Source organism: Strongylocentrotus purpuratus, unplaced genomic scaffold (assembly GCF_000002235.5).
Source record: "Strongylocentrotus purpuratus isolate Spur 01 unplaced genomic scaffold, Spur_5.0 spur5_scaffold_1, whole genome shotgun sequence".
NCBI lineage: Eukaryota > Metazoa > Echinodermata > Echinoidea > Camarodonta > Strongylocentrotidae > Strongylocentrotus > Strongylocentrotus purpuratus.
In genome coordinates, this window is record NW_022145594.1 from 44,060,502 (window position 1) to 44,132,590 (window position 72,089).

The window sequence follows — 72,089 nt, forward strand, 5'->3', positions numbered from 1 at the left end:
GAGTTGAAGAGTCCCTGAATTGGGTTTTAAAAAAATACACTGTAAGAAAAAGAGAATGGCAAAAGTTTGAATACATGATTGTAGAGATGTATGGATAACTATCCTGTTTGTTGTATACAAAACATAATCTTAATTAGTGCCTTCTTCCTTGTGGAAATTAACAGTTTATTTACAGGTCCTCTAAAGATATAAAGAACCTTCTGAGTCATACATGTACATGTTTTTTTTTTTCTTTTTCATTTACATTTTAGTCATTCTATGTGTTGGAACAATTGAAAAGTTGTCCGCCACTACATCCTATAGACGTTACTGATTCAACCAATTTGAAGAGCCCATACCTACATGTTTAATGATTACATATTTACAACTTCAAAATGTGTACATGTAACTTTGTCACTTTTAGTCTGATTTAAATTTGAATCAATTGTCCCCATTGTGCTTCTTATATCTTTTTTAAGGCCTTCCACTGGTAGTTTGCTATACTAGAGAATAAGGTGGATTTCCCTTTAACATTAGGTATATTAAATCTTCTGTGAGAAGAGAGATTATGGTGTCTGTTTTTCACTATTGCAGCAGTGCAGTGGCAGATCCAGATTGGGGGGGGGGGCAGCCGCGGGACCCCCTCACTTGGCCCCAAAACATGTAAATTTAACCCTTTTTTAGATTTAAAAAAGAACGCCCCCCCCCCCGCCCCTGGAGAAAGGGGGGAGCTAGGGGGGTGGTGGGTGTTAACTCGGTGCTCAACATTTTTTCACGAATTGGGCCCCCCTTTCAGCCGGCCCCCTCCCTTTCTGCAGACTGGATCCGTCCCTGCAGCAGTGAATTCCACTACAGTCACATATAAGGTCCCAATAGTGTCAACAATTATTTGGATAAACTTGCATAAATTTGCATAAACTTCCATAATGTGAGTGCAACCAAGATGATCAATTACAGAACAGGGACAACCAACAGCTTGTTCGCTAGACTGGTTAGATTAGCCTTAGGGCTAGGTGATAACATGAATATGATATGGATGTCACTTAGCCTTAATTGGCACCCATATCGAGAGTGACACACCAAATTGCTATCCCTCCAGTATCAAATATTTACATTTTTTGTTAAATGTTTGTATTATTTTAAAGTGATTTGTATGAGAAGAAAGAAGAGTTTATATAACTAGTCCTACAGTATATAGTAATACTAACCATACAAGTATTAACAGCTACCACCAGTGGGTAAGATTATTTAAGTGTTGGTACTTCTAGTGGTTATTATGAACAAATTTGAATTTTTTTTTATATCAATTATCAGTCTTGATAGGAGTACGGGTATCAATTAAGTGGCTCGGTAACATTGCCTCAGATTCTGAAGAAAAAATCCTGGATTTAGCTCATGCTGCAATCATGATTACAAACATTTAGGTCAGTCAGGAATCCCATGACTTTACAAGCCGATTGCCTAGCTGTCTGATTATCAAGATATTTATGATTGAAAATCAAAATTTCATTTTTTGTTTTACCTAACAGTTTTTTTATTACATACATGTACACTACAGTCTTTTGGGGAAAATGAGTATGGTAAAATGGTCACTCAAACTAACAGATTTTTACTTCTTTGAGGCATTTCTATCGTGATCATTTTGAAGCGCAATTTTGTTTAGGGCTTAAATATTACACCATATCACAGGCACTGATAACACGTAGGGCCATACAGCTCAGATTGAATATTATTAAATGATGGCTATAGGCCAAGTGATATCAACAGGCGCGTACGCAGGGGGGGGGGGGGGGGGGGGTTTAAACCCCCCCCCCCCTTTGGAAATTTTTTGTGTGTAAACCCCCCTAAAAAAAACCTAAAACCCCCCCCCCCCCCCCCCCCTTTTTTTTTTTTTTTTTTTTTTTTTTTTTTTTTAATTATTATTAAAAAAAAAAAAAAAAATATTATTCCCATGGCCGACCTAAAAAAGGTGACCTTACCCCCCCCCCCCAACGGAGCAAAATGTCAAATTTCCAAATTTCGAGACCAAAAAAAAAAAAAAAAGTGTCCTCTTACCCCCCCCCCCCCCCCCCCCCCCCCCCCCCCGCTTATTCAGCGGTCGGCTTTTTTTTGGGACCAAAAAAAAAAAAAATGTGTCCTCTTACCCCCTCCCCCCCCCCCCCCCCCCCCGTTTATTCAGCGACTGGCTGAGTCGTTGAAATTTTCGGACCGATTTATAAATGTTAAAACCCCCCCCCCCTTGAAAAAATCCTGCGTACGCGCCTGGATATCAATGTTATTAGATCTACAACCTGCGTCTAGCGGCTACCATGAGCTGAGGATGCATGATGACACCGACAGTAGCCTATACGTGTGAAAAGTTGATGCACATGGGTCATATGGCGAGATTATTAAGAAATCTGATTTGAACGTCATATGCTACCTTACGTAAAGTCCACGCCTAAAATGCAATCATTAGAGTCACAGTTTTTGATATTTTATATCGTATTCCACCCAGGCCTGCAGGGCAAAACCACTCCAGCAAGGCTAGAGTCAATGCTTAGGCGTATTGTCCTCTAGCGCTGTTACATGTACATGCTGAGAGGCAGCAATAGCACACGATGAACACATTGCACACAATTGCACACAATGTATACAAAGTGGTTGATCAGCAAGTTTGACAGTAGACTCACGATTTGAATTTTCAATTTTTTCTTTCTAGTCTAGATCTATATGACTATAGACTAGATTCTAGATCTCTAAGTATAACTATAACATAGACCTAAGTTGAAAAAATTGTATGCTATTTAGGTGTCTTCAACTCCCGCCCCCCCCCCCCCCCCCCCCCCACTCCGAGAACGGATGGAGCCCATGTGTGTTACCAAAATGTCCTTTTCGTAACAAAAGAAAAAGGTCGACCCGTATTGACTTTACACACCGGACTTTTGCTGAAAGGGGGGGGGGGGGGGGGGGTGCTGAAAAAGGCTCATATAACAAAAGAAAAGGTCGACCCGTATTGACTTTACCCCCCCCCCCCCCCCCACGCAGGGGTCGGAATGACCGCATGCGTGTTACCAAAATGTCCGGTAAAGGGGTACTTTTCGTGCGACAAAGTCCAGCCCGAGAATTGTAGAAAAAGGGGTGTATTTGACTTTTCACCCGGCGATTTCTTAAAAAAGGGAGTGTTTTTTCTTTTTTTTTCTCTCATCTCTTTTGACTCCTGAGAAATTATTCTGAATTTAGGGGGGTACATTGAGCATTTTTCCTGATTTAGGGGGGTCTCCAAGGCAGGAAAAGCCTGTGAAAAGCCCGCGAAAGGGTGGTTCGAAAATGTTGGCAGTCCTCAGATAGGGGGTGCTTTCAAAATTACACTGAGTGGGGGGGGGGCGGGCATCAACTATCACTAAAGTACCGATTTTGAGTGAAATCAGTTGAGTTTTGTACAGTGTAGTTTGAAATGCTGAAAATCAATATGAACAGTTTTTAATACACAGCTGCACAGCCAGGATAGTAATGCAGCTATGTGTGGACAAAACCAGGGACATGGTTCGTGATGTCCACCAGCCTAGGTATCCTATTTCCATTTGAATGTGCAAGTTAGATTTATTTTAAAAAAAGAATAAAATACGGTGTTACTGCAGAACCTACCTTAATCAGACGGCTGGGCACATAATAGAGACCTTGATCTTGATGTCAGGATACTAATGTGGTCTAGTTGTTTCAGTCGGGCAACCGTGTTCGTGAACGAGAAGAAAGACAGCTGCACGATGCGATGGAGAGTTAGCTCGAGAGCGGGCTGCCGTCGCGTCCAGGGCATGCATCGCAGGCGGTCAGATTCGAGCTTCCAGCGTGGCCGTGGATGCGCCAGATTCAGAGCGAGTGCTAGTTTCTCGAAACTGCCATAAGTCTAAGTTCGTGGAGATTTGGTAGAAACACGTGTTAGATCTCTATCACACGTTTCAATACGATGTCTAAAAGTTCGGTGTCGGGGATCTGGGCAGCGTTTCATGAAACCGTCATAAGTACAAGTCCAACGACATCCCATTGAAATGTGTGTATTAAGTTTAACACACGTTTCAATGGGATGTCGGTGAACTTGTAGTTATGACGGTTTCATGAAACGCTGCCCAGATCCAGTGGATGCCTGGTACTGGGAGGCGCACCCCCCCCCCCCTTTTTTTTTCTCCCGAAAAAAATGTGTTCACATACATATTCTGTTTAACCATTTGGATAGGCCTCAGAATCTGCCTAAAGGCTAAGATTATCCGGGGACCGCATCCAGTTGAAGGCTTCATTCTCGCAATTTCGTTTATTTCAAGCTTCCTCCCCCCCCCCCCCCCCCTGTAAAGTCTTTGATCTGCCCCTGGATGTATGGCCGGGTAACCTGGCGCTACAGTAGTTTGTAGAAAACAATGTTGCTGGGCGCTGTCGCCTGGTTAATGAGTCTAACCACAAAAAGTAGGTCTTAAAATAGCGTTAATGACTACTGGACGCAGCTCCAACACATGTTGGATGTGATACAAAAACGGGTCGATACATATTGCATCTTTTTTCCAAAATTGGTCAATGACTTTAATGTCGCAGCTCGTATCGGGTGTTTTATGGCACTGTCACTTCCTTTTAAGGCACTGCCAGTGTCTTAAAAGGAAGTCACACGTAGCAGTCCATTATGTCGACGTTCAAAAGTTCTAAAAGTCCCTATTACTGCTAGACCAACTCACAACTCATTTTATGAGAGAGGTTTGACGCCTAAAATAAGATCCCTGAAATCATAAACGTACAACAAACGTTTATGCTGAAATGGACAGTGCGGCCCGTCTCGAACGCTCGGCGGTAAGCTATTTAAGGATTTTCCCTCATAGTTCCAATTTACTATGTGATCTGACCGTCACACCAGCCATGCAAGCGGCTCCTATGATTTTACTTCAGTGAACCATCACTTAAGCACAATACCATTTAAATACAGTGTAGGTGTATCAACACCATAACAAGGAGCCGCTTCTTCTTCTTCTCCTCCTCCTTCTTCTTTTCCCCTTGTTTTACCTCTCCTCCTTAAGTATAAGTTCACCAGTTCTTCTTTCTCTACTATTTCTTCTTCTTCTTCTCCTCCCTTCGTCTTTCTTCTTCTTCTTCTTTCTATTTTTTTTTCTTTTTCTCATCCTGTCTCACTACTTTTACTTCTTCTTCTTAAACTCCGTCTTTATCCCCTGCTTCATCTTCTCTTCTTCGTCTTCTCCTTTTTCCTTAGATTTTTTTCCCTTTTGCGACCATGCAGTGTCAAAATCAAACAAGACCTGAAGTTAGGTATATTAAAGTTTTCATAAAGCTTTAAACAACGAGCAATGTTATGGTTACCACGCAATCTACAAGCAATGCCACGTGGAGACAATTTTAAAATTCGCGGTTCCGCCTTTAGCTACATCGACCGCCTACTTTGAGCATTTATTTTGGTGCCGTGCAAACTCAGGTCCGGGTGGTTGTTGTAAAACCCCGTCTTAATTGGAAAAAAAAGTCGCGGTGACATCCGGACGTCGTCCGGACGACTATTTACCCACTGCCAATTAGACGTGTCAATCGGGATAACGTCTGGACGATATCGATGTAAATCTCACCCTAGACGAGCTAGGGTGATAGGAGGGTGACGTCCGGACGTCGTCCAGACGACTTTCTGATAAACGGCCTATTAAGACGCTCGCGGAATGTTACCCGGGTAAATTACGTCATCGCCGTGAAAAATATATACACACTATGAACATGACAGACAAAGAAAGCGGACAAAATATACAGTTCCTCAGGTAGACAAAGGAACATCCCTTCACTGCTATTATGTAAAATGGTGAATGTGCATGTGACACCTGTTCTACACATTTTTACATAATAGCAGTGAAGGGATGTTCCTTTGTCTACCTGAGGAACTGTATGTTTTGTCCGCTTTCTTTGTCTGTCATATTCATAGTGACAATACCCGTAATTTACATGTCATCTACACAGCGCGCGCCAGCTGATCGCGATGAACAGGTGGCGGTTGTTATGGTAACCTACCCGGGTGAGGTGCTCACCACGTGTTTTACGATCAGACCCCCCACTGTTTCTCATCCACATATCGCTCGGGTGAGATCGAAAAAGTTCTATTAAGACGGGGCTTTGGTTGGTCGTTGTTTGAGGACGTTATGCAGTAATGTTTATCCGCACGTTAGCTGCTTACTGTCCCTTGGTTATGTATTCACGATGCACGAACATTACTGCTTTGAAGTTCATAACTACGAAAGTCCCTAGCGAACAAAATTAGTACTCACGAATCTGGTCCATAATGCCGTTGATGCCGGAGACATCTAGATCCTTCAGTCCCCGGTTATCAACTACGGTGAGATGGTCGGTGAGGCAAAACGGCTTTGGGATGGTGGTTAGGCCCCCTATGGACTCAGATGTGGCCACTTCGACGTCGATGAATTCACCTTAAAGTGTACAAATCACACACATACACTAAAAGTAAATCGTTTCTTATATTGATAGGTCGTAACACTATCATTCAAAATATGAGTGACAAATGTTACTACTGTAGAAAGATTTTCCAATTTAAAGTGTACTAATCACCAAATATTAAGTTGTTTCGTTTATTAGTAGTTCCATGTCGTATTACTATTATTCAAAATATGAGCGTCAAATGTTTCTCCTGTATGGAGATTTTGCAAGTTGAAATAAACTCCCGATATGAGAGTCACATAGATTGATCAATACAGTTCTGAGGAGAAGAAAAAGAAGAAAAAAAAACCATTAAGAGTAATAAAATTGTTACAAATTATTTCATACAAGGAGGTGGAGAAAAATTGTTACAACTTTTTGGGCAACCGTGAGTGTAGGTCAAGTTCTTACCTGTGAGAGAAAAATTGAGGGATCGTACGAGAGAGGACTTCCCAGCATTCGTCACGCCGAACACACCCAATCGGGTTACCTCCGGCCAAATGCGGCCTTTCTTTTTTTCCAGCCTAGAAAAGGACCCCGGTTTGTAGTTTTTGATTTTCTCGGCTAAAACTTCGAATTTAGCTAGTGGGGCAAAAAGAAAGGAAGAACACTTTAAAACTTTTTTGATAAAATTTGAATGCATTTATGTGTCCGCTCAACTAAATTCTTGTCCAGATATGATGAACAACCGTGATATTTTGTGTTTTAAAATAAAGCTATGTGTTATAAGATATAGAATTGTAAAGTGTATTGCACTAATACGTCACCATAGCAAAATAAAACAGCTGCTATTTACCATCCCACGTCTAAACGGTGCTTTATTGGTAATTCCATGCCCAACTTAAGCATATTGTTCCGGTTGTCTCATTTTCGCTCGCTGGAACATTGCCAGCACAAACCACTGACCTCTACCTCCTGGACGGATCATCGCCCATTCCCATTCACTATACGTTACGTACTAAAAGGCTGTATTGTCTGACCGTTCATGAATATTCATGTTTTTGCTTACCTCTGCAAAATGTTTGCTTTGACCAAATGGACAAATGACGGTGGGGGGGGGGGGGTTGGATGAAATAGACATAATGAACCAAGCAGAAGTGATCTATGATAATTCATGCTTCTTATCCTTCGTGTGCTTGACCTATAATCTTAAAATCGCTTGGCAAACTGAGTCCAAAGTTCGACTTGTTTCACATGTATTATAGGCAATGACGAGCTTGCAACCTATTTTGATCAAATTACGGTGGGTGAACTTTCAAAAGTCAATAGGACATGAGGGTTCCAATGAAAGAGCTAGTGATAACGTACGTCGGGTGGATGTGCTTTTCGTTTAACTCTTTATGCGCCACTTAAAAAACCCCCCTGTGCCACATTCTTTTAGGGTCACACATTTCGAGGGAATCTTTATTGACTCTGCTGAATCAAGAGGCTATAACTCTTCACTGGATGATCATGATGAAAAATATTGTGCAGCAAAGTTGTAGACCGGAAAACGTGCTTTTCGATGAACCGTCATTTGTTATATTTTGAATTATCATTTTTATAATAATCATAATTATATAATGTTTAATTTTTCTTATTTACGGCAGTTTTTTATCCCTCTAGAATTTCTTATTTAGCAATGATAAGACATCTTCAAATCGAATCTATTAGAAAGGTGGACTTCTTACCTTTCTTTACATACCTTGCTCAAGTATTCTAACAATTCAGAAGGTTAGTATTTAGGTTGTTGAAGAAAAGAAGTTCAATAGGGAGAGACTTGAAAGTACCCCGCTCAGCCACCCTTGACAATGGGCTAATCTGCCCATTGAAATCCCTATTACCCCAGGTTATTGTCAATGTCCGGTTTAGCGGGGCATGAAAAGGGACGTCGTGGGGATGTTTTTCTTTGTTGTGCCATGATAAGTCAATAAGAAATAAGAGAATGTTATTGATTTTGCCCACTGGTATGAGCATGTAAAAATGGTATAGGCATAATATATTATATGTGATATACATGACATAATCAGCATCTTATTGAAATGTCTCATTATGAATGTTCACCGCATCTGTTCTCTCACCTTCTTTACCCCTCAATAAAATTGATTTCAAGTACATTTATCACAGCCATAGATATACAAAGAAAGAATGAATCAATCTTAAAATATAAACTATATTGCATTGTTTTCCATTTACTTTATTGTGAGAGAGCTTATTATCAGAAATGATTGACGAGTGGAGTATGCAATGAATAAAATATGGAGAACGGACGTGAGAGACATTATGAGAGAGAAATAGTGATATGAAATGAAAGGACTTTACTGTGAATAAAGATTATAAGAGAAAGAGATAAAGATGACGGCAAGACAGGATACATATTGATACGAAAATAACAATAATAATGAGATAGAGATGACGGAAAGAAAGAGAGTAAACACTGATAGCATAAGAATGAATAAAGATAATAAGAGAAAGATATAGAGATGACGGCAAGACATAGGGTACATATAGATAGGAAAATGATAATAATAATAAGATAGAGATGACGGAAAGAAAGAGAGTAAACACTGATAGCATAAGAATGAATAAAGATAATAAGAGAAAGATATAGAGATGACGGCAAGACATAGGGTACATATAGATAGGAAAATGATAATAATAAAAAGATAGAGATGACGGAAAGAAAGAGAGTAAACACTGATAGCACAAGAATGAATAAAGATAATAAGAGAAATATATAGAGATGACGGCAAGACATAGGATACATATTGATAGGAAAATAATAATAATAATAAGATAGAGATGACGGCAAGAAAGAGAGTAAACACTGATAGCATAAGAATGAATAAAGATAATAAGAGAAAGATATACAGATGACGGCAAGACATAGGGTACATATAGATAGGAAAATGATAATAATAATAAGATAGAGATGACGGCAAGAAAGAGAGTAAACACTGATAGCATAAGAATGAATAAAGATAATAAGAGAAAGATATAGAGATGACGGCAAGACATAGGGTACATAATTATAGATAGGAAAATGATAATAATAATAAGATAGAGATGACGGAAAGAAAGAGAGTAAACACTGATAGCATAAGAATGAATAAAGATAATAAGAGAAAGATATAGAGATGACGGCAAGACATAGGGTACATATAGATAGGAAAATGATAATAATAATGAGATAGAGATGACGGCAAGAAAGAGAGTATTACACTCATAGCATAATAATGAATAAAGATAATAAGAACTAGAAATTCAATTCGTCACGAAGACGAATAAGGTGGTCTGTCTAAGTCTTATGATAGATTTGAGAATGGGAGAAGTTATATAGACATGTAAACAATGATGATCATGATGAACATGATGATGATCATGATAGTAAAGGTGATGATGATCATGATAATGAAAATGTTATATGATGATAAAAACGATAATGTTAATGATGATGATGATAATGATCATGATCATGGTGATGTTGATGATCATCATCTTCAGACCATGATGATGATGATGATGATAATGATCATGATCATGGTGATGTTGATGATCATCATCTTCAGACCATGATGATGATGATGATGGTGACATTGATGATGATGATGATAATGATGATATTGATGATGATGATGATGACGATGATGAGTATGAGCATGATTCTGACATCTGATTGAAAAAATGAGGGAATATTTAGAAAGCATATAGTCTCAGCTACAACATACTAAGATTTGGTTGAAAACTGTTTGAATAACCACCGAGACACAGGTCAAAACACATTGTCAGGCAGATTCATGTTTTGAAAAAAGTGACCTCCCATAGACATAACAAGCAAATATGACAAATTATGCATTGTCGCCTTTAATGGAATATTTAACTATGATGACGTCATCGAAATGAAAAATGAATGGCATATTTTTGATAGAGAATTATCTCAGCTACAACATATCGAAATCTGGGAGAAAATCGATCACTGATAAGCGAGATAATCTCAATTAAACAAAGACAAAAATGACGTCATCAACAAAATACATTTTCTTTAGTTTAGATGCAAATATGAAGATTTTGTTTCACTTTGTACGAGTCAGGGTGGTATGAAATCATATCTCCAACTCATGCTCTTTCCAACCATGATATAAAAATTGGGGGTCGACGGACTATCTGAAGAGCTATTTCGATTCATAAAGTAGCATGTTTTTGATCAAATTTACATTATATTGCCCATAGCAGCACGCGCGGATTTTGAACTTTGACGCACGCTCACGGCCTTATGAAATATGAAGAGTGACTGAAATTAATGTAAATTGTCAATTACGTTAAGAGGAATCTAAATCATGTACATATTTTGAATTTGACCTTTTCCGCGCGCTGTGAGCGCGCGCACCGCGCGCGGGGACAAGTACGGACGGAAATTTTTGAAATGCTTAAAATGACCTGATTCGTACTCTCGTTTAATAGTTAAGTGATTTTGAGCATTTTTAAATTTTGACGCGCGCGTACGTGCGCGTCATGACCTTTATGTGACCTTTGATGACATGACTTGTTGACCCTTGACCTGAAGTATATGTGATATGAATATGAATGACCTTTGCTTAGGCATCATGAACATATGATGGATAACGTGATATAACAAAATGGCGCCTGGATGACGTCACGATGACCTGATGACCTTGAAAAGGTTACTGTCACGTCTCATGACAATGACCTATGACTGTGTCAAAATTGAAAGAAATTAACACAACCGATCTTGAGTTAAACGATGAACAAAAAACGGGGAGAAATAAAAATAAATAATAATAAATAAATAAATAAAGAAAGAAAATTCTGACGAAAACAATAGGTGATCTGTCGTTGACAGACCACCTAAAAAGATATACAGATGACGGCAAGACATAGGGTACATATAGATAGGAAAATGATAATAATAATAAGATAGAGATGACGGAAAGAAAGAGAGTAAACACTGATAGCATAAGAATGAATAAAGATAATAAAAGAAAGATATAAAGATGACGGCAAGACAGGATACATCTTTCTTTCATTAGTTTTATTCATTCTTATTCTATCACTGTCTACTCTCTTTCTTGCTGTCATCTCTAGCTCTTTCATTAATTTTTATTCATTCTTATTCTATCAGTCTACTCTCTTTCTTGCTGTCATCTCTATCTCTTTCTTTCATTATTTTTATTCATTCTTATTCTATCACTGTCTACTCTCTTTCTTGCTGTCATCTCTATCTCCTTCTTTCATTTTTTTTATTCATTCTTATTCTATCAGTCTACTCTCTTTCTTGCTGTCATCTCTAGCTCTTTCATTAATTTTTATTCATTCTTATTCTATCAGTCTACTCTCAGGGAACACTTTTATCACTAGAGTCTTCGTCACTGCTCGATTCGTCGGAATCAGAGTCCATGCTCCATGCTTCCATAGTAACAAGATCTCGAGCCTCCTCTACACTAAACACACGTTGACGTTTTCCAGCAGGTGCCATCGTAACATCAGTAAAAAAAATCCAAAGAAAACCGCTAAATACACGGTAATTTCGAATGTAACACTATGAAGAAAAACAGTTTACCGGAAAGTGTGCGATGTATACAATGTAAACAATAGTAAACGCAACGCGTGGCTACACACTGCGAGCGGTATTATGAATGTCTAATTGACTCGTATACATCTGTGCAAAAATGCGAAGTTGGCACGCCTACGTCCGTGCAAATCGGCGAACAAAGCAAACAAAGAGTTAAACAAAAAATGAATTTTCAATGATTTTTTTTTTATGGTAAAATTCTATAGGCTAACATCTTAGGCTGCTGACTCTGACGATAGGGGGCGTTGTGAAATGAGACTAAACGGAGCTATATGTTATATTTTGCCTCATAACAATCACATTTAACTATGATACATACAGGTGGAATACCCCCAAAGTTTGTAGGGGACAAACATGATCAGCTCCTATTAAAATCCTACGATGAAAATTATTATTTGCTTCAAGTTCGTAACTGGTTATAATAATTAGAGAATCACATTCAGACATGATCTCATTATAGGCTTTTAAATTATATCTTATAACGGAACGCTCTTTGTCCTTAATTGCAATGACGATCTTCGTCATTGCCTTGTTTTCGTTCACATTCTGCACCATTAATATTCTTCTTGTTTTCCTCGTCAGGAAATCGCATTTGTTTTGCACGTAGTGTTTTTTATTCCTAGTTAGGTGCTTTTCTCATGTCCATTTCCGTTCAAATTTCATAGACATAGTCTCTAGCATCTCATCAAGGTCACCTATTTTTTCGATTTTCGAAATCACTCATGCATAACCATCCAGGCGCTATTTTGTCCGTTTCTGGTCCATTTTTAGGCCTTTCTTTCTTCCTTCCTATCTTAACTATCCTAGATCCTACAAACTTCTAACAAATTCCTTTAGATAGTCTGAGAGATGTTTTTTCATCTGCGATGTATAATTTGACCTTTTGAAATGCTCAAAATCGTCTCAAAATCATTTTGCATACGTTTTAGGCCATTCTAAGCACTTTATAACAAATTGCGCACACGCGCATGCGCGCGCGTTTTCGCGCGTAAAACTATTACACAGCATAGAATCGCCATTTTTTTTTGCTTTCATGATATTTCAGATATTTTTACAAACAAATGGATACCATGTTTGTCTCTTTATGACTATTAATAACGGAATGACCGACCGTTTAACAAAAAATTCCGTGCGCGCGAGCTCTTGTAATACATAGCATATATGGGCAAAAACATGCCTATACAAAACCATTGTAGCTCTTTAGGATGCAAGGTGACCCCAATTTATTTTCATATTTCAATAGAGTATGATTCAGAGATGTTGTTTCATGTCTCATTTGACCCTCAATAAACTCAAGACGTCACCATAACGGCCTCCAAACTCATAATTTCAATTTGCATATTATGACGTCAGCATATTTTTTGAAAAATTGATGGTATCTCTGTAAATATTAATCAATTTTTTTCCAAATTTTAAATAGTTCTAGCGGAGACAATTTTCTACAAAAAAGTTTTCACGATTGTTCATTTTGACAAAAGCATCATGGCGAATTTTTGCGATTAAAGGAGGCATGTCAATTTTTCAAATTTTGCGTGTATTCTCTATGGGACATGAGTTTTTCTCAAAACTCGATTCTACATTCCCGTCTTTCGCGAGCAATATCTACGTCGTTTTAGCTTCGTGTTCGCTGAGCTTCGAGTATGTTGAAGCTGAGACAATAAGCTATCACAAATGTGCCTTTTAATTTTTAATTGAAACAGCCCACCTATACTTGTTCAAAACAAGTATTACAAATCTAGTTCTTCTTCTTTGTAGAAAATAGCATTCGTTTTGCACATAGTGTTTGTTATTCCTAGTTAGGTGCTTTCCTCATGTCCATTTCCATTCAAATTTCATAGGCATAGTCTCTAGCATATCATCAAGGTCACATACTTTTTTGATTTTCGAATTCACTCATGTTTAACCATCCAGGCGCCATTTTGTCCGTTTTTGGTCCATTTTTAGGCCTTTCTTTCTTCCTTCCTATCTTCACTATCCTAGATCCTACAAACTTCTAACAAATTCCTTTACATAGTCTGAGAGATGTTCTTTCATCTGCGATGTATAATTTGACCTTCAAAATGCAATCTTTGTACTTAAAATTCGAATCCAAAACCGACTCCGTCAAAAATCTTTAAAATTCTTGAAAAGTGATCTAAAACTGCCATAACTTTTTCATATAAATTCCGTTTTGTATTCAAGTCTTACAGTATCTTTATCTTATATTTGCACATAGCCATGCCAAATTTCACGCTCCAATACCTATGCACAAAATAAATAGCGCCCTCCAAAGTTCTGGGAATTGGCTTTCTTTCTGTGGCCGTATCTTCATTATGACTTCGCAGACCCGTACCCTTTTTTGGATTTAGATAACCGAAGATATCCCCTTTCAAGCCATATACGAAATTATATACCCTATCTTTGACCAAAATTGAGAAAATTGCTCTCCAAATTCGCCATTTTCAAGAAAATTGCGAATTAACTTCAACTTGCTCTAAAATTGCGATCATTAAACCTACAACAATGAAACTTGTCAGACACATGTATCAATATACGTGACAACTGTCTGCCAAGTTTGGTAAATTTCAATGACGTCAGCGCAAAGTTATCGCTAAAAATGATGAATTTACTATGCATTACGTTATATCGTGTTAAATGCGTGCAGTACATTGCGCGCAGATGACAATAGTGTCAAACTTACCGCAATGAAGTGCCCTCTCGGATGATACCAAGTATGATATATGTTCACACACAAAATTGTGAGTTAATCGCTTTTTAGACACCATATTATACTGTTTATAATTATGTTAGTATAGACGACCGTGCCAAATCGCCCGTCATTGCACGCATATCGTTGTGCCACGATTGCAGGTCTAGTATTCTTCTTCTTCTTACCAGGAAATCACATTCGTTTTGCACGTAGTGTTTGTTATTCCTAGTTAGGTGCTTTTCTCATGTCCATTTCCGTTTAAATTTCATAGGCATAGTCTCTAGCATCTCATCAAGATCACCTATTTTTTCGATTTTCACAATCACTCATGCATAACCATCCAGGCGCTATTTTGTCCGTTTCTGGTCCATTTTTAGGCCTTTCTTTCTTCCTTCCTATCTCCACTATCCTAGATCCTACAATCTTCTAATAAAGTCCTCTAGATAGTTTAAGAGATGTTCTTTCATCTGCGACAAATAACCTGCCCTTCAAAATGCCATCTTCGTACTCAAAATTCAAATCCGAAACCGACTCCATCAAATATCTCTCAAATTCTTGAAAAAATGACCCGTATAACTCTAAAACTGCCATAACTTTATCATATAAATTCCGTTTTGTTTTTAAATCTCACCGTATCCTTATCTTACGATTGCGCATAGTCATGCTTAATTTCACGCTCCAATGAATATGCAAAACATAAATAGCACCCTCTAAAGTTCTGGGACTTGGCTTTCTTTCTGTGGCCGTATCTCTATTGTGTCTTAGCAATCCCGTACCCTTTTTTTGCATTTAGATACTTGAACATATGCCCTTTCCAGCCATATACAAAATTATATACCCTTTTATTGACCAAGTTTGAGAAAATTGCCCTCCAAATTCGCCATTTTCAAGAAAATTGCGAAATAACTTCAACTCGCTCTAAAATTGCGATCATTATACCTACAACAATGAAACTTGTCAGACACATGTATCAATATACATGACAACTGTCCGCTAAGTTTGGTAAATTTCAATGACGTCAGCGCAAAGTTATCGCTAAAAATTATGAATTTACTATGCATTACGTAATAGCGTGTTAAATGCGTGCAGTACATTGCGCGCAGATGACAATAGTGTCAAACTGACCGCAATGAAGTGCCCTCTCGGATGATACCAAGTATGATATATGTTCACACACAAAATTGTGAGTTAATTCCATTTTAGACACCATATTATACTGTTGATAATTATGTTAGTATAGACGACCGTTAGTGCCAGATCGCCCGTCATTGCACGCATATCGTTGTGCCACGATTGCAGGTCTAGTTTCTTTTTTTATTGTCATATTCTTACATTGTAATGGTGACAGAGGCTCCATTTCAGGATCCTTCATTTCCGCCTCCCGCTTCGCCTCCTTCTTCTCCTGCTCCTTCTTTCCTGTATGACGTCATAAATGAAAGATCATGTTGTAAATCATAACTGTGTATTTTAGCTTTGAACGCATTTGTCGTACCTTATTTAAGTACATGTACATATCTTCTGTTTAAAATGTTATGAACTAAAATATCAAGTATGTAATGCTTCTTTTTTTCTCATCCTCCTCTTCCTTCTCTCCTCCTTCTTCCCCCCTTTCTTCTTCCTCTTCCTCTCCTTCTATTTTTTCTCCTTTTTTCTCCTCCTTTTGATCAAATTCATTTGTAGGTCGAAGTACTAAGCAAGGGTGTCGATTTGTATCCGTGGTTAGGGGGATGATAGGTGCCAAAATATTTTCGGCAATGGATCAAAGCAATCAAGAGGTAGAAGCGTGTGGCAAGTTGCACCCCTCCCAAGCGCGTAGCCAGGATTTCATTTTAGGGGGCGGTAGTGAGCACGCAAAGCGCGGTCCCTAGGGGGTTGCGTGCAGGGAGGGTGAGTTCCCCCCCCCCCACAAAGCGCGGAAGCTTTGACGTTTCACTAAATTATTAGAGAAAGAAGACGATTCGTTGGACCGTTCTCGACTCTTAATCCTTGTTTGAATCAAGTTCCCCTTCCTTCGCGCGTAGCGCGGAAGCTCTGACGTTTCATTAGATTATTAAAGACAGAAGACGATTCGATGTACCATTCTCGACTCTTAATCCTTAATGTTTGAATCAAGTTCCCCTTCCCCTTTTGACGTTTCATTAGATTATTAAAGAAAGAAGACGATTCGATGTACCATTCTCGACTCTTAATCCTTGTCTGAATTCATTTTCGCCCATTCCTGCGCAAAGCGCGGAAGCTTTCACATTAGAGAAAGAAGACGATTTGTTGTATAGTGTCCTTCATGAACTCAGTTTCCCCCCTACCGCGCGAAGCGCGGAAGCTTTAACGTTTCAATAAATTATTACTCTTAATCCTAGTCTTTATTCATTTTCGCCCATTCCGCGCTTAGCGCGGAAGCTTTCACGTTTCATTAAATTATTCGTAAAAGAAGACAGTTCGTTGTATCGTGTACTTTGACGTTTCATTTGATTATTACGCTTAATCCACGTCTGAATTCAGTTTCCCCACTGAAAATAATTTGTGTTGCAAATAAGTTGTGACATAATAATCTTTCTCCAAAAATGAAAAATCTTTTAGGAAATATCAGGAAATAAAATGAGTAAAAAAAACAAAAATAAAGATACAATGACGTGAATTTTAAAAAGGGTGAACTGAAACAACATAACTAGAGAACTATTTTATAAAGTCATACTAATGTCCGAAAATCTTTCTCCTTGTCTCCGATCTCATCACGAAATCGTCACAGAGGTCATCTATGTTTACACTGTCCAGGATTGTCTGATGTGCATTGCAGATTGCTATTTTTGCGCTTCGCGCTTAACATTTAGCTCGTTGCTTTTTTGACGCTGCGTCTTTGCATTTGGCGCACTGCATTTCTAAGATGCTGTTGATTGAACAAATTGAATAAATCATCAATTCCTGATGAAGCCGTATGAGCGAGAATTCAATTTATTCTTGTCTCATATACGGTTGTCTTATTTACTTCGTATATATGTATGTATTATGAAAATGAGATAGCAAACTGTGCATATTGATGGTCATCTTGCGAGTAATAACCATCAACTACTCTCATCGGGCTCTCATCCTTAATTTTTCTCTTCATTTTTTGTTTGTTTTGATGGTGAATTATTGGGGGGATGATTGTACAGGCCATCCCCCCACCTGAAATATTGGGGGGGGGGATATATCCCCCCAACCCCCCCCCCCCCCCCCCCCCCCGGGATCGACACCCATGGTACTAAGCATCACCTGGACAAAATATATAAATTGTATGGAAAAGATTTTGTTCGGAATTCAACGATGCATGCATGTTTAACTTGAGAGAATGAGTGAACCCCTTTCTAACCCTCCTAATTATGTCATAATAGCTTACATCTAGACTGCGTGTGACTCAAATGGAAGTCAAATTTCTATATTGCGTGGACAAATAATATTTAAGTCTGCATCATTAAATCTTTAATAATTCGTGTAATTCGTGGTAATAAAATCTGAACTTACTTCTCCAAAGAAAAAAGCCGATGCCGATGCCGATAACGGCTATGACGATGAGAACAAATATGGCAATCCCAGCTTTCCCTCCACTTGAAAGACCTTCCTCAGCAGGTAAAATAAGAATACATTGAGAAGATAACATTTATAAATCTGAATAATAGCACTAATGCTGAAAATAATAATAACAGTATATAATAGTATAGTATTAATGACTGCTTTGAGAGAAATAGTTGTTTTTATACGCTCTCGGGAAGGTTACAATTGGGCTATTCCCCTCGGCATACGCTCAAGGGAAGGTTAGAATTGTGCTATTCCTCGAGGCGTGCCGAGGGGAATAGCCCAATTGTAACCTTCCCGAGAGCGTATAAAAACAACTATTTCTCGAATATTAAAGCAGTCATTAATACTTTTATATGCCGAAAAAAAAAAAAAAACTTTTGTCGAAGTTGGGATTCGAACTCTTGCGTAGAAAAGGTGATGCAACTGCAGTCAGCGCCTCAAACCGCTCGGCCAGCGCGCACTGTCACCATGTACAGTAGTTTTCTTAAATATATACATTTAAATGAATTGAAAACGGCTTCGCGTGGTCGATGCTTCGCCGCTGCTCCATTAAACGGGCCCTTCTTTTACTTTTGCAATGCATATTGGCACGAACTTAGATCAAGATCTATCGGCAGATGTTGTTTTTTTTGTTTTTTTAAGTTTATTTTCGTCTTCATGTCAACAATGCAAGATAAAATTGTCGGTAAGATCGATCGAGATTCAATTGTATTGAAATTACCGACCAATTCTTCGCACACGTACGGTATCCTCGATCGCTCAGACCATTTTTTAACATGTAAACCTATGGGGTAACCATGGAGACTGACCTATTTTCCCAATAACCATGGTTATTGGGATTTTTAACTGTTTTTTAACCATGGTTACCGAGAATTTTCGGGAACAGTTAAAGTTTATGAATGCAATTTCGACCAATCAGATTGCTGGATTACTTAAGTGAGGTATATAATAATAAATAATACAAACGTAAATTACAATAATGATGATGATATTCATTATAATGATAATAATAATTATAGTAATGATGATGATAATAAAAATAATAATAAGAAGAAGAAGAAGAAGAAAAAGAAGAAGAAGAAGCGTAATAGGAAGTAAAGAAGAAAAACAAAACAGAAGAAGAGAAGAAGAAAACGGATATTAAATATAGAGGAGGAAGAAAAATTACGATATTACTAATAATTATTTCGTAATAGCACCTTACCAGTTATAACGTAACCGACCAAAAGGATTCTAGTATTATTGACCCAGTCGATGGATTATAATACGATTCTGCAGATTAACGATCACCCCCCCCCCCCCCCCCATTTCATTGGGAGTAAGCATTCCAGCCAATCGTTTTTTGTATGTTCGTTCAGACGGTAAATTGTTCCTCGATAACTATTTTATTGAAAGACCGAATACACTGAAAATGGATCAGCTTTTGAACTCCAATAATGTACAAACACGTTTAAACTTAGTACAATTCTGTCGAAAAATAACGTCTCGTTTTCATTAATTTAAGTATCTGCACATAACATGTTATGAGTTCAATATTATCTTTATGTTTCTCCTTTTTGTCTTATATCAAGTTATAAAAATTAATATTAGGAATATTTTCAGTAATTCATCAATTCAAATAAAAATTTACTAGTGCAAGTAACTGTTTTGTTAAATTGCTTCCATTAATTTTGTCATTAATTATCGTTGTAATTATCTTTCTCATTTTTTGATTTTATTTATTATTGTTATCATTATTATTATTATTATTATTATTATTGAGGAAAAGGGTAAGCTAAGCTATTTGCAAAGGAAAGGAGTCATTACTTTGATATTCAAAGGTGGTTGAGGTGGAATTAGGAAATTGGCGGCCCATTACATTACTGAAATTCTCTGTACGGCCATGCATTATGGTTCAAGGCATCGCCACACAGAGGAATTTGTCCTGTTGGGGACCGGGGTAAAAAGCAATGAATTATTGATAATTTATTGCATTTTCTTTTTTTTTGTATTTGTGGGGGGGGGCTGCCCCCTACCCTATTTCCCGCTGCGTACAGTAATGATTCAGTGGCAAAACAATGGCCTCATATCTGTGAGACCCCAGGATCAAAACCGTGTACATGTGCTATATAAGTGCCCTTTTGTGAGCCTGCATTAATCCTCATTACTGTCAGTTATGACTTAAGGACGTAGGTCCCCTAGTTCCTAAGCATAGTAGCACATGCATGCTTTAGCAGTTACGCAAAACAAAAACTCGCAAACTATTATTCAATAAAATCTGAGAATGTATACTATTATCTACATCTATTAAGAATAAATAATTTTCACAATCATTCCATAAATTGGTGTTAAAAAAAAATAATCCACCTTTATGACCAACAGTGTATATGTGAAATTTAGATCCACAGCTATTGTAACTAATGATATAACATTGGTTGAGGGTGAGATTTCAGTAAGACATATGACAGTTAAAATAATGTATCATTACAACTGTAGTTGATTAAAACAAAAATCGAAGAATCTAAGCTTAATACTTTAGGAATCGAATGTATACAACTATACATGCATGGTCAAATGTTTGGATGTTAAAGTTAAAAGGTATAAAAGACGGTTTACTGATCAATTTCAATTTAAAATTATTGTGCCATGTTTCAGTAATACTAAATAATTTGTTTAAATGGAAAGTAAATGCCACTGAGCAATGTTATTATTGTAATCAGCCAGGTGATTGTATGCAATGTTCTTTTCTTGTAACGAAGTCATGAAAAGAAGTTAATAAACATGTCATCTATTGTTTTGTATTGAATTTAATTCAAAAAAGGAAAATGATGTTGATATTATTTGAATTATGCACCTTTCACTATTCACCAAAGCTTTGTTGGAAAAGAATTTAAAAAGAAAAGAACAAAAACAGAGACTTCTTCATATTTCGTTTTACCTATTGAATTATCGTTTACAGATAATAACAAAATATTAAAAAATCATGTACATGTATATCCCTCCAGAAATGGAGGCAAATGCTAAAAATGCGAAGATGTATATATTATTATGAGGAAATAAAGAAGACCAGAAATGGTTATTTTACCCCTCCCCCCCCCCTTCCCCCAACAATTTTTTTTATTTTATTTATAGTAATAATTATTAATTTTATTTCTTATTATCATCATCATAAATTTTCTTATTATCGTCGATAGTGATATTTGTATTGATTACCATTAATTCGATTTGAATTGTATACTGTATACAGTGTTAAATTGACAAATTCGAACTGAGTGAAAACTTCTCCAATATCCCCATGAGGGTGACATGAGAATAAATTGTCATCGTCATTGTCATTGTTATAAGATACATAACTATGAAGCATATTCGCTTGACGTCATCATTAACACGCAACAACAAGAAAAACGCCGCGGTTTACCGCTTCATTATTATGTGAAAGACGCTTCAGATTAATTGACATACCTGATGGATATTTAACAGTCACCACCAATGCTGACGTCCCCTTGACACTCTCACCAGTGGCTTTGCAAACAAAGGAATCTCCATTCTCAATCTCTGTTCTGGATACCTACATGATGGTAACACCATTAAAACAAATGTAAAACAAAAGTGTGATCAATTGACATTTCGTCATAACACGAGCACTTTGAATACGGTAATTTTTTAAAGATTACCTTAAGTGCACTACATAAGTAGAAGTATTAGTAGTAGTAGTAGTAGTAGTAGTAGTAGTATCATAATTATAGTAGTAGGAGCAGTACTAGAAGAAGTGGTAGTAGTAGTATATTAGTAGTATAGTAGTAGTAGCAGCAGTAGTAGTAGTAGTAGTAGTAGTAGTAGTAGTAGTAGTAGTAGTAGTAGTAGTAGAAGTAGTAGTAGTAGTAGTAGTTGTAGTAGTTGTAGTAGTGGTACTAGTTGTAGTAGTGGTGGTGGTAGTGGTAGTAGTAGTAGTAGAAGTAGTAGTAGTAGTAGTAGTAGCATCAGCAGTAGTATATTATTGTCATCATCTTCAAAATGATTACAAACCATTATAATATTTCACTCACCCTGAGTTCGCTGGTAGCGTTAAAAAGTCCATCCTCATCAGGACCTGTGACTAGTCTATTTATTGTCCTCTCATCATTATATTGATTAGTCCAGGAGAGAGAAACGACCGGTTTGACCTGCTCCACCCTGCACATCAAAACGAAGTTTTCAGTGTCGGCCCTCACTTCATAAACGCACTTCCCAGGCTTGGCACGCTCGGTCACCATGCAGCCGCGCACGACTGGGTACAGTTTTTTCGCGAGGGCTGGTCATAGATATACAATTTCAAGAAGAACAAATTATCATCCAGGGCCATTGTTTCATAAAAACTATTTGTGGATAGCAATTCTCAAAATTCTACAACAAATCTGCTAATTTAGCCCACCAAATACATGGATTCCATTAGCTTATCTTCGCTTTATGCCAAAAAACATCGAGAGGGAAAGAGGGAGAAGGAGAGAGAGAGAAAAAAAAAAGAGAAAGAGAGAGAGGGAGAGATACATAAACAAAAGAGAGAGAGAGAGAGATAACAATGGACAGATGCAGAGTGAGAGAGAGGCACAAAGAAAAGAGATATAAAGACAAGGAGAGAGAGAAAGAGAGAGAGAGAGAGAGAGAGAGAAGGGGGGAAGAAGAGGGAGAGGGGGTAGAGAAAGAAAGATAAAGGGAGAGAAAGGGCCGAACGAGACTTCGGTAGTTTCAGGGAATGCGGTGTTGAATAGATTTTCCCTAATCCTCTAAGTTTAATAAAGTGATGTAAAGCCAAAATAAAAACAAACTTAAATTTTATTCCAAAAAAAAATAATTATGTTTTCAATGATGATTTTGACAAAGGTGGGAATTCCCAAAGTATAATATGTCCCCCCCCCCCCTCCAGGGCCGTAGCCAGAGTTAGATGGTTTTTTTTGGGGGGGGCACATATACATGTAATTGATCGACGTCCTGGGGAGGGGTCTAAAAAGTTCAACCGATCTTGACATTTTTTTTTTTTTTTTTTTTTTTTTTTTGGGGGGGGGGGCACTTGCCTCCCGTGCCCCCCCCCCCCCTTCACGTAGCTACGGGCCTGCCCCCCCCCCCCAACCCACCTGTCAGGATATTGTCGGACAAATTGCGCTGCTGTCGGGAAAATTGAGAAAATGGGGAGGGGATATGGGAAACAGATTTATCTGGCAGGACACCGAGATAAACTTAACCAATGTTTTCCTTCATGGCATTCGTAGGTCGAATAAAGGCACAAACAACAATAGATTTTCAAAAGATTCATTGCATTGTGTATCACTTTGAAGAACTTGAAGTAAAAAGAAGTTAACCTCATCATAACTTATTCGCCAATTGCTTGAATTTCAGGAAATTGCACCATTAGTGTCATTTTCAAAAAATTGCATTTTCGAATATGAAGGAATGTAGTTGAAAGTTGAAGAATAATATCCGGCAAATAAAAACTGAATTTTATTTATCCCCCGCCCCTTTCCTCCTGCTTCTCTCTCTCTCTCTCTCTCTCTCTCTCTCTCTCTCTATCTCTCTCTCCCTTTGTCTCTCGAACCCTCTTTATAGTGTTTTCTCTTTCTCTCTCTTTCTCTCTCCATCTCGATCTCTACCGCTCCCCTCCCCCAGGGCATGATAGGGACAGCAAAGCATTAAAAAATATCTTATTGATATTGCATATGTTTAACTTACCTATAACCGTCAGAGCTGTATAGTTCTTTCCTGTAGGAGCATTAGGCACAGAGACCTCACAAGAATACGTCGTCTCATCCTCAATCTGAACATCTGATATCACCAGGGAATGATCCGTGGTAATATCGTACCTCGGGTCAACAGGCTGGTACACGTCCTGATCCTTTACTTTACTCACCACGAGCGTCGCCTGGTCGTCGGGGGCACCTGTCCGGTTGTGTTTGTGCCAGTAGACGGCCTCTGGTACCCCACTGAACCGGCACGGAAGGGTAATATTGCCACCCCTGTAAGCTGTAGCATTGGGGTTCGTGATTACTTCGAGGTCTGAGAATAATATGTTAATAACAAAGATTGTTTTGTTAATGGAGTTCATTGTACAAGAGAAGTTTTAGTATTATTTATAAAAGCATGATTAGACCTACAAACGGTCAAAAAGACGTTCATCAAACAAACGCACCTTTGATTGGATTTTGATTTGTTTATTTTATTTCTATATGTTTCAACATAATAACAAAAATTATGTATAAACTAGGTACATACATGTATATATGATTAACGAAAGTGAAAATACATTCATGTATATAATCATATCATAATAAAAATCAAATTAATAATTGTACCTATACAAAAACATAGTTGACAAATCATTTCAAAATTGAAAAATGCAGACGACCGCCATTTTAAAGGTACTTTGTTCCATTGCAGATCAAAAAATCAAAAAGGTTAGATTCCAACGGCATTAAAGAGTTAATACTAATTTAAAACTAACCTCAAGACGAAAAGGCTTGAAAATGGCTTTAGTTTTTGAATCGACTTAAGGGGTTGCAATCACCTAAGTAATAGTCTGATTTACAGACCATTTTACCGAATGGTCGTACGTTTTGTGCTGCACAAAGATTCAATCAGTTTAATTTTGGCCATTACAAAAAGATGGTTATTGATGTAGACAAATGCTCATGTACCTTTACAGCTCATGTTATGTATGTTATTACCAAAGAAAAAAGTTGTCAGTCAGTCACTCAATAGTGTCTGACAGTAAAGTTTAGAAGGTAAACGGGTTTCCTTGGATAATTGCAATACTAGGACACTGCTACTGTTCAAATTTTACAGATAGGACACACATGACATAATAATTCCTGCAAAGTTCTACAGAATATGATGCTGGCTGCAAAAGGGACATATTATAGAGAGAGAGAGAGAGTTCCGATTGGACCGATTACATGTCCTCTAAGTAATTACGAAAGGAGGAGTTGCGATTGGTAAATAAAAAGACGGGGTCTAAGGTCCCCCCCCCCCCCGCCCTTTCTGCCTATCTGTCTGCTCCCCTCCTCTACTTCCTTTCTATTTCTACTTCCCCTCTCTCTCTCTCTCTCTCTCTCTCTCGCTCTCTCGCTCTTTCTCACCTCTCTTTCTCTGTCTGTCTGTCTCTGTCTCTCTCCCTCTCCTTTTCTGTCTGCCTGTCTGTTTGTATCCCTCTCTCCCCTCTCCTTCTCTGTCTGTCTGTCTCCCCCTCTCATGTGTCTGTCTGTCTATCTCCCCCCTCTCCTTTTTTATCTGTCTGTCTGTCTTTCTCTCTCTCTCTCTCTTTCTACCCTAGCTTCCCATTCTCTCTCTCCCTCTCTCTCTCACCTCTCTCTCTCTCTCTCCCTCTCTCTATCTCTCTCTCTCTATCCTCTCTCTCTCTCTCTCTCTCTCTAGCACGTCATTATCCCTAACAATGAAAATGACATGAATGTTTGAAATATGAGATCACGAAGTCTACGGGAATCTCAAATTGCTAGTTTAGTCAGTGCATTGTGATGTCGTCGGGGATAACTTTCCCGTGTGTCATGTACATAATATCATTAATTTCAGTTTTTCTCCTAAGTGCCTTCTTCGTTGGGGCACTTCTCAATATATACTATGGAAAGCATATTATTATCGGTCCTCTAAAGATAAAATATCCACTGAGTCATAGATTTGTGCATTTTTGAAGAAGTCAATTATGTTTTGGACCAAATGGGAAAGTTGTCCGCCATTACATCACAGCGACATTACCGATTAGCCTATTTGATGATCCCACACGTATAGTAATTACAACTGTCAAAAGTTTATAACTTTCTCATTTTTGACTGGTTTCATTCAGATTTTCTCTGAAGTTTCTGCCTTCCTGTATATAGAATAGTTCACTACCAAAGACCTATCGTGTAATATTTTACGCAACGCGTCGTACCCCGCATAACTTGTATTAATACAAAGAGTAGTTTCTATATGATTAGGGGTATCTATAGGTCTTTTTATCGTTACGTCTAAAACTTTAGTAAGACACGTGGTCTATCCAATCTGGGCTACAAACTTCAGTACATCACTGTACGGAAACTATGATCCTTCCGATCGAGTACCGTTAGTTCCTAAGTTCATTCTGCCTTCTCAATGGAAACGAAAAATGACTAAATAAACAATATCAGAAATACTGTGTATGTGTTCATGACACTTCACACTATGTTACACTCGGCAAGTCTCGTCCACGCTGCTTTTCAATAAAAATGTGCATGATCTATTTTGTATTCCAGCCTTTGAATAAATTGGGCCTCTGTCATTCTTTTATTCCTCCAGAAACTACATAAAGGATTCTTTAGACAAATAGACTTCAATAGTTTAATCAGTGATGACTCATACTCCATGATTGTACCCAGGCGCGTACACGGGGAGGGGGGGGGGGGGGTTAACCCCCCCCCCCTTTGGTAATTTTGTTTTTGTTTTAATTTTGTATTAAAAAGTGTCCTCTTACCCCTCCCCCCCCCCCCCCGCTTATTCAGTGGCTGGCTGAGTCGTTGCGAAATTTTCGGCCCGATTTAAAAATGTTAAAACCCCCCCCCCCCCTTGAAAAAATCCTGCGTACGCACCTGATTGTACCCAACAACTACGATTCAATGTACAAAGTAATTAAAAAGTATGAAAGTGTATGATAGTGAACATACGAACAAATAAAGATTACCATGAAAACGTTTTTGTTTAATCTGTACTTTAACGACATAATATTATCTCCATAGGCCGTAATGCAAATGTAGATAAAGAATTCTTTTAAATTTTACTTCAATTTTGTCAGATAATTTTCTTGTTAGTTTTTATATCTTTCCCAAAAATGAAATTTTACCTCCATAGGAATGAATTACAATCGACGAATTCTTATGAAAATCACTATATTTTAATATCTAATCACATTAGTTATAGTATTGAATGTAGGCCTATCCACGCAGGGTCATGTGAGGCTCAATTTGATAAATAACAAACCTGCCCTATATTAAACAAAAAATGAATAAAAATGTTCATAACTGAAATAGATCAAATTACCCGTCCTAGCCCTGGTTCATCTATCATGCTATATTTGTTTTGTTATTATTCATTCGTTCTATAAAGAGTGACCAGCAGCTCACGCTGAGACGGACACTGTATAATGCATTAACATATTTACAAAATCATTTTGAAATTACTATTTTTTTTAATGAGTTTTATTTGCAATTCACATTGTCACAAAAGATAATCTCAAAATAAATACATATTTATCTTTAATGATACAGTGACTTGATTGAATGAAATAAAACATCTCATAAAATAACATTCAGTAATATTTAAATTCCAAAGTCATTTTAAATTATATAAATAACAGACTGTCAATAATATTTGAGGACAAAATGATGAACATGATGAAAATTAACGGTTACTAACCTATTTTTTAAATTAAAATGTCCAGTACTTTGCGCTTTGATATCTTGGTCAAACAAGCATTTTATTGTCTTTTTTTGTTTATTTATCATTTTAAATGTACGTTCTTTTCCCTCATTTTTGAAAAGCGGGAAGGGCCGAAAAATATAATTGCAGTCTCTTCGTAAATAGGATGGCAGGAAAATCGTTTAGTGTGCAGTGGGCTTTACATGAAGAGATCTCTTGTAATAATGGAATTCCCCCAAATGACGCATCATGGAAACGCGGCAGCCATCTTGACAAAATAACTTTTTAAAAATAAGTTTTAAAGAAAATCTACTTACTGCTGAGCCTCCCCTTCTTAAGAGAATTCGAGAAACTCTTTGAATTTTAGGTGGCCTATTAATTAGTATTATAATAAGGCCAGCATTAATTCCGACAACGATACCTGCATGCAATACCAACTAGGCCTGTGTTAATTATGTAATGGACAATTATGTAATATGTTATCATTATTATGTTATATACGCATATCACGAGGCAGGCCTGGTAGGCCTATAAGTCATGTGGGATTTTCGGACTAAGAAAAAGATACATTAATCATATTAATTCCTACAACAATACATGCATGCAATACCAACTTCGTTATGTTATACGCATGATAAATGTGATCATTTCCTCAAAGAGCTATGCCACTACTTTCTATTGATACTTACTTGAATCTACTCCAGAGAATAAAACAGCCAATAATGCGACCAGAGCATGATTGTAGAACTTCATTGTGAAGCGAGTATTCCTACGGACTGATCCAATATCCACAATGTAACGCAATTATATCTCCCTTTTCTACCATAACATGGATGTGTGATTAATGTGCATGTGACTCTATACCACGCAACCCAATGCAGAGTTAAATGGGGAATCCCCATTGACATTCGACCTACCTGCCGCACACCCATGCCGCACGCGAATAATGTCTTACGTACTATTGCAGTACGAATCATTATTTTATAAGTAAGCATTGAATACTCCCGATAGCTGTATTGCTCGCCGCTGTACAACATTTTGTACCAAATAGAATAGCAACGAATTTGCTCTGATCTCTCTTACCCCTCTTTCCAGTTCGCGGTTGCTCCCTCGGTTACTCTATCCCTCCATATAGTGTGAGTCAAAACAAGTTTACACCTAGAGAATTGTTAATCATTTTTAAAATCATCTATGAACAGTAAATTATTATACATCTCATGAAAGAGTGTTTTATCCCGAATCAGTTAGTATCATTTTTTGTGAAATATGGCTTGTGTTTACGCTTGGATGAATTGGAGGCATTGTTTGCGAGAGTGCAAAAATCGACTTGCCCCAAATAGTGTGGTACGGTATGTCACTGAAACAGCTCCCGTAGGATTTTTGTGACAAAGTTGATTTTTTGTTGTTGCTGTTTTGGCTTCAAAAGGGTCCCAATTGACCAAAAATGATGGGGTCCAAATTTTCAGAGCCCCTCCTTCATTTCCTGGGAGGTCCTAGACCGGGAGCCAGTGGGGGTTAACCTAGCTGGGCAGGAAACCAATTTTAATATGCACAGATGTAAAGATCGCATAGCTCCACATAACAAATTGACCGTCTGGCATGTTCTAAGTGGTGGGTGTGGCCAGGAGGACGCCCCACCAAAAAAGTGTCCCTTTTGACGACAAAATAGTATTATGTAAATAATATTTTAGGGAAACCTTGAACCACAATGAGTTAGGTGTCATATGAAAGAAAGTTAAATTATCTACATTTCGATACCAATTTCAAAGAATTTGGGATTAATTAACATCGACAATTTAAGTAAAAAATATGATTTTTGTGATTTTTTTTTCGAAAAATTTAATTTGATAAAAAAACATTATTTTCCATATATATCAAAATCGGAGAATTACATTTTTTCATAACTTTCTAGGAATTTGCATATGTACAACGACAATATCCCGTGCGAGGGAGAGGTGTATATATTGTTTTAATAAAAAGTTATAGCAATCCAAAGTTATTGATTTGATTTCCACAAAAACAACAATTTTGCCCACATGTGTAATAACTGTATGCATATACGTGCATTAGTGTATTGAGGACCTGTTTGGTATGTTTACATCAGGCGCGGATCCAGGATTTTTTAGGGGAGGGGGCCCAACTTTTTTTTTTTTTGCTCCCGAAAAAATTGAAAATCGCACCGGCCGAAAAGTCGCTCAGTTGGGGGGGGGGGGGGTAGTGAGCACATTTTTTTTTTTTGGTCCTCCAAAAATTTTCTTGGGGGGGGACCCAACCCCCAAAAAAGGTAAAAATCACGTGTTTTTCCATGATTTTTTTCTCAAGGGGGGGGGGGGGCCCGGGCCCCCCGGCCCCCCCCCCCCCCTGGATCCGCCACTGGTTTACATCGAGTTTTAAAGATAACTTTGAACTAAAACCTCTAATCACCATGTTTTTGGTGTCAAAAGATGGATAATTAAAATACCTTCATTCTGATATCAATTTCAAAGAGTGATGTAGTGTGTGAAACATTAATTTTGAGCAAAAAAAGGTGCTTTTTTGTAGATATTCCTCTGATTTTTGCCAGTATATCAGTATATTAACTAGACAAACGTGATTAGACATTTAGTAGTGCAGAAAGTGAAACAGTTTGGGATGGGGGGAGGGGACAAACATTCCAGGGGGCTCACCTTTCAGGGGCAGTGGCGTAATGAGCAAAAACGTTTTTTGGGGGCAGAAGAAAAATCTGCACCACCACCACTCTTACACGTTACATGCCGGCCCCGCCGAACGTTTTTCTAAGTGGAGTTTGAACGATCAGGTAGAGCGAAGCGAGTGGAGAAATTGGCGTGGGGCCCAGTGTCTTTGCCCCGGCGGCGTCAAGAGGCGAAGCATACTTAGATACCTTATTTGTGACACTGCCATGTCACTTATTGAAGTAGGGTCCAGGGTGTGGAGCCCCCGGAAGCTCAGGGGTTTTAGGTATTTAATTACGGTCAGAAGAGCATATTTTGATATCTCATTTGTGACACTGGCAGGTCACTCATTCTTTCTTTCTTTCTTTTTCTCTTTAACATACTTTTTCAAAAAAGTGAGAAGGGCCCCAGCCCTACCGTTTTGCAGGCCCTGACATGAATGCTTCTAAATTTGGGAGACTTGTTATTTTCCAACAAAGGCATACAACAGTATAATTTACCTCCCAAAAGAGAAAAAATCACAGAAAATCATGTCATTTCAGCAACATGTTCAAAAAGACCATATGATTTATGCAACAGGCATAATAGAACTCTAATGTAGACGGTGATGTTTTGTCAAATTATAAGCTGGTACCTAATGACATTTTACAATCATCAAATCGGGATATCCTTAGAAGTTCAAGGAGTTAGTAACGATTTTAAATTATTCATGGCTAAGCAGAAAAAAATTCAAATTGATCTCAATTGTAGTTCTGGAACTTCCTATTTGAAACACATAAAGACTAAAACTGAGATTCAATCGAATCAAGTAGTTTCATAATGTTCCTTCGATTTGTGCCCAATTACTTGTAATCGAGAGAAAAAATAACTTTGCATACCTAGCCGAAACTATTTTTTGAGAAAAGTTTATGTCATTCTAATCTTATCACAATAGGAATTATGCGGAGTATTGGTTGCTTACAAGCATACACGCGTTTTCTTAGTAGTCAGGCAAAATAAACCATTAAACCAAATATGGCGATAAATATTTAATCAGGGCTGTCGTTTAAAGCCGGTAACCGGTAAAACTTGCCGCCTAGTCACTCGTTTCTTACCGGCTATAATTCCTATAATAAACCTTGCAAAAATCACAGAAAGTAGATCTAAATCAATGCTAATCCAAAATTTCCTTAATTTCGTCCAAGATATAATTAGTGCCGCACATACACGGCCGCCAGGGGCGTACGCAGGATTTTTTCAAGGGGGGGGGGGGGGGTTTTAAAATATTTTGCTCCCGAAAATGTGAAAATCGCGCCGGCCGAAAAGTCGCTCAGTGGGGGGGGGGGGGGGGGGGGGGGGGGGGGGGGGGGGGGGGGGGGGGGGGGGGGGGACACATTTAAAAAAAAATCGCAACGACTAAGCCAGCCGAAAAGTCGCTCAGTGGGGGAGGGGGGGTAAGGTCACCTTATTTAGGTTAGCCGTGGGTCTAATTTTTTTTTTTTTTAATTTTTTTTTAAAATAATAAAAAACAAAAAACACAAAAAAAACAAAAAAACAAAGGGGGGGGGGGGGTTTAAGGTTTTTTTTAGGGGGGTTTACATACATAAAAATACCAAAGGGGGGGTTTGAACCCCAACCCCCCCCCCCCCCCCCCCCCCTGCGTACGCCCCTGACGGCCGCAGTCGACGAAATCCCTTACGATCACGAACGCGACGTCGTCCGTACTTGCCTAGACCTATCTATCTAACGTTACATCGCAGTTCTCCCCCCACAGCGCGGCGGCCAAGCCCGCCCGTCCCTACCCCATTGCGATCCCGATGTGCACGCGAGAAGACGATGCACTGCACAAAATATATACACACTGATCATAACAAAACTGAAACTAGCTCGCTGTAACCAAACTATCCGTTGCCGATTTGATATTTGAAGATCACGGAAACCGGGGCCTATACACGTGCGTGCAATGTCTAGAGACAACGTACTTTAGATTCTGAGATGCGCAAATCGGCAACAGAGTTTTGAAATCGGTTGAGTTTAGGCCGGCCACGGCCGTCCCCGGCGGACCCCCGCAGCTAGCTCGCATGATATATGCAGACTCGCGCTCCGCGAATATTCAAAACTAACTAATGGAGAGCCAAATAAAAGTCACAAGTAAAAAAAAAAAAATCAAAATCTAGCTTCTGCTGCCCATTATTTAAATACTGTACATGTATTCAACAAATCATGATGTAGAAAGATTGAGTATGGTGCATCATCTCAGTTTAATTAAAAATTACAAAGTAATGGTACAAAGTGATAAATAATTATCAACCTAATAACTTTTCATGTGATTGTTCATGTAATATCAAACATGAACAATATGTGTGTTTATTACAATATATGTGTAATACAAGGTAGGAAAGATAACTACAAATTTTCTTCTTAGGTATGCACCAGATTGCACGATTTCAAGTGGAAAATCCCAAAAGGTCCCTACCATGGGAGGGGGGAAACCCCCCTCCCACACCCTCCCCCCTCGGTCGCTTCGCTCCCTCGCAGTGATGGTACCTCCTATAAAATTCAAATTACCTCCTTCAAAAATAATTAACAAGATGCACTAACTTGTCTTGGGCATTGGCAAGATTATGACAGCGGCTGGAAGGGGCGGGGTGGGGTTTGGGGGAGGCAACTGCTAATGCCCACATTTCCTGAAACATCCCAGAGTACAGGAGCAGAACCTATCAATTGCACTCAGTGCTCTAAATCCTTTGAACTTTCTGCACCACTAAATTTCTAATCACTTTTGTCAAGTTCAATATACCGATATATACTGGCGAAAATAAGAGGAATCTCTACAATAAAGCAGCTTTTTGGCTCAAAATTTATATTTCACACACTACATCACTCATTGAAATTGATAACAGAATGAAGGTATTTTAATTATCCATCTTTTGACACCAAATACATGGTGATTAGAGGTTTTAGTTCAAAGTTATCTTTAAAACTCGATGTAAACACACCAAACAGGTCCTTAATACACTAATGCACGTATATGCAATCATATACAGTGATTACACATGCGGGCAAAAATGTTGTTTTTGTGGAAATCAAATCAATAACTTTGGATTGCTATAACTTTTTATTGAAACAATATATACACCTCTCCCTCGCACGGGATAGTGTCGTTGTACATATGCAAATTCTTGGAAAGTTATGAAAAAATACAATTTTCCGATTTTAATATATGGAAAATAATGTTTTTTATAAAATTAAATTTTTCGAAAAAAATCACAAAAATCATTTTTTAACTTAAATTTGCGATGTTCATTAATCCCAAATTGTTTAAAATTGGTATCAAAATGTGGATAATTTAACTCTCTTTTTTATGACAACAACCCATGGTGGTTCAAAGTTTCCCTAAAATGTATTTACACGATACTATTTTGTCATCAAAAGGGGCACTTTTTGGTGGGGGCGTCCCCCTGGCCACACCCACCACTTAGAACATGCCAGACGGTCAATTTGTTATGTAGAGCTATGCGATCTTACATCTGTGCATATTAAAATTGGTTTCCTGCCCAGCTAGGTTGACCCCACTGGCTCCGGTCTAGGACCCCCCCCCCCCCCCCCCCCCCACCCCGGAAATGAAGGAGGGGTCTGAAAATTTGGATCCATCATTTTTGGCTAATTGGTACCCTTTTGAAGCCAAAACAGCAAAAAAAAATCAACTTTGGCATAAAAATCCTACTGGATTACATTACATACATTATGGGATGTTAAAAAAAAAATGAGATTTGGATATTAATTCCGTCTTTGCAGATCCAAATAACATTCCTATCAAAATTAATCATGCCACACATATCAAATATCAACAAACATTTGTGCGCGCGCGCGTGTATCTGTGTGTGTATGTGACTTTACTTTAAACAAAACCAGAACTCACCTTTATCTTTAAACCATTTGCAAAACATAATATACGGGCTAACGGAGAGTTCAAATTAACCCATTACGCTTGGCGTCGCCCTTTTTCTAGGAGGGGGAAATTGAACTGGATCTCTGTGACGGGTCTTTCCACCATGTAAAACTGATCGGGGGTGTGCAGGTGGACAACTCCACCGGGGTTTCCACTGACTCTTAGATATACGAAGAATGCAGTCGGTTCTTATTTACAAAGGTGGCCAAACTCGAGACTATGTAGAATATGAAACAAGTTCCAGAAGAATCTTTTTACTAAACCTGTTTACAGTAATATTCATTTCAACTAATGCTATGGTCACATTACCCAAAAGTAGCCTGCTCGGCAGCGAGCGGCGAGTTTTTAGCCAATTTTGCCCGGTCACCGAGCGGCGGCCGCCCAGGCACCGCTTGTTTTTAAGGCATCGCTCGGTTCGCTGCTGAAGTTTTAGCGCGGAGTTAAAACTCGGGCGGCGCCTGCTCACTTTCACTCGCTGCCCAGACTACGCTCGGTGACCGGCGCGGTCGCCGCCCGGGCGCCGACCTAATCGAGCGTTCACCGTCAAGCAATTTAGGTCAAAAATCGAAGCCGCTAGGTCAAAGGCTGTCGAGCAGTCGCCGTCCGGTCGCCGCCCGGTCGCCTCGGGGAGATCAGTCGGTCACTGGCCGGCGAGTCCAACATGGGCGGCGAACGCTCGATTAGTTCGGTGCCCGGGCGGTGAACGGCCGGGCACTGAGCGTATTTTGGAGCCCCGCCGATCACTGGCCGGCCGCCGCACGGGCAATATCTTAAAATCGCCGGGCAATATCTTAAAATCAGCGGCCGGTGGGAGACTGCTCGGGAATCGGTGGGTCACCGGTCGGTCACTGCTGGGACACCCGCGGAAAAAACATGCACGTTTAACATAACTCAACGCTCTTGGGTATTAAGAGGCGAATCATCCCCTCCCCATTCACTCTCTCGCTCTCTCTCTCTCTCTCTCTTTTGCTCTCTCCCTCTCTTTACCTCTCAACCCCTCTTCCTCTATCTCTCTCTCTTAATACAAATAAGACAACTGAGCTTCTAATGAAATACATTTTCTAAGGCGCTGGAATCGGACATGGAATGATTTGTAAACAAAAACTAAAATCAGAAAGAAAAAAAAGAAGAAGAAAAATTCAATGTACTAGTTTAACCTGTCTTGATATTTCTATACCCATCAACGTCACTGACTGGCCGGAGGAGATGTAGGTTCTCAACCCCCTTCCCCTCCCTCTCTCCCATTTCAATTTTTTCTAACGTTTTCGGAGGACGGAAGGACTGAAGAAGGAGAGGCTATAAGCATGATAGAGGGTGATTGGTTGAATAGATTTATTCCTTTTGATAGCAACTGTAGGCTACTAGTCTATGTGCTACACATAATTATTATACTGTTCAATTAAACTACAATTGTGCACAATTATATATAAGCAGTGATTCAGTCTATTGACTTTTATACGAAAAGGCATAACATACAATTCTAAAAATTAAAAAAATACATACACATGTTTATATACATAATTATAATGATATCATCTCAAAATTTCCACTGTAATTTTTGCTTATCATATTCATGCATGATTGTTTATTTGTACAAACAAATCGTTATATCGGGGCAAAGGAAAACAAAAACGGTCTGACATGCTTGCTGATAAAGACGGGATATTGCACAAATTCTAACTTTTTCACATAAAAGAGAAGAATTTATTAACCGTATTCGATGACATATTTATAGAATCACTGATTTTTTTTTTTTTTTTTTTTTGTTTGTTAAAGAGAAGGTTGAGTTCTGGGAAGAGGTGAAAAATAATTTGTGAGCGTTATCATTCTTATTATGCAAGTTGGAAGAACATCAGATAAGACATGTTCCCTGAAAAGCATGGTTCTTCAAATGCCTTCATATAAATATGTCATGTAACATCGTAAAACTCGGGGGTAGGATTTTTACGCCACGTGTTCGTGTATTCCCATATACATCTTTCTGTGTACAGTGTTTGTAACTTTACCAAGACTTGGCCAATTTCTTATCATTTGATGATCCCAGAACCTGCAATACACACAAATTCTTATATGCTAGATGACCAACCTTTCCTGGTCGATTCCACACCATTTCTTTCACAATGCAATCACATGACCAGAACTAAACTTCATCTTTAAAAAAGGATGGTTAATTCTGATTTAAGAGAAAATTAAGTTGGAGCTTTCTCTTTTTCTGAAAATAAATTTGAAACGAAAATTATGTCCTCTGAAATGAAATGCTCTTCAAATGTTCTCACATTCGAAGTACGATGAGTAAAATCCGAGAGGTTTGGACCAAACATTCATGCCACATGTGAGTGTGGAAAAGGCACCTTTCTGTGGTACATGACCTCAGCATGTTCGGCAAGATTGAGCCAATTTCTTAGCATTTTGATAACCAAGAAAAGCCCTTAATATACACCTATTCATGTGTACTATATTTTTCATTCATCATCATTTACTTCATGGCAGCAGAAAAAATACAACAGAGGAATTTTTAAATGACAAGATACATCATACAAGAAAATAACATAAAAATACTGTATACAGACTCATGTTTGCTGGGAGTACGTAGCAGCCCAATTAAAAGGGTGGGGCTCTTCTACTGCTATATATAGCTGAGCCAGAAATTTTAATGTATGGAATATAATAAGTATACATGATATTTAGAATATAAAACATCGCATTACACAAACTTTATAATTACAAAAACAACTAAACAAACGATTATGTACAATTATCATTTCATTGCTAAGGATAATCAGTCTTTCATAATAGACCAGTTACGAACATATTCAAATTGATGTCTTCTTTCATGGGGACCTAGTGACGAGATATTCCATTAGCCTGTTATTAATGAATGAACTACAATACTAGAAATCCAGTTTGCATCCACTACCTGTTACTATTTGGGCAAGTCTCGGGCAATATTTCAGGTTGTCAAGAATAACAACGGTAGTTTAATGAGTATGCATAACATTTGAATATGTTTGTAAACTTGTCTATTGCTTTCAAATAGCTTCTGCCATAGCCCAACCGCATGACCATGCTGAACTCGACCTTATCTTGAATGGAAACTGCAACAAGTACGAAAAAAAGCCGTGCAGATACATGCATTATATTGCTAGATGACAAAAGACTACATATACATTAATTTTTGTGTGTGAAACTGAAAGACATGCTGAAACGAAACTCACTCGAATATACTGAATGATACACACATACGCACACACACACGCACCCGCCTACCCACCCATTCGCACGCAAACACACACACACCACATACACACACACACCACATACCACACACACACACACACGCACATCTATATACAAGAGAAGATGCATAAAAAGACGGAGAAGATTATTTAGTTCCGACTTAAAGCTGTTTTAAAACGGAATTTATATATGTAGGCGTTTGTGGTATGTAAAGTTTGAATATTTTTTTCTTGCTTCTTTTCATATACACTGTATATATACAATACAATGTCTTTCATTAATGATTTTGCCAATGTTATTTATTCATAAAAGATAAATAAAGTTTATAACTTATCAAAACTATATCGATCAATCTCTATGGCTCTTTAGATTGAAGAATACGTTTTTGAGAAGATATGGACTTTATCTATCAATTATAAATTACATTGTTACAATCAATTTTCATGAAAAAAGGGTAATAAAGTTCATTCCAACTTTAAAGGCAACAGTATATTTATAATGTGTATAAGCAGAGTTGACTTCATATAAATGTATATGTCGACAGATACTTTTGATTATCAGAGCTGCATATACACTGAACTAGGTTGCAATGATCTAGCGAAATATGATTTAGGGTAAAGCTCTAAAATATAAAACAATTAAGCATAGATATACAATAAAACGTCTGTCACATGAGAAACACTGATACATTGATATTGACCAAAGAGTAGAATCTCTTTCCTTGACAAAGCGATTATCAAAATACCTTTAGCAAGTCTCCTTTCTCTACTCACTCAAAATGCTCGTGATGAAGTTTTCATTCATCTGCTCAAATTATTCTGTGGTAAGTTTAGGTTTCACGATTTTACAGCTCCAAGAAATTGACCGTGATAAAAATGATAGTGTCGTCCCTCAGTACATACTCTTAATCATTTTAAATGCTTTTCAGCTAAGACATTTGTGACACATTCTTTTAAATTTTAATAATACCTTGACTCGCCTCTCAAAAAACCTCGCACTTGCATTTTTGAATAACTTTTTATTCAAAATTTGCCTTGGTTACGACTTCTGGGAGAGTAACAACACTTCCTCATGCAAAGCCGAGATATGTACTTGCGAATAAAACAACGATATGCTGCATCTAGCACTTGACACGATACTCCTTGATCCGTAATGTTGTACTCATTTCCTCTTGAAAAATTCTAAGAAGCGCTTTGACCCGGAGTGGTGTCCGGGACATCCATATCCATCGACACGATTTTGGTGGGTCCGTTGCCTCGCCTCTTCTTATTATCTCTCTCAATCAGATTCTCATCGGCCACACGCCATCATGGTCTCAAGCATTCTGAGGAGCTTCATACGTCTTTCGTAGCATGTGTTCTGTAGGTGTCTCCGTGAAATTCTCGATGAAGTAGAGCTTTTGATCCAAGGCTCCCATGCCGGTGGCTTGGGCTTTGATGGTGTCCATCCGATCGCCGACGCTATCGCATGTTGGTGAACACTATGGCAGGGTGAGAGCCTATATGCAAACCAACCTTTTTGAAACAATAATAAGAAACAAAGATATTAACGATAATTTACCAAGCGAATCCTCGTCAGCAGCTTTGCTGCCCTTCCTGAAGACCTTCTAATCATCGTTACCCAACAATTGCCTATTTACACCTGGGTGGGGAGTGGCTAATGTGGATTAATGTCTTGTCGAATTAAGGACCTTAGTGCTGGGCTGGGATTCGAACCCTGAACAATAGGAATGAAAATCAAGTAAATGAACCACCACACCTCCAAATTAAAAAGAGTTACCCAGGTTGTGTTTATAAGTTAATTACACTAATAAACTTTAAACAATTTAAATTCAAAGCAGAGGAGTCGTAAAACTCAAATCAAAGAAGGCATACACATGGAGAAAAAACAGACTCAAACTAACTTCGTAATAAACAAATTGTAGAAACAACATAATTACAAATTCGCCACGAATCGCCTTTACAAAGTCTGGTAGAAACTTGTCCAGTGCGTTAACGGCTGCCTGGCACTGTAACATAATCACAAAAAATGATGATCGTGATAATTAGAAAGACTTCGCACCTTCAAGACATAATGGAATCGGAGTATACGCTCTCTAAAAAAGAGTGAATTTTCACTCTATTTTCACTTTTTGGGGAGAGACGTCAGGGATCACTTGTTTAGGAGAATATCGATTGATTTTAGAGTGCTCTCTATTAAGAAGAAAAGAGAAAATGTTCACTTCGATCTAATTTTCCGTTATGTTACACGTTCAATTAATGATACTTTCCATCGCATGCACGGGCTATAGGTGGTCTACGGATCCGCATGAAACAGTTTATAGCTATATAGAGCAGAAATGGCTCTATGGCCTCGTATTTTATTCTCTTTATATTTCAGAAATATGTCATAAACACAACCCAACCTCATATGTATCACTAATTTCTTTCTACGTATCTCGGAATAGTCTTGGGTAGTTTTCTTAATGTCCAGCACGAAGAAGGTTATGAGACGCTACTTACTCGAAAACCAGGATAGGAAAATCGACGGTTCCTTCCAAAAGTTTGCTTTGGCCGCCTGAAAAAGAAGAAAAACAAAGTACATTGTATACTCGTAAGCGGATGTTATTGTCAAGGACAATTACCTCTAGGGGTTAGTTGTCCGGATACGGATCAGTGTATCTTTGTTTTAAATTTCGGTGTTTTTTGATAAAAACGGACCCATTTTAATGGTATTTTTGTTAAAATTTGGACCCATGTTTAGGGATTTTGTTGTGAAAAAGTGACCCATGATAGCGGCACACCACTTTATGTCCTAATATGTGAGTTAGGACAATTACCCTCAAAGACAACTGCTCCCTAGGACAACTACCAACTAGGACAGCAACTCCACGACAATTCCCCCCCCCCCCCGGGCAACTACCCCCAGACAACTACATGTACACCCTAGGAAAACTATCCCCAGACAACTTCCCTTAGACAACTACCACCTACGACAACCATCATCTAGGATAACTATGCCCGGACAACTATCATAGGGGGTTGTTGTCTGGGGAATTTGTCCGGGAGTAGTTGTCCTAGGGGTAGTTGTCTGGGGTTAATTGTCGGGGTAGTTGTCCTGGAGGGGGTTGTCCTAGGAGGTGGTTGTCTGGGGTAGTTGTCCGGGGGTCGTTGTCCTAGGTGGTGGTAATCCAAGGGGTGGTTATCCGGGGATGAATGTCCGGGAGGTAGTTGTCCGGATACGATATGCCGTGTGGACGCAGTTATAAAATTCGCGATTTCGCCTTTAGTTACATCGACTGCCTACCCAGCATGTACTTTAGAACTTCAAGCGGTCATTTGCCGTGTGAACTCGGGTCCGGGGTCGTTGTTTAAGGACGTTCCGCAGTAATGTTTATGCGCACCTTAACTACAGCTCCGAAGATTCGCAAGCGCAAAGTTTAAAACCAGGACCGTTCCTAGCGAACAGGTAAGTACTCACGAATCTGGTCCATAATGTCTTTGATGCAGGATACATCTAGATCCTTCAGTCCCCGGTTATCAACTACGGTTATATGGTCGGTTAGGCGAAACGGCTTTGGGATGACGGTTACGCCCCCTATGGAGTGAGATTGGGCCACTTCCACGGTGCCGAATTCACCTTAAAGTGTACAAATCACACATATACTCAAATAAGTCATTTCTTATATGAGTAGTTTCATGTCGTAAATTTATTCAAATATGAGTGACAAATGTTACTGCTGTATATATAGAAATATTTTCCAATTTAAAGTGTACCAATCACCAAATAATAACTTGTTTCGTTCATTAATAGTTCCATGGCGTGTTACTATCATTCAAAATATAAGCGTCAAATGTTACTCTTGAAGAGAAATTTTTGCAATTTGAAATAAACTCTCACTGTAAGAGTCATAGAGATTGATCAATACAGTTCTGAGGAGAAGAAAAGATAAAACAACCATCAAGAGTAAATCAATTGTTAGAAAACTTATTTCATGACAAGAGGTGGAGAAGAATTATTCCAAGTTTTGGGCAACCGTGAGTGTAGGTCAAGTTCTTACCTGTGAGAGAATATTTGAGGGATCGTACGAGAGAGGACTTCCCAGCATGCGTCACACCGAACACACCCAATCGGGTTACCTTCGACCAACTTCGGCCCTCCTTTACCTCCAGCCCAGAAAAGGACCCCGTGTGTAGCCATTGATTTTCTTGGCTAAGTCTTCGAATTCGACTAGTGGGGCAAAAAGAAAGGGAGAACACTTTAAAATTTGTTTGATAAACATGGCTCAATATGAATGTATTTATGTGTCCGTTCAACTTAATTCTCGTCCAGATATGATAAAAAAACGCAATTTGTCCTCTTTTCTTCTTCAAATGAATGGAAAGTGCGCGAAACAGAGGTCCTGCACGTATTCACGTTGCTATATATCATAAGAAATAGGAAGTGTTTTGCTCTTACGTCACAATAGCAACAAAAAAAGCCACTGCTGTCTACCCTCCCAGTCTAAACGAAGCTTTATGGGCATTTCCATGTAATGTTTTGCCTAGTCACAATCATATTTAACTATGATACAGATGGAATACTAATCATCCAAATAATTGGGTCTACAACTGCCCCCAAAGTTTGTAGGGGACAAACATGATTAGCTCCTATTAAAATACTACGATGACAATTATCATTTGCTTGTAACTGACTATAATAATTAGAGAATCACATTCAGACGTGATCTAATTAAATTTTATAACGGAACGCTCCTTTTCCTCAGTGGTTTCTCCCCTCATATTCCTACTTTGTAATGGCGACAGAGGCTCCTTTTCAGGATCCTTCTCCTGTTCCTTCTTCTTTTCCTCCTCCTTTCCTGTATGACGTCACAAAAGAAAGATCATGTTGTAAATTACAACTGTGTATTTTGGCTTTGCTCGCATTTGTTGTACTTACCTAAGTAGCATATATTCTGTTTTAAATCTTTAAAACAATTAAGTAGTTAACGCTTCTTTTTCTTTCCCTCCTCCTCTTCCTTCTGCTTCTTCCTTACCCTCCTCCTTTTCTTCTTCCTCTGCCTCTTTTTCCTTCTTCTTCTTTCTCCTCTTTTTTGATCAAACCTTTTCAATGACAGATAATTGATTTGTAGGTCGAAGTACTAAACATCACCTGGACAAAATATCTAAATTGTATGGAAAAGACTTTGTTCGGAATTCAACGATGCGTGCATATACACATGAATAACTTGAGAGAATGATTCAACCCCCTTCTAACCATCCCCAAATGATTTCATAATAGCTTACATCTAGACTGCGTGTCACTCAAATGGAAGCCAATTTCCCATTATAATATGTGAACAGATAAGATATAAATCTTGAATCTTGAATTGTAAAACTAACCAAATCGTAAAAATGTATTAAAATTTTTTTAGCTCACTTCTCCAAAGAAAAAAGCCGATGCCGATGCCGATGCCAATTGCTACGACTATGAGAACAAATATGACAATCCCAGCTTTCCCTCCACCTGAAAGACCTCCCTCTGTTGGTAAAATATGAATACATTAGGAAGATAACATTTATCAATCTTAAAGGGAAAGTTGAGTTTTGTTGCAGAGGACGCTACACAAAAGCGCCCTAATATGTGTGGTGCCCCACAAATATTCAGCAATTTTGAACCAGCCGTTGAAAAACGAGATAGCGAATTATACGATTTATTCTAGCCAATGCCAATATTGTAGGCTTTTTCGTGTTGGTTATAATACGCGCAACCAGCCGACTCATTTATTGTTATTATTAATTAATTAATTAAATAAATTAACGGTCACTGGATTTTAGTTGTTGAAATTATGAGTAATTAGAAATGAGTATTACCGGTGCTCCCGGTAAATTACAAATATTTCAAATAGCCCCTAAGGCCATTCCATGGAAGCTACGACCATGACAATTGCAGAATATGCAGTTCTGATACATAATTTCCAAACGAGAATAGCAAATCGGTCGATTGTCGTCAAAAAACATCGTTGTAAAGCTAAAGTAATATCAGTCTTGAGAGGGAGCCATACAACTTAAATAGTTTATTATTTACACTTTCATCACGTAACATCGCGTGTGCTTCTAATATGTTTATTGAACCAAATTCATGACCCCAAACCAAAACTTTGTATTATATTTAAGGTAGAAATTTTATAATATATATACCAATATAAAGCGTATTCGCTTTAACGTCATCATTAAGAAAAAAACGACTGCCGCGGTATAAAACTTCATAATTATCTGAAAGAGGCTTAAGATTGACATACCTGATGGATATTTAAAAGTCACCACCAATTTTGACGTCCCGTTGACACTATCACCACTGGCTTGACAAACAAAGGACTCTCCATTCTCAATCTCTGTCCTGGATACCTACATGATGGTAACATCATTACAAAAGGGGTAAAAGAAGTGTGATCAAATGAAAATTTCGTCACAACATGAGCACTTTGAATATGGAAAATTGTTAAGGATAACCCTAAATATACTACATATGCAGTTGTAATAGTAGTAGCAATAGTAGTAGTGGTAGTACTGTAGCAATATTAGTAATAATAAATAATAATAATAATAATAATACACAAGATCTATAAGGCGCCAAATCCACTTGACAGTCAAATGCTCAAGGCGCAGCTTTTGCAAAAGATGAAATACATGATAAATATATACAAAAGTGCAATAGGAAAGGTACAGACATGAAAGGTAATGGTAATCAATTATTAGCTAAATAAACAGATATTTCTTAAGATTTTTTTTAAACACTTCAGCAGAACTGCTATTCTGAATCAATTGAGGGAGAGTATTCCACAATGAAGGCCCAGCATGAGCGAAGGTACACTCCCCCACTTGGTTTTAACCCTAGGAGTAACAAGTAAGCCAGAGTTTTGAGAACGTAGCTGTCTAGAGGGAAAGTAATGATTAATCAAGCCGATGTTGTACTGCGGAGCAGAGCCAAGTATACAGTGAAATGATAGCAAAATAATCTTGAAAACAACACGTTCTTCTACGGGCAACCAATGGAGTGATTTGAGAACTGGTGTGATGTGACTGCACTTGTTGGACAGGGTCACGACACGAGCAGCAGCATTCTGTAATTTTTGTAATTTTGCGAGTAGGTTGTGAGGCAAACCAAACAAAAGGCCATTACCAAAATCTAAGCGAGATAAAATTCATGCATGAGTAATTTTTTCAGTTGCACTACGGTTAAGTTATTTACGAATAAAACCCAAATTGCGTAACAGATAACCGTAACGTACTGATTTTGAGACATATTGAATTTGTGTAGACATTGTCCTATTTGAGTCGGGGTTGCGACATACATTGGAAAGGCTAATTTCATGTCCAGCAAGAGTAATTGGTGGTAATAGTGGTGGTATTGGTGGTGGTAGTAGTAGTCCTTGTATTAGTAGTTGCAGCAGTAGTGGTGGTAGTAGAGTAGATGTTGTAGTAGTAGCAGTGGTAGTAACAGTAGTAGTAGTATAAGTAGTAGTAGTATAAGTAGTAGTAGTATAAGTAGTACTAGCAGTAGTATTGGTGGCAGAAGTAGTGGTAGCAGCAGTAGTAGTAGTATTAGTAGTAGTAGAAGTAGTATAAGTAATAGTAGTAGTAGTAGTAGTAGTAGTAGTAGTATAGAAGTAGTAGTAGTAGCAGTAGTAGTGGTAGTATAGTAGTAGTAGTAGTAGTAGTAGTAGTAGTAGTAGTAGAAGTAGAAGCAGTAGTTGTGGTAGCAGTGGTAGTAGTAGTAGTTGTTGTTGTAGTAGTAGTAGTAGTAGTAGTAGTATTATAGAAGCAGTAGTAGTAGCAGTAGTAGTACAGTAATAGTAGTAGTAGTAGTAGCAGTGATATAGCACATCGACATGGTTTTAATCCTGGGGCCTCACAGTTACGAGGCCATTGCTTTGTCACTGAACCATGACTGCACGCAGCGAGGGCTAGGGTAGGGGCCAGTTTCCATAAATATTTTTTTTTAAAACAGAAAATGCAATAATTTTCCAATAATTTATTGTATTTTACCCCGGTTCACAACATTAAAAAATCCTCTGTGTGCCCATGCCTTGAGCCATAATGCATGGCCATCCAGAGGATTTGTTTATGGGGACCGGGCAAAAATGCAATAAATTATTGAAAATTTATTGCATTTTCTGTGTTTTTTTTAATTCATGGAAACTGCCCCCTACCCTAGCCCCCGCTGCGTACAGTCATGGTTCAGTGACAAAGCAATGGCCTCGTAACTGTGAGGCCCCAGGATCAAAATCGTGTCGATGTGTTATATTAGTGCCCTTTTGTGGGGCATTAATCCTCATTACTGTCATTTATGACGTAAGGGCGCAGCTCCCCTATTTGGTAAGCATAGTAGCATACACATGCTTTAGCAGTCACGCAAAACACACTTTGTCAAATTATTATTCAATAAAATCTGAGAATGTATACTATCATCTAGATCTATTATTTTTTAATTGTTTTTAAAATAATTCCATAAATTGGGTTAAAACAAAAATATTCCACCGATATGAGCGACAGTGTAGTATAGAAGTAACAGCAGTAGTATTAGTTGTAGTAGAAGTTGTAGTAGAAGTAGTAGTAGAAGTAGTAGCAGTAGTAGTAGTAGTAGTAGTAGTAGTAGTAGTAGTAGTTGTAGTAGTAGTAGTAGTAGTATTAAGTAGTAGCAGTAGTATAGTATTGCTATCATCATTATGATGATTTAAAAACATTATAATATTTCACTCACCGTGAGGTCTCTGGTAGCGTTAAACAGTCCATCCTTTGGATCTGTGACTGGTATAGTTGGTGTTTCTATCTCCACATCTCTTCGAGTAGTCCAGGAGAGAGAAACAGCAGGTCTGACCTGCTCCACCCTGCACCTCAACGCGAATATTTCAGTGTCGGCCCCTTGTACTTCATAGACGCACTCTCTAGGCTTGGTCATTATGCAGCCGCTCACGACAGGGTGAAGAGGATTCGCGAGGGCTGGTCATGGATATGAAATTTTGAAGAAGAAACAAAGTATTAACCAGGGCCACCGTATCATTTATTTATGGATAGCGACTTTTAAAATTCTACAACAAATCTGCTCATTTAGCCCACCAAAATAATACAAGGATTCCATTAGCTTATCTTCATTTATGCCGAAGAGCATCGACAGAAAAGGATAGAGATACACCATTTACTGATGAAGAGAGAAAGAGGAACAAATAAAAGAGATAGAGAGACAAGCAGAGAGAGAGAGAGAGAAAGAGAGAGAGAGAGAGTGAGAGGTGGAGAGAGAGAAAGAGTGAAACAAATTGCCAATATCATGTTCAAACCAAGGATCGTGTGAGGGGAAAGGGGGGGGGGGGGGGGTACCACCATCATATACCCTGTCCCCTGTTTCATGTAAATTGGTTTTAATGTTAATGTTAAACTCCCTTCATGTCTGTTGCTGTAACAGTAGCTGTAGTGTCGACTGAGCATGTGCAGAAACTGTAACCATGGTAATATTTCCATGGATTAACTTTAGTACATGTACTAACTAAGTCGGGTGTTTAATCCATGGATCAGTTAGTCCACCAATTGAGAAATGATATTGAGTTAGTCCATGGACTAAAGATAAATCTGGCCTAAGCAGTCAATTATTAGGTGCGATACGCAACTAGTGTCTATTTCAGAGGTCGATGGACATGGGTGGGTAGCAATTGTGTATGAGAGTGACCCCCCCCCCCCACCCCCGGTGGCTCCATTATACATTATTTTGGGGTTATCATGTTGCATATTTCTGACTCAGCTATACTATCAGATCTGTGTAGTTCTTCCCTGTTGTATCATCAATCGACTTTTCTCTCCCTCTCTCTCTCTCTCTCTCTCTCTCTATCCCTCCCTCTGTGTGTGTGTGTGTGTGTGTGTGTGTGCGTGTGTGCGTGTGTGTGTGTGTGTGAGAGGGGGCGATAGGGATTAGTCTCATTCGTGTTGCATATTTGTATCGTGCCTATAACCATCGCATCTCTAGTTCTTACCTATATTAACATCAATCGACCTTTCTCTCTCTCTCTCTACTCTCTATCCCTGTTTGGGGGGGGGGGGGTAGGGATAAGTCTCATTCTTGTTGCATATTTTTAACTTACCTATAACCGTCAGATCTGTATTGTTCTTTCCTGATGCATCATCTTTCAGAACAACTTCACACGAATACGTCTCCTCGTCCTCAATCTGAACATCTGATATCACCATGGAATAATCAGAGGTAATATTGTACCTCGGGTACTTATCGCTCGAGAGCCACTGACCATTAAAGTACCGCACCACGATATCCGCCGTGTTGTCGGGGGCACCTGTCCGGTTGTGTTTGTACCAGTAGATGGCAAATGGCTCACCGATGAAACGGCACGTTAGAGTAATACTGCCACCCCTGAAAGCTGTAGCATTGGGGTCCGTGGTTACCTCGAGGTCTGAGAATAATATGTTAATAATAAAGATTGTTTTGTTAATGAAGTCCATTGTGCAAGACAAGTTTTATTATTTATAAAAGCATGATTAGACCTACACACGGTCAAAAAGACGTTCATCAAACAAAATCACATTTGATTTGATTTTGATTAGTTTGATTTTATTTCTACATTTTTCGACATAATAAAAAAGATATATACAAACTAGGTACATATATATATGACTAACGAAAGTGAGAATACATACATGTATATAATCATATCATAATTATAAAAAGAAAAAAAAATTGTACCTATTAAAAAAAATAGTTGATAAATGCAGGCGACCGCCATCTTAAAGGTAAAGACCAGTTCTGGTCATGCGATTGCATTGTAAAAGAAAGGTTGTGGAATCTATCAGAAAAGGTTGATCATCTAGCAATATTGTGTACTGCAAGGTTCTTGAATCATCGAAATGATAAGAAATTTGGCCACGTCTTGGTAAAGTTACCAGCACTCTGTGCAGCAAGATGTATATGGGACTACGCGGCACGTGCGCGATATCTATCCGGTCCTGATAGATATAATAATTTACCAAATATATCAATTAGTAGGCGGTTTCCCGGCAAACTTTGTATCATCACGTATTAGTCAAAAAAATTCTTTCGCATGATTGGTAATAAGAGCTTCCATTACATTTTTTGAGAGGGAGGGCGATTCTAAAACTGGTACTAACCTTTAAGCTAAGGATTGAAGGTCATGGCGGCCTAAAAAATGAACCTATATGGGCGACCAAACTTATAACATATATAATCAGAAATAAATTAATCACAACAGCCACATAATAATTTGTGGTTTTAATAGGTTTTTACGTCACCTATTGAAATGTGCGAACGCGATAATGGCGTCTTATATGATCTGAACATGATTTCTAACAGCAATACTAAAGGGTATTGACATTACCCTTAACGAGAAGATTCAGTTCAGGAAAAGATACACAAATATTTGCTAGCTCTTCTTAAATTATTTTTGTTGTTTTGGAAGAATATCATTTAATAAAAATGGCACTTTAAATGCCCTCATACCGGAAATGTGGCAAGAGATGGCTGAAGTATGTCGACCAACTTTCCTGCCATAATGTCTCTGTAGCCCCATTTACACATTTTTGTGTGTCGTTCATGTGATTTTCAGCAAGACCAAGTCAAATGTATAATAATGATAATGATTCCATAACCTCGCAGTAGTACACAAATACCTTACGTGCTTCATAATCATCCAACCTTACTCCTTGCTTCTATTACCAGACAGTTTTTTTGTTTCACAATGTAATAGCATAACTAAAACTAAACGTTATGTTTAAGTCATTTCAGGAAAGGCTTTGCGACAATATATCAATATGTTTACATCAGTAGGCAGCTGTAGGTTCCGCAGTAACAATGATGGATTTGTTCCCCGTTGAACTTGCATATATTATATTAGGGTGATATTTTCCAGGAAAATGGAAAGACATCGACCCACCCCTAAAGTCTGCACAGGTGGGTGGTGATCTAAGGTTCTGAGAAACATCTTTGCAGTAAAAACTGAATTATACTCCCCAGGGGAAATATGTAATGTTATTTTATACGGCAAAAATACATGACTATTTTAACTTACACTTTGACAGAATAGAATATCTTACATATAGTAAGAATAATATTCCAATTATAATATGAATTGTCAAATGTAAATTAGTTTCCAATCACCTTACATCTCATCAACTTTAAACTTAACTAGTACACGCAACTCTTCCGATTGGTCCGATTACAAGTTCTCTAAATAATTACCAAAGTAGTATTGCGATTTGTAGATAAAAAAAAGACGGGATATAAGGTCCCTTCTCCCTGCCTATCTGTCTTTATCTATCAGCTCTTCCCCCTCCTACCCTTCACCTCCCTCTCTCTCTCTCTCTCTCTCTGTCAGTCAGTCTGTCTCTTTCTCTGTCGCTCTTTCTCTCCCCCTCTCCTTCGCTGTCTGTTTATTTCCTCTCCTTTGTCTGTCTGTCTATCTCTCCCCCTCTCCTTTCTATCTGTCTGTCTGTCTTTCTTTATTTCTCTTTCTCTCTCTCCCTTTCTCTCCCTCCCTCTCTCTCTCTATCCTCCTCTCTCCCTCTCTCTCCCTCCCTCTCTCTATCTCTCTCTCTCTATCCTCCTCTCTCTCTCTCTCTCTCTCTATCCTCCCCTCTCTCTCTCTCTCTCTCTCTATCCTCCCCTCTCTCTCTCTCTCTCTCTCTCTCTCTTTAGCACGTCATTGTCCTCCTCTCTCTCTCTCTCTCTCTAGCACGTCATTATCCCTTAACAATGAAAATTACATGTATATATCACTTCCTGCTTTCATTTCCGACAATAATAAAACTGGATTCAACCATTAAAGGGCGATCCAACTCCTGAAAAAAGTTGGAAATAAATAGGGATTTTTTTTTTTAATTGAATGTTTGAAATATAAGATCACGAAGTCTACGGGAATCTCAAATTGCTAGTTTAGTCAGTGGATTGTGATGTCGTCGCGGATAACTCTCCCGTGTGTCATGTACATAACATTATTAATTTCTGTTTTTCTCCTAAGTGCCTTCTTCGTTGGGGCACTTCTCAAAATATACTATGGAAAGCATATTATCATCGGTCCTCTAAAGATAAAAGATCCCCTGAGTCATAGATTTGTGCATTTTTGAACAAAGAAAACAAATGAAATTTTAGTCATATTATGTTTTGGACCAAATGGGAAAGTTGTCCGTCATTACATCACAGCGACATACCGATTTAGCCTATTTGATGATCCCATACGTATAGTAATTACAACTGTCAAAAGTTCATAACTTTCTCATTTTTGGCTGGTTTCATTCAGATTTTCTCTGAAGTTTCTGCCTTCCTGTATATAGAATAGTTCACTACCAAAGACGTATCGTGTAATATTTTACACAACGTGTCGTACCCCGTATAATACAAAAAGTACTTTCTATGTGATTAATGGTATCTATGCGTATTATAACTATCGTTACTTCTAAAACGTTTATAAGACGCGTGGTCTATCCAATCTGGGTTACAAACCTCAGTACATAACTGTACGGAAACTATGATCCTTCCGATCGAGTACCGTTAGTTCCAAAGTTCATGCAGTCATTTCAATGGAAACGAAAAATGACTAAATAAACAATATCTTCAATATCTGAAACTTCACACTATGTTACATTCGGCAAGTCTCGTCCACGCTGATTTTAAATAAGAATGTGCATGATCTATTTTGAGTTGTATTCCAGCCTTTGAATAATTTGGGCCTCTGTCGTTCTTTTATTCCTCCAGAAACTACATAAAGGATTCTTCAGACAAATAGACACCAGTTGTTTAATCAGTGATGACTCATAATTCATGATTGTACCCAACTATTGCGATTTAATGTACAAGTAATCAAAAATTATGGAAGTGTATGATAATGGACTTACGAAAAATAAAGATTACCATGAAAATGATTTTGTTTAATCTGTACTTTAACGACATCATATTGTCTCTATAGGCAGTAATGCAAATGTAGATTAACCATGTTGAATTTTACTTCATTTTTTCAGATCCTTTTATTGTTTGTTTTTAAATATCATTAAACAAAAAGAAATGTTTACTTCCATAGGAATGGATTACAATTGACGAAATGTAAATGTAAATGACAAAGCTGCCCTGTATAGATTTAAAAAAAATGTTCATAACTGAAATAAAGCAAATTACCCGTCCTAGCCCTGGTTCATCTATCATGTTATTTTTGTTTCGTTATTATTTATTCGTTGTATAAAGAGTGACCGCCAGCTTAGACTAAGGCGGTTACTGTATAAAGTATTAACATATTTACAAAGTCATTTTGAAATTACTATTTTTTAATAAGTTTTATTTGCAATTCACATTGTCACTTTTATTGACTTTTATTAGAGTTTTAAAACATTTAAGCCCACTGCACACTATGCTGGCTGCCTGTATACGATCTGATTTTCTGGAAGAATTTGCAAAAGCATGTTATACGAATATTCAAACTTTTAATAACCCTTTTGATCGAGGATTTAAATAGTCATTTGAATAAGAAAAATTTCAAGGGATTTCAAGCATCCTTTATACCAAAATCGGCCCAGAATTGTGATGACGTCATAGAGTACTGTCTACGCTTTGAAGCCGATTTGGTTTTTTTCTAACTAGAAGGCGTAAATGCACTCGAATTTCAGTTTTTAGTATTCTTATCATTCTTTAGAACTTACATCAGGAAGCCGTGTTTGTTTTGATTTCTATATCTAATATAATTGCAGTTTCTTCGAAAATAGGATCTCAGGAAGATCGTATAGTGTGCGGTGGGCTTTACATGAAGACATCTCTTAACTATACATTATTTTGTAATAGTGGAAATCCCCAAAATGACGCATCATGGAAACGCGGCAGCCATCTTGACAAAATAACTTTTAAAGAAAATCTACTTATTGCTGAGCCTCCCCTTCTTAAGAGAATCCAAGAAACCGAGTCGCCTAATTAATATTTTAGATAGGTAATCATTAATTCCGACAACGATACCTGCATGCAATACCAACTATGTTAATTATGTAATATACCATTATGTAATATGTGCTACATAAGAATTGAACATTATTATCATTATTATGTTTTATACGCATAGTTTGAGGCAGGCCTGGTTTGAGTCAGGTAGGAATTTTAGATTAACATTAAGAAGATACATTAATCATGTTAATTCCGACAACAATGCATGCATGCAATACCAACTTCGTTATAATACGCATGATATATGTGATAATTTCCTCAGTTTAGATACTTACTTGAATCTACTCCGGAGACTACAACAGCCAATAATGCGACCAGTCCATTGTAGAACTTCATTTTGAAGCGAGTATCCCTACGGACTGATCCAATCCACAATGTAACGCAATTATATCCCTTTTCTATATCCCATTACATTGATGTATGATTAATGGGCATGTGACTCTATAACACGTAATCCACTGCAGAGTGAGATCGCGCTTTCTTACAGATGGGGAATCCCCATTGACATTCGACCTACCTGCAGCGCGCCCATGCCGCACGCGAATATGTCTTACGTACTATTGCATTATGAATCATTATTTTATAAGTAAACCTTGAACCCTCCCTGTAGCTGTACTGCGCGCTGCTGTCCAACATTTTGTAGCAGAAAGATAGAATAGCAACGAATAAAGAATAATAAGTCTTTTGGTTGCTCTCCCGCCCCTCCCTCCCTTTTTCCTGTTCGCGGTTGCTCCCTGGGACACTCTATCCCCCTAGGTATTAGGGTAGGAAGATCAACAGATGGGATTATTGTGTATGTTTATCAATATTGGAGGTATTAATAATAATAATAATAATAATAACAATAATACACAACATTTGCTGAGCGCTTAATATGGTTCATTCTAAGCGCACAATTGTCTGTCTACCAATTAGCCACCAAAACTTATAATAAACACACAAATTATAAATCTGTTCTTTCATCAATAAATCATGCATATTAATAATACCAAAAAAAGAGATCAAACATAAAATCAAACAAACAAGGAATAAGATGGTGTGCAGCTCCTTTAAGTAACATAGTCGTGTTTAGCTTTCAAGTGGGATTGATGTAATAATTTGGCTGACTTTCAATTTAACCAGACTGATCATGAGTCTACTTAATTGAGTTCACCGGATTTGATCAAATATCAAGGAAGTGTAATATGTGTCATGAAGCTTATCAAGAAACTAAGAAATTACAAAAAGCATATAATTATAGTTGTGAAGGCCTTTAGAATATGTTTCTCTTACAATGGTTTTGTTTTTCGAAAATGAGGTGTACCCATTTTAAACTTGGCACGACGAAATTCTTGTTTGCACCTAGATAAATGTATATTTGATATATATGAATTATCTATGTGTATAGGGAAATCAAAGGAAATAAATTTTCAATGTGATTTATCACTCATTTAACTGTTTTTCAAACTGGTGTTTAAATTGTAAGTAAATATTGATCATATAATTTTCTTACTCTGATGTAACTGTGTCAAAGTAATTGTGAGGCCTCAGGATCAAAACCGTGTCGATGTGCTATTATATTAGTGCCCTTTGTGGGGCATTAATCCTCGTTACTGTCATTTATGACTTAAGGGCGTAGGTCCCCTAGTTGATAAGCATAGTAGCATACACATAGCAGTCATGCAAAACAAACAATGGCAAATTATTATTCAATAAAATCTGAGAATGTATACTTTTATCTAGATCTATTAGGAATAAATCATTGTTAAAATAATTCCATAAATTGGGGTAAAAAAAAAAAAGACATTCCAACTTTATGAGCAACAGTGTATTAACTTCAAAAGAATCGGTAATTGCTACTTCTGAAACTAGTATTACATGGTATGGTCTATCTACAATGGGCTACAAACTTTTATACATAACTGTACGGAAACTATGATCCTTCCGGTCGAGTAGCGTTTAAGTGCTAAAGTTCATTCAGCCACTTCAACGGAAAGGAACAAATGACTAAATAAACAATATCTGAAATATTGTGTATGTGTACCTGACGCTTCACAAAAGGTTACATTCGACAGTTTTTGTCCATGTTGCTTTTCAATGAGAATGTTCCGTTAGTGCAAAAGTTCATTCTTACATTTCGATATGAAAGAAAAATGACTAATCAACGCGATATCATACGCTGGCCGGGTTCAATTTTCTGTTCATTGTCAATGAGGGGGATTTAAATTTGAAATGTATATGGTTATTTGTTATTCTAATATCCCCCACCCCATGTACCCGCCAACATCAATCTCTTTTTTATATTATCTCTCAGACTCGCTTTTCGACTCTCTCTCTCCCCCTCTCTATCTAATATCTATCTTTCTCTCTCCTGTTCCCCATTCCCTCTATCTCGTCTCTCCTTCTCTCTTTTCTCTCACTCCTTCCCCTTCCTCTCCTGCACGTGTTGGTATAACATTATTCTTATCTTCTCCTTTTCAGGACATCATTTCCTGCTCTTCCCTTTTTTCCCTTATTATTTTTGTTCTTCTGATAAATCGATAGGGTAACCCGCCCATCCCCCCCCCCCCAGGTTTGGACCATGGAGCTACATCCCTGCATGTACCGTTACATTATCCACGTTCAATATTGGGATTCACGGTCACAAAAAGTGCACTTTTACATAACTCATTGGAATGTTCTTTTACAGCCATGGCGAGTGAGTATTTTGTAATGAAAATAGTGAATAGCATTTCCTAGTTGAGATTGTAAAATAGTTGTTATTCTTTTCTGAAAAGAAGCACATTATGAAGAGAGCATACTTTTGCTTCTTTCTTGGCCATCTAGACCAATATATTACTTTTTATTGAAATATAACTATAGTTTGGAAGTCTTTTTTTCCCCTTCTTTATATAGAAATAAGCTCTTCAAACTTTTCGTGCATTTCTCACAATATCTCATTATACTTATGCAAATCTATATTTGCTACTCCCCACCCAGTTGTAGTAAATGGGTACCTGGTAGGAACATAATTATTCCTTGAAAGCTGGGGCGCCCGGGGGCGCTTTAGGACAGCTGGGCTAAAGCCAAGGCAATAGTTCTACCAAAAAGTTGGTAACTTCTTGGTTCTACTTGCAGGTAAGTGCGTTGAGCATTCACTAGGATGGATACTTGCACAATATAAAATGTAGCTATTATTACTATTATTTATAATAATATCATTAGCATTATGATGTTTATTATTATTATTGTTATTATTCTTCTCAAGTTCAGTGTTAAGTTATTCCAATGAAAGCATATACACATATAAACCAGAAATTCAGCACAGATGCCAATCATTAATACATGGAATCAAGAGTACCGTAAAAGACCAAGGCTCTCTTTTGGAGATGGTCCACTTACGAAAAAGTTTACAGTCATGCTCGAAAGCAAGAGGGGAGTACCATATATTTAAAAATTTAGTTACATGAATATGTAAAACCAAACAAGAAGGAAAAATATATTCATTCTATTATTATTATTATGATTATCATAATAATTGATAATCATTATAATAATAATTACAGTAATGATATTCTGTAAATTATTTCATTAATGTGAATGTACATGTATAATGAAACTTGCTTACAATCAAAGTTAAAAGAAATAGTGTTTGCACACTATCAGTTACTCATTATTATGCTTCATAATAGGCCTACTACATGTGTTAAACATTATCAATTTAATTTGAAATGTTTTTGCTGTTGTTTTGCAATAATGTCTGAAATATTATTCATGAGGAAATGACTATAAACAATGAATAGACAAAATTAGAAAATGTATTACTTTGATAAAACCGCTCTTCTTCTTCAACGGGAAATATGATGAAATACGTCTATTACGACACCCGAAAGGGTACACAATGGGAATTCCCAAAAATATTATAAACGTATATTTTCACGTAGACCGAAAGCTTCAGTCTCTATACCGTCGGTTGTTCCACTGAGACTACGTCTGGCTCCACTAGACCTCCGGTTATAGAGACAGAACGATCGCCTATGCCAGCCTATGTTGAAGATATCACGGCTAGATTTTAGCCGTTAGGCCCCTCCCACAAACATGAACAAACTTGCCACGGCCGTATTGTTATGCCCCCAAAATCCCCCAAAATGTCATTTTACCTCGTGCATATCCAATTTTACATTAGGCCTAGGCTATAATACATTGGTTCCACTTACTAACTTGATTGAAATAATCCGTTTAATGGTCCCTTTTAAGGAAATTATGGGTCAAAATCGACATCCATGTTGAAAATCTTGCAAGCCGTGTTAAACTCTCGCTGCCGTCTTCTTCTTCTTCTTGATTTGTTTTTGTTTGGCAATCAGTCACAGTTGACTATTTTTGCCACACACTATTTTATGAATTATTTATATATATACATATGTACAATTTCATGTCATAAATGACATCCCTTCTAGTCTACCTTCATCCCTTCTAGTCTACGCCGAAGGCAAAATGATTATGAAGGACAAACTGTGCGCCATCTACACGTTCGTAATGGCGTTGTCACAGTTTTTCCTTCATAATCATTTTTGCCTTCGGCGTAGACTAGAAGGGATGAGATTGACGGCAGCGAGAGTTTAACACGGCTTGCAAGATTTTCAACATGGATGTCGATTTTGACCCATAATTTCCTTAAAGGTACTATGACCCTTTTGCAGCCAACCTCAAATTCTGTAGAACTTTGCAGGAATTATGAATATGTCATGTATGTCCTATCTGTGAAATTTAAACGTTATCAGTGTCCTCATATTCAAATTATGCAAGGAAACCCGTTTACTTGCTAGACTTCACTGTCAGACACTATTGAGTGACTGACTGGCTTTTTTTCTTCTTTGGTAATAACATACATGAAAAGAGTTGTAAAGGGTACATGAGCATTTGTCTACATCAATAACCCACTTCTTGTGATGGCCAAGATTAAACTGATTGAATCTTTGCGCAGCATAAAACGTATGACCATTCGGTACAATTGTCTGAAAATCAAGACTATTACTTTTGGGCTCTATAGCCCTAAAGTCGATTTGACAACTAATAGTCGTTGTTTTCCCACTTGAAGACATTTTCAAGCCCCACCTTTTTTAGGGAAGTTCTAAATTAGTATTATCTTTCAAATGCAGTTGGAATTTAACTTTTTCATTTTTTGGGCCTGCAAATGGGACATAGTACCTTTAAAAGGGACCATTAAACGGATTATTTCAATCGAGTTAGTAAATGGAACCGATGTATTATAGCCTAGGCCTAATGTAAAATTGGATATGCACGAGGTAAAATGACATTTTGGGGGATTTTGGGGGCATAACAATACGGCCGTGGCAAGTTTGTTCATGTTTGTGGGAGGGGCCTAACGGCTAAAATCTAGCCGTGATATCTTCAACATAGGCTGGCATAGGCGATCGTTCAGTCTCTATAACCGGAGGTCTAGTGGAGCCAGACGTAGTCTCAGTGGAACAACCGACGGTATAGAGACTGAAGCTTTCGGTCCAATGTTCACGTTGCGTCGGCCATCTTGACACAGTAAAAGTCAAATAAGTATCAATACAATTAATGCTCTTCAAAGAATTCGATACAAATTATAAAAAGCCTTTAATTAACGTTTAGAGTAAATGCATATACATGTAGTTTTTCACAGTTTCACGCGGGTGTTGATGAAAAATTGAGTCATTTGGTTGCAAAAAAAAAATACAAATGCCGAATACTCGGATAATTATACTTACTTCCTTCGACCCTGAAATTGCAAGAATGCATACAGCCACCAGCCCCCAGTTAAACATCATTGTGACGTAGACACGTAGGTTATAGTAATGATCCGAATTCCAAACGATCTAACGCACTATTAATGACCACTTTTTATATCAGGAAAAGCCAGCCATTGATGTACATAAAGTATGTTATAAATGTGCATGTCATAGAAAACTGCATTGTACGACACAATGGAATATACACATTACTACATCTCAACGGCTGTCTGGCAGCGGGGAAAACCCACTATTTGCCATGGGATCACTGGGTCAATGTGCAGTCTTGTTTCGCGCAACGTAGAAATTATTCAAATAAATTCGAGTATAGAAAGGGCACATTGAAGGAACATCAGATGCGGCACATACTCAAGAAACCTCACTGCACTGTCTAAAACAGATCTTTCAATACATTTACATGCAAGGCTTTTCCCGTAGCTCGATACTATACAGAAAATAAACACATTTAGATTTCCCACAAGCCTATGTATGTTCCTTACACTAGTCGGTCATAATGTCTGTCCTATTCTTTCCAATGTGCTGAACACATTTCTTTATTATACACATTTGTTCATGGAAATTGCAGTATTAGGTAGAATAATGTTAATCGTTCTCTGTGATTATGACTAATTTCATGAGGGTAGATGTACGATAATAGCTACCAGACATGAATTACTCGCAAGCGGTCACTCTCTAATGCTCAGAGTGTGTAAGTTGGCAACCGCATATTGATAGGTAAAGAAATAAAGCGAAATAAAGACGGGGAGATGTAGATGGAGAGGGAGAGAGAGAAAGAGGGAGAGAGGGAGAGGGAGAGAGACAGAGAGAGACAGAGAGAGAGGGAGAGAGAGAAAGAGAGAGAGAGAGAGAGAGAGATGGGGACAGAGAGAGAGAGAGAGAGAGACCGACCGACCGACAATTCATTTCATTTCTTTTTATAGTGTCTGGTGATCGATAAATTCACGTAAAAGTCTTATTTCAGTGACATTTCTTTTTCAAATTAATAGTAATAATCCGAAAAATTAGAAAGCTAGACGTATCATGAATTGGATTAAAGATATAATAATGGTAATAATTACAATAATGATGGTAATAATGATAATGATAATAATGATAATGATAATAATAAAAACAATAATGACAATAAGTATAAATAATAGTGACAATTATATAGCGCTTGATACAGATGTTTCTAAGCGCTGTACTTTTAGTTAGAAAATTAGCCAAGCTACCCTGATAAGACACTATAGCATAATGCCTTTATTCCTAGCTACCGGGTACCCATTTACATCACCTGGATGGAGAGTGGCAATTTAGATTAATGTCTTCTCGAAGGACACGGTGCCACATGCAGTGTGGGACTCGAACCGCGAACCATGTGATCCACAGTCCGTCCGGTGACGTATCCACTAGACCACGGCACCTCTTTTAATTAATCTCCAACCTGTACATGACAGTTTTCTCTTAACCTACCCCCCCCCCATCCCACGCACATACACACACGTACGCGCGCACTCACGCACACACATACATGGGCACAAAGACGTTTAAATACAGCACACGTACACTCAATGACTCATGCACACGTGGTACGCAAATCCAAGGGTAGAAACAGGGAGGTGAGACTTTAAAGTCTCACCTCCCTGGGTAGAAATGAAATGACATAAAAAAAACAGCTTAGAGGTCTGAAGAACAGAGATTATTTATTATTTCAAGTTCAAGTTGCGTTAAAATGTGACTGTAACATAATACATTCATTGGAGCAAAGCTAGATGGGTACGTGGGTCTATGGGTCACAGAGGGGGCACATATATCAGGGTGGGACAATGTGAGAGCTATGGTGCTAGGTGATCGAATGTGTGAAAAGGGTGGGGGAGGGGGGGGGTGAGAGATCATCCTTATCTCATATTTCTATTTCAAACTATTTTCTCTATCCGATTTTCCCTCCCCAATGCACCTTTGCTGCATTTTTAACGGATGTCTTATATAGTATAATAATGCATGATTGATATAATAATGTATAATGACGGATAAAAGAAAAGAAGTTAAAACATTATTCACCCATTATTTTGTTTCTTCTAAATTAAACTAAATCATTCATACCACTTGTAAATTTTATGTTTTTGTGAATTTCTTAACTCAAGAATGAATGATGGACTGATTGAAATATGGCCTTTGTTGAATACTTTTAGATCACATTTATTATCTTACAGTCTCAAGCAACACATCGGGACAAATCACAATTTCACATACTTGAAAATTAAAAAGACTTGGTAAGAGTACGAATAATTTAGTATACAAATGCATAATTTGCAATACAAATTGTGCATGTTTGTATGTCTGGTTGCACTAAACAATAACTCATATACGAAACTATAATTTAGTTAGTTAAAGAGGATATGACAAATAATGTACTTGACTTCTTTTAAAGATAAAGACCAGTTATGGTCATGCGTACGGAAGCGTTAAAGTGCCATTCTACATGACGACATGACGAGATATTTCATCTTGTCAAGTCGACTTAATATCCACATAATATCCACATGAACTTTTTGTGAAGTCGACTTGGCAAGATAATTTATTTCGCCATGTCGACATTACTTTTTGGGTAGTCGACTTGGTAAGATAATATATGTCGCCATGACGACATGTATGTTTTAGAAGTCGACTTGGTAAGGGGAGCCTTCCAAAGTTGCGACTGTGCCCGGACGCGTCGGGGCGCGATGAATAGAACAGTCGCGTCCCAAGAGACGCATTGAGGCGCAAAGGGGCGCGAAGGGGCGCAATAGTCACCCTCACCTGATTCTTGCATATGAAAAGAAACTGTCTATTGTTGGTATAAACCCGCTCTATTCTTCTTGCGCCCTTTTGCGCCCCACCAGGCGATGGAAGATTATCTCTCCCGTCATTGTTCTCGCTCGTGATGCGCGGTGCAGCTTAAACTTGATATACAGAAAGTATTTGTCGGCCAAAGCCTGTCTTCCCCTCCTCCGGTTTTCGTTCTGATAAATATTCCATTGTTTGTAAAAGAAAATGATGTATTCTTCTCGCGTCGCGATCTATTCTTCTCGCGCCGTTTTGCGTCGTAACGGGCGGGGTATTATCTTTCCAATCATTGTGGCGAAGCTTTGCGATGTACATTGCTACAGCACAGCATGAACTTGTCTGGTGGGAGCGTCTTTGTTTTGGGGGGCAATCAATACACTCGTTTATCTTGATCAGAATAAATTATGATTTATTTTTGTTGGGTTTAATACGCCTCCTTTTATTTTTTGTGACGACTGTATGACATGTGAAATAAAGATGACTATGTACGATTAATGGTTGTTTAATTGCGAGCTTAATTGTCCCAAACAACAACAAATAATAGATGAATGATGTGAGTGTACATGTATGCGGTTATAGTCGGCAAATTGATTACTGTTTGGGTCGCTTGTGTATGTTTGTAATTTGATTGATTATCAACATATTTGTATAATTCCCACATCGCGATATGATTCTAGCGTCGTAATAATGGACAAATGAATTATTTTTCTTTCCCGTCATTCATATTCACGCTACGCGTTGCACATCGCCACAGCCTGAGTTCGGAAGAATTTATATTTTGTCAGTCAAATTTTTTTTTTCTCCCATGACTTGGTTCTAATAAATTGAAGGTTTGCTTATTAGGGATAAGAAGGATAACATCAAACAAACGATCTACTCAAGATGACGCTCTTTTCATTTCACCTCGCTGTTTGATAAAGTCGAGTTCTACGGAGCTAATACAAAAGAAAAGTTCGCTCTAAGGCCATAAAAAATAAAAAAATGTTTTATTAGCGTCCTGTTTTTTCGAAATATAATAAGGAGGAGGCCCTCTTTTTTTCTTTCAAAATGGCCGCTCGGTACATTTTCCCTGACAGTCCGGCTATTTTTCAAGATGGCCGCCGACATTTAAAAAAAAAAAAAAATCAGTAATAGATCCATTTTAGCAGTATTTTTCATGTTTTTTTCTTAAAGACCGTCACCACTACTGGGCCAGAAGGGATTAGACCACACAGAGAGCCATCGAGGTCACTGTGACAGGTGGCTATCTCATTAACTCAGCTCTCATTTAACATAAGAAAAAGAGGATCATGGGGGACCAACAGGCACCGATTGGGAAAGTTTTCTATATAGAGGGAGCAAGTAGCTACAAGTATGGCAGTGTGCCTTTAAAAAAAAAAAATTATAATTTTTTTTTTTTTTTTTTTTTTTTTAATCCCCCCCCCCAAAAAAAGGAGGCGGCCCCCCAAAAGGAAGCGGGCGGGGACGCTAAACATGTATATTTTGTTAAGTGGCCTCAGGGAAAAAAAAAAAAAATGCCGTGGCAGGATTTCACGCCCGAGATTTGCCTTCGAAAATTGCCCGTCCAAAAGGCGTTTTAAATCATAACAATTCCATAGCTCTTTTTAAAAGTGGAATAAATAGAAAAAAAGAGTCCGGGAACTATATCGAGATTACAAAACATGTGTGTCATGAAGATGTAAACAAAAAAGCGTAGCCTGATAGTGATAAAGTTGAGCAGCAATTGGAAATGCAATACAAAACATTAATCAGTTCATGGTGATAATTTATCATTCGACTTCTACTTTGCGCTATATAAATGATCGCAAAACGGGGAGGGACACAAATACAATCATTGATTTCTGCTCTAACATTCGAATCATTTATTCGTAGATTTGTATAATTAAGTGGCGAAAGTGAAATTTTGAAAACATAATGCACAGATACAAAAACATACCAAACATGTTTTGATTCTCATTCTAACAAAAAAAAACGGCAAATTTTAAAAGATATTTTTAAAAGAAGGGAGGCGCTATAGCCCAGTGGTAAAGCAGAGCAGCTCGTAAGCGGGAGCTCTCTGGTTAGAAACCAAGTCGATATGCCATGGTAAGGCATAAATCAGCATTACATTTCGTTCGGAGAGGTCTTAAACCCGGTCCCCTGCATGTTTGCCAAATTCAGAGCATACACATGCTTCATATAGCAGTCAGGAAAAAAAGCGAACGGTACAGGAAGCTACCTTTTATGGATAGGCCTAAATTGAAGGTTTGACTTAACTAGGGAGAAGAAGGATAACATCAAACAAAAGATCTACTCATGATGACGCTCTTTTCATTTCACCTAGCTGTAAGATAAAGTAGAGTTCTATGGAGCGAATACAAAAGAAAAGTTCGCTCTAAAAGAAAAAAAAACATAGAATGCCGTAGCAGGATTTCACGCGGCCGAGCAAGGCTATTGTTTGATCGCTATAATAGTCCGACTTGCTATAGATTCTTGTTTAGCTACAATAAGGCTGCGTATTATGTGTGTGTGTGAGGGAGGGGGGGGGGGGGGCGAAGTGAACGGCCGGACCAAAATGGCAGAGGCCCATCAGGAGGGCTCCGCTCGCTAGTTATAAGACCGCTATTCATTGGACAACTATTCATGAAGACCGCTATTCGTAATTTGAGAACATGGTCATTATGTATAAGGGTCATGAATTCGTAATACGACATCCCCCCTCCCCAAAACTAAATAAATAAATAGAAAGCATGAATAGAATAATAAACTTAACTACAATGACAAATAATGCCCGGTAATTGGGAATAGCCGCAATGGGCGCAACAACTAGCTGCTGAAAGAGCTGTCTTTTGTCATTGCGTTGCAATAACAAAGGGCTTGTAAAAGTTACATGTACTATAATATCTGTATGTTATATAACACCCAATGTGAACATAACGTGTTCAGGCCTTATAACTATACTAGCAGGACCCGCGGAAATCCGCGGGATTCTAGAGGGGGGCGGGGGTGTAAATAGATATATAGAGACTGTCTAAATTAAAACCACCAAGAACTTTGCTTGCCATTCAGGCCATTAAAAAAATATACATGTTGAGCGTCCCCGCCCGATTCCTTTTGGGGGCCGCCTCCTATTTTTTTTTTTTGAAATTTTTTTGATTTTTTTGATTTTTTTTTTTTTTTTTTTTTGAAAGAAAAAAAAACAGCGTCCCCGCCTGCTTCCTTTTTGGGGACCGCCTCCTATTTATTTTTTAAATTTTTTAAATTTTTAAAAAAAAATTTTAATTTTTTTTTGTAGTTGTTTAATTTTTTTTTTTTTTTTTTTAATTTTTTTTTTGAAAGAAAAAAAAAACAGCGTCCCCGCCTGCTTCCTTTTGGGGGCCGCCTCCTATTTTTATTTATTTATTTATTTATTTATTTTTTTTTTGAAAGAAAAAAAACATGAAAAGCACTGCTAAAATGTATTTCTGTTTTTAAAAAAGAAAAAAAAAAATTGTCAGCCGCCATCTTGAAAAATAGCCAGAGTGTCAGGGAAAATGTACGGAGCGGCCACTTTGAAAAAAAAAAAGAAAAAAAAGGGCCTCCTCCTTCCCATTTTTCGAAAAAACAGGACGCTAAACATGTTTTTTTTTAATTTGGCCTATATATAAAAAAAAAAAAAAAAAACGATCCAACTGTACCTGTAGTTATTCTTTAAGCCACTGGAACTGCGTAGAGTTCCGTAGTGTGGCGTACCGACTACGCAGAAATTAGGCTGCATATTAATGGGAAAATAGTCCCTGCGTAGGTTATGCGTAGGCTGGCGTACAGGTTTGCTTATGGTTGCTTACTGTGTAGAAAGCTTTTACTGCTTTGACGATCTGGCGTAGGGTAGCGTACTGTTGCGTAAAAAGGCGTACTTTCTGCGTCAAGTTTCTACGCCGAAAGTACGCGAAAAAAATTAAACATGTTGAATTGTTTTCGTTCATCTTGCGTCCCTCAGCATATAGTAACGTAGGCCAGCGTAGTTGGTACGCAACACTACGCAACTCTACGTATTGACCCCACGCCAATTAGTGACCCGCAAGTGTCACAAATAAAGTATTAAAAATATGCTCATCTGACCCTAAACGCCTAACCCCCCCCCAAGCTTTCGGGGGTTTATGGCCCCTTGAAACCCGTGGACCCCACGCCTATATTGTATATACACTCAACTCGCCGCGATCTGATCTCTCCCCCCCCCCCCCCCCCCCCAACTTTGAAGAACGTAACCCCCGAGCTTTTGGGGGTTTATGGCCCCTTGAAACCCGTGGACCCCACGCCTATATTATATATACACTCAACTCAGGACCCGCGGAAATCCGCGGGATTCTAGAGGGGGGGGGGGGGGGGGGGGGGGGCGCAGGCAAAAAATTAAGTTTTTTCATTTCGGGGGCTCCATTTCAAATTTTTGGGAAATTTTCGGGGGCTCTTTTTTCTGGGGCTACTTTTTCATTAATTCATAAAAGGATAGGCCTACACTTTGTTGAGATTTGTTTAGTAGGCGAAGGTTTCAGGCTTAATACTTCATAGGTCTAATTGCCTATTTAAAAAAAAAAAATTCTAGTTCAATAACTAAGTTTTCATGCATTGCTTTGATGCAAGAACTGTAACATAATTAATAGATCTAGATTGTGATTATTTCTGACCATGAATTTCGATAATCATTTTCAAAGTAAAATTTTCACAAGAAAATCAGACAGTCGTTTAAAAACGTAGACATTAGTAATACTTTTACTAATTCTAAGCTCAGGTTTCGTAAATCTATTCACGAAACTATATTGAAATCGTGATGCAAACCAACAGATAACAATTTCAAAGTGTCAAATCTCTTCGACTCGAGCTCAGCTCAGCTGATCGAACTCGCACACACTCCAGTGTAACTCCATGAAGCTCGAACACCGACGCCGCAGGCCTCGGAAGCCTGCGGTGCGCGGTGCCGGTGTTACACTGCACTGTGTGTATACTGTATGAGTGAGGACTGAAGGCAGCTTGCGACTGCAACTGTCAGTCCAATGGTTTTCTTGTGAAAACTTTCCTTTAGAAAGTGATAATCAAAATGTAGTATACATTAACCGTCATAATCACAAAATAAGCTTTGATTTCATACCTCCATTCACGAAAACTATATAAAAATCGCGGCAATAATGATGGAAATAGGTCTCTAAGTTTGAACGTCGACGGGAATTAGCCCCGTGTATGATCTCTCGGGCTTTTGCAGCTAGTACAAAGCACACCCTATAGCACGATGGCTTTCTCGTGGGTAATCCCGCCCTCTGCATAGAGCATTTAATACGCAACATAATGTGAGTTGCTCGTCGTCTGTCGAGTGTCTCTTTGATACAATGTTGAATATCCATGAGGTATCTCTGTCGTCACGCATATCCTGCATTATGCATGTCGCGTCTGTTTTCGCCCTGGACGTCGACACGGAGGAGGACCTCGGGCGGAGTATAGCCAATTCCACAGAGTAGACTCTCCCGCGGACGATGGCACCGGGCACGGGTACCCGAGGGCAGGGTTCAGGAGGAGATAGCCGCACCAACTTGGGTCGGCGATCTCATTAAAAAACAATAGAATACAAAGGCTCGCCGAGACGTCGCGCCCCCCGCGGAGCCTTAGCGTATTATTATTATAGAAAAGATACAGTGCGCGTTAAAACAAAATACTTTACTAGCGCTAGCTAACGAATATGAAGCGTCAAAACGTCACGAACAATTGACGACAACAAATTGTTACGACAAATGCCACCACTAATACAGTTTCTTCGCGAAGAAATATTCGATCGAATTTCATGTTTGTAACAGATAGGGGATTTCGAATTGTTCCATCTACCGAAACGTTTTGATGATGCAGGCTCCTGACAATACGACTATCATTTTTGTAATATCTTTAATTTGCAGATGTTTTTTTTTGTTTCGTATGACATATTTATAAACGCCCTATAATCTTATTTCAAGCACAATCTTTCAATCTCTTTGATTATAAGTATCATTTTTAAATCACGGGTTTTGAAATACAATAGCTGATTTTGCGAAGATTTAGAGAACCTACGTTTCTATTCTTTAAATCAAACTTGCATGAGAAAGAACAGATTGATGATATAGATATATGACCTATTTTGATCGGATGACAGAACAAAATAAATGTAATATGAAACAAATAATGTGTCAAAACATACAGAAGGAATACAATTATACATATCCTTTTTGTTTTGTTCGTGAACAAATTAATATAATACAAGTATTGACCACATTAATGAACAGAAATGAACAATCATGCCAACGTCAACGTCTACACAACTTCGATGTTTGGGAGGGAAATAAACAATCAGGATTACATGAATAGGTAATGCGTAGGAACGGGCGCGAAAGCTTTTCTTTAAAGACCGTCACCACTACTGGGCCAGAAGGGATTAGACCACACAGAGAGCCATCGAGGTCACTGTGACAGTTGGCTATCTCATCAACTCAGCTCTCATTTAACATAAGAAAAAGAGGATCATGGGGGACCAACAGGCACCGATTGGGGAAGTTTTCTATATAGAGGGAGCAAGTAGCTACAAGTATGGCAGTGTGCCTTTAAGCTCCCATTCACAAATTCACATTCACAAATTCACAATTCACAAAAAGCGCTTCGCTGTTAAGCGCACCGCCCCCCCCCCCCACCCACCCCCCAATGAGTGTTATGTAGGGTACGCATATGCATTTTCCCTCCTTTTGAAAACAGTCCCCTAAGTCCGGTGTGTAAAGTCAATACGGGCCGGATTTGTGTGTACCAGACGAGCCGGACTTTGGTGCGTGAAAAGTACCCCTTTACCAGACAGTAACAATGAGTCTCCAAACAATAGCCATATTTGATATTCATATTGTGAGCATGTGCTTAGTTATATCGGGATTCCCTGGTTATTTTGAAGACGTGGCCTAATATCTGTTTGCCCAGTATTTCTCCCTGATTGTTTGACAAACATTAAATTGCTATTGTCCAGCTGACTTCTCTATAGGCTTTTCTACCCTCGGCGCTAAAGGGATTGCGGAAAATTTCAACACTATTTGTGTTTCTTGATGACCCAGTAGAAGAAGAATAAGGGCTAGCCAACCCCCCCCCCCCCCCCCCCCCCCCAAAAAAAAAATGGCCCAAAACAACGCAATCATTATTAATTCCGTTTACTACTTGATACCAACACGTGCATGATGGATCCCCGGATGGATCCTTATTTAGACAGTGAGACAGTTCTGTTACGAGAAGCAATTCAACGAATTGCCATGGCTTGTATTTGTTCTAGAACGCACTACGCTCTTTCGATACCACGTGGCCCCAATTCAATATATACGTATTTTAGTTCTTCTCAACAATGACCTAGATCTAAAACTGGCCGCGGATGTAACCCCCCCCCCCCCCCTTCTTCGCAAAGAAATATTCGATAAAATTCTTTGGAACAGAATGATAAACTAATTTCTTCTTGAGATATGTTCGAGGTGAAATTTCAAACATCATTTCCTCGTAACTCTCTTCTTTTTTAATGCATGCTCTATTCTTACGATTTAGGCATAATTTACTATGTTGATTTGCAATTGATAATCTCCCTGGGAGTTTTGCGATATCCCCGATGATACGGGTACAGTGTATTTAATTTTGTTCGTAACATTAGTGTTTTGCAAAGAAAGAACATTCTGAAAATGAGCGTCTTCCTTCTAATGAAACATATTGATGATGTTCCCGACAATACGGATATCATTTGCATTAAAAAAAATCGTAATACAGATAAAACTCTTTTTAAATCCAATTCAAGGAGAAACTACGACATTCTTGATTTAGTATCATTTTCAACATCACAGATTTAAAAATACGTTCTCTAATTTTAAGAAGATTCAAAGGATCTATGTATTGAAATAACAGACTGATGATATAATTATATGATTTATAATGATCATACGACAGAACTGTTTACAAGATGCAAGGAAAATTAAAGATACAAAACAAGAAAACCGAAACATGCGATAACATCGCTAGAGTAAATATACACAATTTTAATGTAATAATATGAAACAAACAAAGTGTCAAAACATGCACGAAGAAAACAATGTCAGAGAGAGTGGGGTAAGTATAAAATAAAGTTTTTTTTTGTGAACAAATCAATTTGTATTAAAATTGATATATAGAACACAATCATGAACAGAACAGGAGGAGATGAAATAATGAACAATCATGCCAACGTTAACGCCTACAGAACTCCGATGTTGAGAGGAAAATAAACAATCAGAACAAACATTGTAACCAATGTCATGTACGTAAAATAATATTAAAACAAATCAGTAGCCAAAGTAATGCTTTTCAGAGTTAAATCTCGCAAGACGAGAGTGATAAACAAGCGGGCACTACATGAATAACTAATGCGCCGGACCGGGCGCGAAAGGGCGCGAAAGCTATTCAAAGTTTAAGCTCCCATTCACAAATGTCAAGTGCTTCACCGGGCCGCGTCCCGGCGGGGTAATTTCGTAACAATGAGACTCCAAACAATAGCCAGATTTTAATGAGCTGGAAACCAACTGAAGTCCTCTCGTATCCGACGCAAAGAGGCGCAAATGGGCGCAAAAAGGCGCCTCCTTTGTTCTCATATCCTGCTCTGCGCCCCGACGCGTCGCGGCACAGTCGCAACTTTGGAAGGCTCCCCTAAGATCAGGGCATATGAGTTAAAGTCTCACCTCCCTGGTAAGATAACTTATGTCGCCATGACGACATGAACTTTTTGTGAAGTCGACTTGGCAAGATAATTTATTTCGCCATGTCGACTAATAAAAGTTGATAAGTCGACATGGTAGGTTAAATATCTTTACATGTCGACATGATATGGATATTAAGTCGACTTGACAAGATGAAATATCTCGTCATGTCGTCAAGTAGAATGGCACTTTAACGCTTCCGTACATGCGATTGCATTGTGAAAGAAACATTGTGTAATCGATCAGAAAAGTACGGAAGCGTTAAAGTGCCATTCTACTTGACGACATGACGAGATATTTTATCTTGTCAAGTCGACTTAATATCCATATCATGTCGACATGTAAAGATATTTAACCTACCATGTCGACTTATCAACTTTTATTAGTCGACATGGCGACATAAATTATCTTGCCAAGTCGACTTTACAAAAAGTTCATGTCGTCATGGCGACATATATTATCTTACCAAGTCGACTTCTAAAAAAATACATGTCGTCATGGCGACATATATTATCTTACCAAGTCGACTACCCAAAAAGTAATGTCGACATGGCGAAATAAATTATCTTGCCAAGTCGACTTCACAAAAAAGTTCATCTCGTAATAGCGACATAAATTATCTCACCAAGTCGACTTCCCAAAAAGTATATGTCGTCATGGCGAGATATGTAGTGTGACGACTATTTCATGAAGCGCGCGTATATGACAAGCCCTTTGTGTAAAAACCAGAAAAACTCTGTTTTTCTCAGAAAAACTGTTTTATCAATGATAAACTCAGTTTATCAACAGATAAACAGAGTTTATCAGTTGATAAACTGAGTTTATCAGAAAAACTCAGTTTATCAGTTGATAAACTGAGTTTATCATTGATAAACTTAGTTTTTCTTGATAAACTGAGTTTATCAACTGATAAACTCTGTTTTTCTCAGATAAACTCAGTTTATCAACAGATAAACACAGTTTATCAGAAAAACTCATGACGACATAAACTTTTTGTGAAGTCGACTTGGCAAGATAATTTATGTCGCCATGTCGACTAATAAAAGTTGATAAGTCGACATGGCCCAGGTTAAATATCTTTACATGTCGACATGATATGGATATTAAGTCGACTTGACAAGATGAAATATCTCGTCATGTCGTCAAGTAGAATGGCACTTTAACGCTTCCGTACTATTTCTCTAGTTAAAAATGTTTTGTATATTTTATCTCTGTCCCCTGGTAACACGACTAAATTGCAATTCTTATCTATGTATTCATATCTGTTTTGATGATGTTTTGAGAGAGTCCAAACATAGCCCTGAACTATATATCAAAGTGTTGTGTGAAAGTCTACAAAAAGTTCATGTCGTCATGAGTTTTTTCTGATAAACTCTGTTTATCTGTTGATAAACTGAGTTTATCATTGATAAACACAGGTTTTCTGAGAAAAACATAGTTTTTCTGGTTTTTACACAAAGGGCTTGCCATATACGCGCGCTGCATGAAACAGTCGTCACACTACATATCTCGCCATGACGACATATACTTTTTTTGAAGTCGACTTGGTGAGATAATTTATGTCGCTATTACGAGATGAACTTTTTTGTGAAGTCGACTTGGCAAGATAATACATGTCGCCATGACGACATGAACTTTTTGTGAAGTCGACTTGGCAAGATAATTTATTTCGCCATGTCGACATTACTTTTTGGGTAGTCGACTTGGTAAGATAATATACGTCGCCATGACGACATGTATTTTTTTAGAAGTCGACTTGGTAAGATAACTTATGTCGCCATGACGACATGAACTTTTTGTGAAGTCGACTTGGCAAGATAATTTATGTCGCCATGTCGACTAATAAAAGTTGATAAGTCGACATGGTAGGTTAAATATCTTTACATGTCGACATGATATGGATATTAAGTCGACTTGACAAGATGAAATATCTCGTCATGTCGTCAAGTAGAATGGCACTTTAACGCTTCCGTAGGAAAGGTTGATCATTTAGCATATAAGTATTGGTGTGCACTGCAAGATTCTGGAATCATCAAAATGATAATAAATTTGGCCCAGTCTTGGTAAATTTACAAGCACTGTACAAATAAAGGTGTATATGGACACGTGGGCGACACGTGCGTTTTATCTATCAGGTCCAAATAGATATAAAAATTTACCAAATATATCAATTAGTAGGCGGTTTCTCGGCACAATTTGTATGATCACGTATTAGTCAGAATAATATTCTTTCACATGATTGGTAAAAAGAGCTTCTATTTCATTTTTTGAGAGGGGGCGTTTCCAAAACTGGTCATTACCTTTAATAAAACAATTTGACATCCTGTTTGATGCCCTCCGAACATATTCTGTCTGCGTGCCTGAAGGATAAACACAATTCACAATAAACACAAAAC

General features: G+C 38.1%; 3 protein-coding genes across 4 annotated transcripts in view; all 3 read right to left on the minus strand.

Moving 5' to 3' along the window:
- Window positions 1–6,017: 6,017 nt before the first annotated feature.
- On the minus strand, window positions 6,018–28,468 carry LOC115921503. The gene is made up of 8 exons (XM_030978997.1): window positions 28,313–28,468; window positions 23,913–24,236; window positions 22,256–22,500; window positions 21,672–21,777; window positions 18,177–18,269; window positions 16,011–16,094; window positions 6,832–7,002; window positions 6,018–6,413 (listed from the first exon to the last, which is right to left on the minus strand). Exons 1-8 carry the CDS (start codon window positions 28,374–28,376, stop codon window positions 6,244–6,246), a joined length of 1,257 nt encoding a protein of 418 aa, XP_030834857.1. The 5' UTR covers window positions 28,377–28,468; the 3' UTR covers window positions 6,018–6,243.
- Window positions 28,469–39,401: 10,933 nt separating this feature from the next.
- Window positions 39,402–58,952, minus strand: LOC100893534. Of its 2 annotated transcripts, none has more exons than XM_030978288.1 (10): window positions 58,130–58,952; window positions 47,554–47,877; window positions 46,185–46,423; window positions 43,723–43,828; window positions 42,861–42,962; window positions 42,232–42,300; window positions 41,503–41,672; window positions 40,923–41,081; window positions 39,965–40,019; window positions 39,402–39,471 (listed from the first exon to the last, which is right to left on the minus strand). In XM_030978288.1, the coding sequence occupies exons 1-7, from the start codon at window positions 58,158–58,160 to the stop codon at window positions 41,605–41,607; spliced, it is 939 nt and encodes a 312-aa protein (XP_030834148.1). In that variant the 5' UTR covers window positions 58,161–58,952; the 3' UTR covers window positions 39,402–39,471; window positions 39,965–40,019; window positions 40,923–41,081; window positions 41,503–41,604. The 2 variants fall into 2 exon arrangements, with proteins under 2 accessions (XP_030834148.1, XP_030834147.1); XM_030978287.1 differs by lacking the exon at window positions 58,130–58,952 and adding an exon at window positions 52,691–52,828.
- Window positions 58,953–71,972: 13,020 nt separating this feature from the next.
- The window catches only part of LOC579430 (ephrin type-A receptor 4a), an 8,312-nt gene continuing 8,195 nt past the window's right edge, over window positions 71,973–72,089 (minus strand). The window contains exon 12 of the mRNA XM_030978290.1: window positions 71,973–72,089. This exon is cut by the window's right edge and continues 399 nt beyond it. The gene's annotated coding sequence lies outside the window, so the exon portion shown is untranslated.

What these genes read in the sequence shown, in the direction of transcription:
- LOC100893534 (XM_030978287.1), bottom strand. Translation starts at nt 52,751, where the DNA reads ATGAAGTTCTACAATGGACTGGTCGCATTATTGGCTGTTGTAGTCTCC. An exon ending in TACAGATCTGACGGTTATAG is followed by an intron (nt 46,424 to 47,553) that starts GTAAGTTAAAAA and finishes ATCCATGACCAG; the next exon opens with CCCTCGCGAATCCTCTTCAC. An exon ending in CGGCTTTTTTCTTTGGAGAA is followed by an intron (nt 42,301 to 42,860) that starts GTGAGCTAAAAA and finishes GACGTCATACAG; the next exon opens with GAAAGGAGGAGGAAAAGAAG.
- LOC115921503 (XM_030978997.1), bottom strand. Translation starts at nt 28,376, where the DNA reads ATGAAGTTCTACAATCATGCTCTGGTCGCATTATTGGCTGTTTTATTC. An exon ending in CGGCTTTTTTCTTTGGAGAA is followed by an intron (nt 16,095 to 18,176) that starts GTAAGTTCAGAT and finishes GACGTCATACAG; the next exon opens with GAAAGAAGGAGCAGGAGAAG. An exon ending in GCCTCTGTCACCATTACAAT is followed by an intron (nt 7,003 to 16,010) that starts GTAAGAATATGA and finishes TTGCCCCACTAG; the next exon opens with CTAAATTCGAAGTTTTAGCC.